Genomic DNA, 72,089 nt, shown 5'->3' on the forward strand with positions numbered 1-72,089 from the left:
TGGATTGGATTTGGATTGGATTTGGATTGGATTGATTGGATTTGGATTGGATTTGGATTGGATTTGGATTGGATTTGGATTGGATTTGATTGGATTGGATTTGGATTGGATTTGGATTGGATTTGGATTGGATTTGGATTGGATTTGGATTGGATTTGGATTGGATTTGGATTGGATTTGGATTGGATTTGGATTGGATTTGGATTGGATTTGGATTGGATTTGGATTGGATTTGGATTGGATTTGGATTGGATTTGGATTGGATTGGATTGGATTGGATTTGGATTGGATTTGGATTGGATTTGGATTGGATTTGGATTGGATTTGGATTGGATTTGGATTGGATTTGGATTGGATTTGGATTGGATTTGGATTGGATTTGGATTGGATTTGGATTGGATTTGGATTGGATTTGGATTGGATTTGGATTGGATTTGGATTGGATTTGGATTGGATTTGGATTGGATTGGATTGGATTTGGATTGGATTTGGATTGGATTTGGATTGGATTTGGATTGGATTTGGATTGGATTTGGATTGGATTTGGATTGGATTTGGATTGGATTTGGATTGGATTTGGATTGGATTTGGATTGGATTTGGATTGGATTTGGATTGGATTTGGATTGGATTTGGATTGGATTTGGATTGGATTTGGATTGGATTTGGATTGGATTTGGATTGGATTTGGATTGGATTTGGATTGGATTTGGATTGGATTTGGATTGGATTTGGATTGGATTGGATTGGATTTGGATTGGATTTGGATTGGATTGGATTGGATTTGGATTGGATTTGGATTGGATTTGGATTGGATTTGGATTGGATTTGGATTGGATTTGGATTGGATTTGGATTGGATTTGGATTGGATTTGGATTGGATTTGGATTGGATTTGGATTGGATTTGGATTGGATTTGGATTGGATTTGGATTGGATTTGGATGGATTTGGATTGGATTTGGATTGGATTTGGATTGGATTTGGATTGGATTTGGATTGTTGGATTGGATTTGGATTGGATTTGGATTGGATTTGGATTGGATTTGGATTGGATTTGGATTGGATTTGGATTGGATTTGGATTGGATTTGGATTGGATTTGGATTGGATTTGGATTGGATTTGGATTGGATTTGGATTGGATTGGATTGGATTTGGATTGATTTGGATTGGATTTGGATTGGATTTGGATTGATTTGGATTGGATTTGGATTGGATTGGATTTGGATTTGGATTGGATTTGGATTGGATTTGGATTGGATTTGGATTGGATTTGGATTGGATTTGGATTGGATTTGGATTGGATTTGGATTGGATTGGATTGGATTTGGATTGGATTTGATTGGATTGGATTTGGATTGGATTTGGATTGGATTTGGATTGGATTTGGATTGGATTTGGATTGGATTTGGATTGGATTTGGATTGGATTTGGATTGGATTTGGATTGGATTTGGATTGGATTTGGATTGGATTTGGATTGGATTTGGATTGGATTTGGATTGGATTGGATTGGATTTGGATTGGATTTGGATTGGATTTGGATTGGATTTGGATTGGATTTGGATTGGATTTGGATTGGATTTGGATTGGATTTGGATTGGATTTGGATTGGATTGGATTTGGATTGGATTTGGATTGGATTTGGATTGGATTTGGATTGGATTTGGATTGGATTGGATTTGGATTGGATTTGGATTGGATTTGGATTGGATTTGGATTGGATTTGGATTGGATTTGGATTGGATTTGGATTGGATTTGGATTGGATTTGGATTGGATTTGGATTGGATTTGGATTGGATTTGGATTGGATTTGGATTGGATTTGGATTGGATTTGGATGGATTTGGATTGGATTTGGATTGGATTTGGATTGGATTTGGATTGGATTTGGATTGGATTTGGATTGGATTTGGATTTGGATTTGGATTGGATTTGGATTGGATTTGGATTGGATTTGGATTGGATTTGGATTGGATTTGGATTGGATTTGGATTGGATTTGGATTGGATTTGGATTGGATTTGGATTGGATTTGGATTGGATTTGGTTTGGATTTGGATTGGATTTGGATTGGATTTTATTTGAATTGGATTTGGATTAGATTTGGAATGGATTTGGATTGGATTTGGATTGGATTTGGTTTGGATTTGGATTGGATTTGGATTGGATTGGGATTGAATTTGGATTGGATTGGGATTGAATTTGGATTGGATTTGGATTGGATTTGGATTTGGATTGGATTTGGATTGGATTTGGATTGGATTTGGATTGGATTTTATTTGAATTGGATTTGGATTAGATTTGGAATGGATTTGGATTGGATTTGGATTGGATTTGGATTGGATTTGGTTTGGATTTGGATTGGATTTGGATTGGATTGGGATTGAATTTGGATTGGATTGGGATTGAATTTGGATTGGATTTGGATTGGATTTGGATTTGGATTTGGATTGGATTTGGATTGGATTTGGATTGGATTTGGATTGGATTTGGATTGGATTTGGATTGGATTTGGATTGGATTTGGATTGGATTTGGATTGGATTTGGATTTGGATTTGGATTTGGATTGGATTTGGATTGGATTTGGATTGGATTTGGATTGGATTTGGATTGGATTTGGATTGGATTTGGATTGGATTTGGATTGGATTGGATTTGGATTGGATTTGGTTTGGATTTGGATTGGATTTGGATTGGATTGGGATTGAATTTGGATTGGATTTGGATTGGATTTGGATTGGATTTGGATTGGATTTGGATTGGATTTGGATTGGATTTGGATTGGATTTTATTTGAATTGGATTTGGATTGGATTTGGAATGGATTTGGAATGGATTAGGATTAGATTTGGGTTGTGTGTTGATTGGATTCGGATTGGATTTGAAATGGATTTAGTTGGATTGTACTTGGATTTGTTATCTCTGCCCTGCTGCTTATTTGATATCTTATATAGTTCCTCTCTCAATCCATTCATTCTCTTCCTGATCTACTCTTATAATGGATGACCTGCTTTGCTCTTGTCCACAGTTGATCAGCAGAAGTTTTCTCGTTTAATTTTGTATGGGGAAAGGCATCTAACTTCAAATTGCTCGTAAATGAAAGCATTAATCGAAAAAATATTTGGTAGGCGTGATAGTCATTATCAATACGTACAACCGGTACCAAATATTTTTTCGGAAAAAGTTTCCAATTTTGAGAAATAAATCGTTAGATACATTTCGCCATACAAATATTTTTATCGTTACCTTTAAGCGATGTTTCGTGCATATACACTAGCGCAAGTGCGTTACCATGTGGCGAGTAGCGAATCAGGGCATGTATGTAACTCATTGTAAGACTGTTTCGTCTATCATCTGCCCATTAAAAAACAAATTCATATTATCCTTCATTCATGCCTTTTTGGCCCTTGAGTTTTTTTAATACATACATATATTCCAAAAATGTGAGAATATTTTGTTTCTACACCATCATCATCATCATCATCATCGTCATTCCTCATTATTCGTTTCTCACTCCTTGTTCCCCATTCATGATTCCTCACTCCTCATTTCTTACTCATCACTCTGCTTTCCTCACTGCTCACTCCCCATTCGACATTCCTCACTCCTATCTCCACACTCCTCAATTCTTTCTCCTCACTTCTCATGCCTCATCATCATCATTCCTCATTCCACACTCTTCATTTATCACTCCTCATTGTTAATTCGTCTCTTTTCATTCTGCATTCCTGACTCCTCACCTTATTCCCCATTTCTCATCCCTCGCTCCACAATCCTCAACCATCACACCTCATTCCTCATCTCTCACTCATCATTCCTCATTCTCATTCCTCATTCTCATTCCTCATTCCTCATTCTTCACTCCTCACTTTTCACTTCTCAATCCTCATTTCCCGTCCCTCATTCATAACTCCTCATTCCTCATTTATCATTTCTCACTCTTCACTCCGCTGTCCTCATCCCTCTTTCTTCATTCCTCACTCCTTACTCCTCATTTCTCACTTCTCACTTCTTAGTCTTCACTCTTCATTGCTCATTTATCATTCCTCACTCCTCATTTCTTATTCCTCACTTCTCTTTATTTTCATTCCTCATTTCCAATTCCCTACTCCTCAATTCTAACTCCTCATTCCTCATGTCCCATTCCTCACTCTTCACTTCTTTGTGCTCATCCCTCACTCTTCATTTCTCACTCTTAACTCCACATTTCTCACTTTTTACTCCTTTTTTCGCACTCCACATTCCTTACTTCACGCTTCTCATTCTCCATTCATCATTGTTCATTACACTTGCTTCATTCCTCGTTCCTCATTCCTCATTTCTCATTACTTACTACTCATTCCCCATTCCACACTTCTCAATCCTCATTCCACGCTCTTCATTTCTCATTCCTTACTCCTCACTTCTCATTCCGCACTCCGCATTCCAAATTTCTCATTTCTCAATCTACACTACTGATTACTCATTCCCTCTCGGGGGAATCGATTTGCCCTCTCAGGGGAATTACTTTACCCTCTTGAGGGTATTACTTCACCCTCTCGTCGAGAATTGATTTACGCTCTCAGGGGAATTATTTAACCTTCAATCTCGGGGGAACTGATTTACTCTCTCAGGAGAGCTCATACATTGCCTTGTTGTATTTGACCACATAACAAATCATAAAATATCATACCATAACGAACATAAATTTACTGTTTACAGCAACAAATATTAAAAAATACATACATCGTTATCTCTGAACTCAATCAAAACAATCCATAGAATATCAATTTCATCCGTATAGCACCGAAAATATGACATAACTATTTCTGCTTCCAATACTTACAAAACCTCCCTTTTCATATCACTGGAATGCCAAATACAAAATAAAACACTTCAACTCACACCGCTTGCGCATTGATATTTTTTTGTCAATTTCTCATCGTAACAGGCTATTTTTCATCACGCCAATCTGTCATGAAACGGCCTACTTTCCTACAATAAAGTATGCAGTGTGGGAATAGTCATTACGCAACTGAAACCAGTGCTGTAATGATTCATTACGCAACGCTTTCCCATTACGCAACTGTTTTGAGTTGCGTAATGAATCATTACACAATAATTTTTCAGAAATTGTAAAATGATGGTGAATGCATTCCGATATAATTTCTTATACCCCTAAGTGGTCTGCTACGAATGTTGTACGTAACTCGTTGCAGAACTAGATTTTTACAGCACTCGTCGTAATTATCCTACTCGGCAAGCCTCGTAGAATTTTACGACTCGTGCTGTAAAAATCATCATTCTGCAACTTGTTCCGTAAACTACTAGCGGAATTTGGGGCAAGTATGCCACCTTAAGCAAATTGATCTCTAACTTTGCCCAAAGCTTATAAAATCCACTTATTTAGCCTTATGATGTTAGTTTCACATCTTTTCATAACCACTGTATCATTCAAATAGAAAATAACTTCAAAAAGTTTTAGTTTTGGAGCTTCTCAAATACCATCCAAAATAACCTATTTTTCGACACTATGGGGCAAGTGTGCCACCCATATGGGGCAAGACGGCCACCGAATGAACATCGCATGTAATTCTACTTGTAATAAAATTTTCTTTATTTCCTAATAACAATACTTATAAAGCATACGCTAATCGATAATTTAAAAAATAATTTTAGTTTACCGTAACAAGAGGATGATTTATAACAAGGTTCAAAACATGCCTAGCTCTCTATTACTCAATTCGAATAACTTAAATGGTTGTTTTTGTCTCCATTCAATAGAATATATGTATTACCCTTATATTACGGTAAATATGAATAATACTACACTAGATCAGCACTATATAACGGTAAAATATTGATGTAGATATGTAAAACGGTACTTAATAAGCCGGAAAACAAGTTATTTTTGAATATTTAGAGAAAAAAATCACTTTAGGGGCAAAAATGTCAGTTATTCCCCCACTATACTTCAGAACCCACTACTGGTGCCTCATTTTGGTTTATTATTATGATTTTAATGATGATGATTACATTTTTATAAATTTCACTCCAACAATTTTCGTTTACAAAATAGGTGGCACACTTGCCCCAATAAGTATAGATTTCAACCAAACTGGATTTCGTATGTAGAACTGAATCCTCTTTTCGTTCAAATGCCACAATAACTTACACATTTGAATAGTTTCACGATCTACAGTACATAAAAAAAATCTGTTAATAATTTACCTTTTACCATGCTATTTAGAAACAACGAAATCTTATAAAAATCCACTCAAATTTGGTTGTCTTTGCAAAAATCGATGTAAATACATTAAAAATAAAGCAACTTTCATCATATTTTGATAATTGTATTGTGAACTATAAGGGAACATATTGCTAAGCTCAAATGAAAAATATATAGTGTAGTTTTTATAAAAAGCAGGGGTGGCACACTTGCCCCTATGGCACACTTGCCCCAAAGTCCGCTATATATTGTTCCTCATCCAGCATCCGACTCAAATTGAACGAAACAAAAAATCAGCATTCAGGCCAAGTCTTTTAATGTTTAGGATCACAGCACACCCACCAACTGCGCTATTGTAGTGTCTGGAGAGAGGAACCGGTACAAGCCGAATTGCATCAGGAGCACAACCTCATCGCTATAAACACTTTACAAAACTGACGTGTCATTCGTATCTTTCCTTTTGCTTAGTTTTTCATTGTTACTGGAACTACTGCTGCTTATTTTATATCTTCTATAGTTCCCCTCCCAATCCCTACAAACATAACTTACGTTTTCATTGCAAAAAAAAAAAAACATCTTGCTACTCATTGCGTATGAAGATCCAAAGACTTGTTTTTAGAAATTCATATGATAGAGATAAGAAGCTCCATTGAACTCAAAAAATATCTACTGTCTAGTCTACTGAACATACATTTTTATCAAAAAATATCGTACATTCAGTTGTAAGTCTATTAAAAATTCATTTTGCACTATGTTTTGTAGACTGATTGAGAACATTAGACGCCATTAGGCTTAAGCGTAACAACTCATAGCAAAGATTTGAAATTTTCTAACAAAAAGCATTATCGACGGGGAAGGGGGTCAAAAAATGGCAATTAGAGCGTTACATAATAAATATCACGGAACACCCAGTAGCCCAGTGATGCATTTTCCGTTTTTACGAAAAGTTTCCGCCGACGGAACCGAACCCCTATCCTGTGGCACAGTACGTCTAAGCAACTGACATCGCTAACCGCACGACGATGGAGCCCAGTAGATCTTGAGAAATGGAAGATCTTTGGTAGCTTGGAACTTTTGTAGTATTCATTAAAATACGCAATAACATTGTTCAATATTTTCTGAGCATGTATTGAAATCACTGGTAACAAATTGTGTTCCTAGATTCTAAGAACAATATTTCAGGAAGTTCTTGGGTGACCTAGATTGTCCACAAACGTCACAAATTATGACTAGCTTTCATGAAATTTACTTCCCTGACTTACTATGAGCATTTACTGTAATAATTTACCATCATGTCACTTATTATGTATATTTCAAACAGTACTTGGATTGCTCAGAACATCTTTTGAATAGAACTCGACAATATAACGGTTCTTCTGAAAATTATCCGTTCTGCGGTAGCCGCCAAGTTCTACCGCAGCTGTCAAAGTTCTACCGCAGGCTTGAAAATCATTGTATCATTGAACGAAACCATCTAATCAAAGTATGCTAGTAAGTAGAGTCCAAAGCTTTGGTACACAGTAGATAACAACAGTCATTACCGTAGTTTCCAAGGTATCATCACAGCCGACCGATGATGCTTTGCGAAAATCAGCAATGTGACTGTTGCGGTAGCTTTATGTTCACACCCGAAGAACGGAAAGCTATCTCTGAAATTGCAATACAAAAACAGAATCAAAGCATCATATAGTCTTGAACTTCTTTGTACTGGCAAAGATTTGCATTGCTCTATAGATCACGCTTGAAAATATGATGACAATATTCCATAATATTCTGGAGTTTAGGGTAGGTATGACTAAGAATTTGTATTAGTAATTTATAAACTTTATAAATTCATAAAAATAAGTAACGTTTAAAATGGCTTCGTTTTATATAGGTTTTAGTGTAAAGACCGAGTGCAATAGCATTCCATAGTGATGGAAAATATTTTTTTTATGATATTTGAAAAGCTCTTAAACTAATAATTTTAGAGTTTTGTTTCACTTTAAAAACTTATCAGACACAAATGCCATTACAAAATGGTAAAGTATCTTTGATAAAACATAATAATAATAATAACAGTAGTTATAAGAAGATAGAAAATCATAATACTAAAATGGTACATTTGATAAGCTGTACAACAAAATTGTAGAACAAATTGCTTAAGATGGTACACTTACCCCATTTTCCGCTAAATTCTAGCCGCCACTTAAAAAAGAGAAAAAGTGGAATTGTGTGATGAAGCGTAAAATTTGAAACAGCCAAAATATCCTCCCACCCGCCTTCCAGAGGTGATTCCCGGGCCCACACTGATTGCTGGAACTCCACGATGCTGGAAGCATGGTGGGAACGCTGTTTATTTTTTAGGTTAATTTTTTTTCGCTCTCTATGATTCTGGTGAGTGGTTTTGCCGGTGCTACCAACGCACGAAGGGACTGCCGGAACCAAAATTGGTTGGTGCATCAGATACCTCTTCCGGTCTCACCCAGCATCGGCAGCTTGTTGGAACAGGTAACTTGTGCAGGGCAGATTGGTATAAGCCACAGCATCACTGGGAAAACGTGGAAGAATCAAGTGGAAAACCAAAGAATAATTAAATTTTGTGCTCGCTCTGGCCATACACGGGACATTACGTGGAACGTGGGTGAGCCTATAGATCACGGAAAAATCGTTACCATATGTACCTAGTGTGGTAATATTTAAGCTATTTTAGATATCAAATTCGAATCGGAAAAAACTTTAGCCTACAAATTTATTATGAATAATGAGAGCAATAGACATTAACCCCTCTACCGGCAGCTTCATTTTTTACCGCAAAATTAAAATTCAAATCGTTATAACTTTTTTGTTTTTCAATATTTTGGCACCATTTTTTCACACGCTCTCAAAAAACTCTTCTTGTTTTAGGATCTGTGTCAATATTGATCATTGGTCATCTGGTTTTGAAAATATTCTAAAATTCTTTGGGGGACCGACCCGTAACTAGAACCCCCTATTAATTTCTCAGGCTATAGAATTTGAATCGTATTCGAGGGGCTTGAAAGTTGCTGCAACAACCCATTGGAAATAAATATATAGATTTTTCGTTGACTTCCCAGTGAAATTTTACAATTTTTCACTATTTTCACAATTTTTTATAAAAAGTCGTAAGCTTTTCCGATGATTATATTAACGACAAAGCGCTTTTATGCCACAGAGCAGTGAATCAATTGTCACCCAACACGCAGCAACAAAGACATTGTCATCTCCTATTCTTGTTGCAACAATTTTATTCCGCAACATCAGTTTATCACCACTTGAACAGAATATGACAATGATCGATCACCATCTGCGCAGCGATTTTCTGGGCTTCGCATTGCAATTTTCGAGAACTTTCTCCATGTTGGTAAATATTGACACATTATCGAACAGCATCCATAAAACAAATTTGGTTTTGTGTTTAAAATAACTGATTCATCGCGAGTTGAAAAGGTTGCAACAATGTTGCGCTCTGTGATTGTCATGACAATTTTGCTTTTGATTGTATCTTTATCCGCAACAGTTGGGACAAACGCTTGTGAGCGAGCTTGCTTTGTTGTTTGTTTTTTGTCTGTTTTGATGACAATTAGATTCACTGCCACAGAGCAAACTCATGGAGACTCTTCATTCTCCATATAAAATGGCATTCCCCGTCCATTGGATCATTTTGAACCACCCTCATTTTCAACCACCTTTTCGACACAATGTGAAACTCAAATTTTAGATTTTTTTTAATTATGGTAACAAGCAAATATTGTAAAATTATTGTAAAGGCTCCGAATGGCCTTAAAATGTGGTTCTTATTACGAAAAAACAACACAATGCCTTAAAGTGGCATTTAGGATTTTACTCTACTGTGTAGTCAACCCTTGTACTCATTAGAGTATGAATACTTTCACAACGAACAATGCATCCTTTTTACAACCAACAACGACCTTCCGGATAACTTCAACATTGGTAATCGATGAGTCCCCGGTTGTAATTTATCGGTTGTCGACTATATGGAAAAGAAATAAATGAAAATCTTTGGTAGGGAAGTTTAAAAACATTGCTCCGATGGTTGATAAAGGGCACTGGAAAAAATATATATCCTCGCAGAGAATGGGGAGTGAAAACTTTCAACAGCCGGGCGGAAGTGCAGTGTGCAATTTCTACTGTCCCTCGCGCAACCACCAAACAGTCAACCAGGAAACCAACATTCAGGGCCGGTTGAAGGTAATTGTAGTCTGTTTGAATTATAACTGGGACATAATCTGTCCAATCTGGGACAGATTCTGCTTCATATGAGTACTGCACAGGTGACAAGCTGATTTGGCAATTATTGCTCATTTTTGGCAGTTTTTAATCATGTTTGACCGTTTTCATCGTTTTGGATTATTAGAGCTGTTTTTTTCTGTTTTGACTGTTTTTGGTAGTTATTGTTTGTTTTTGACTTATATTAAACGTATTTAACCATTTATTTTTAAGTTTTTTATACTTTTTGGAAGTTTTACACCATTTTTGGCTCGTTTTGTCCTTAGTAGATCGTTTTTACTATATTTGATCTATGATGGAAACTCAATGAAGTTGTGTTTTTTTCTCGCAAGAAAAAAATACATTATACCGACCCTGACAATGAGATGTAGGAAATGTATGGTGTGAAAAGTTGTGAAATGAAAGGAGCGATAAGTTTTTTTTTTCTTCCTCCGACCTGTGTGTTTCATTGCAAGAAACGATTGTTTCAAGGAGGGCGTGGACCTGGTGCATGGGGGAAAATTTGTAAAAGAACAAAATCGATGAAGAAGCAAAGTTTTGAAAACACGTAATGGATTGGTCAAAGGCGGAAGAGAAGTACCACCGAAGGAATGGAGTAAGTTTTTTCTTTAACTGCTCCAAAGTTTGGTGAGTCATCCTCGGGGACCTATTGTTCGATTCGGTCCATCGTCCACCACTTTCCTCGGTGGAAGCTTCTATCCTCAAAATTTGAACACACAGCGACAGTACACTATGGGCAGTTTCCAAATAATCTGATGACCAACAGAATTTTTTGGTTTATGTAGGAAAATTTAAAGTAGAGTAGAGTAGAAGCATTTGGAGCAATTTTGCATTTTTGACAGTTGAACGAAAAATATCTAAATGCCTACCCGGGTAGAGGTGAATAACAAAATAATGGTAAAATAAGAACAAACTTTGCAATCATATCTACTTTAACCATTATTATGTTATTAATATATGACATTAAATATCTCATCAATAGCAAAACATACAATCAAAGCAAAATCTATCATTGATATGTTATTCTTGAAAGTCATGTAATAATTAATCAATAACAAAATATACTATCATGGTAAAAGTTGTTATTTGTGCAAAAAATACTAAAAAACATTCAATATCTAAAGAACAACAAATATCGCCATCACAGTTAAATTTGTCATTATCTTGATATTTGAAAACTTTATTTGAATAATTCATGAGAACAAACCAATATCAAATTTTACCATAATAGCTCATTTTACTATTCGTATGATATTCATTGAAGATTCAAAAATCAAAAGTTTTTTAGCAGGACAGCAAAAAGTTTATTTTTCAATTATGCTAAATTAAGATATTAATGTCAAAGAACTAAATTTACCTATATTTTTATTAACTTGTGAATAGCTTATTTAGTTATTATTTTGTTATCGATATCTAAATAAAAACATATTTTGTTATTTACTGTTGCCTATATTTTTGCTGTTATTTTGTTATTACAATGGCAAAATATGTTATTATTTAGTTTTTATGCCATACAAACTTACTTATTATTTTTGTTATTTTATCTCTTATTTCAAACAAACAAAAAACAAATTTTGCTATTCAAATATTCTATTTTAATGATAAATTTTGTTATTCTTTTGCTATTCTCCTCTACCTGGGTAAGGACAAAGTTTGCGTGTCATCTCTAGTAGATTGCGAAAAAAATGGGTATTTCTTCTTCATACCTGCAACAATAGAAGATTTCTTCTTTTCTTGAAATTTTTAATTATGACACACTGTATCAACAAAGCAACGAAAGATCTTAGTCTGACATTCCAGAGATATCTTGGTATAAGTATTTACTAACGAATAATGATCAAGAAAAAACTGTCAAAATAAGTATTTTTTCTTTCATTTTGGACCATCTGGTCGCCCATAGTGCAGTATGGAATCAGATCCACCTTGCAACTAAAAGCATTGCGGTGGCACTTTTGTTTCTGTATATTTTTCGACTCGGAATAATGGCTAGATCGCTGGGATTACGGTGACTGGGCAGTATATGTACATGAAAGAAGAAGGTTCGTCGTCGTTGAACCGGAACCAAACGAAATGCAACTGGAGTAAAAGTTTCGCTTGCAGTCTCGTATATCACACAGTAACTGTCAAGCACTGTCCGTGGAAAGGAAAACAATTACTACAACGTATAGTTAAAAGTATTTCCTGGAGGATTCCGCCAGTCAGTGCATGCGTTAACGATGACTTTGGAGATTTGTTTCATGTGTGCTAAATTGGAACCATAAAACATTTCAATGGTTTTTTACGTCTCATTTGATGTAATGATTTTATTACTTTGAAAGATTGATACTTCAATTTTGGGGAGGTAGTAGCTGCTGGGTTGCCAAAAAGAGGGCAAAAGTTCGTTTAAAATGAAACTTTACAATTACAAATGTGTAAAAATGTATATTGCAGATCCACTATGTGAAATTTACTACTTTCCAACTGTTATAGTTTTTCTGGAAATATTGGTTATTTATTACACTGAGTTCAAACTTTTGCCTCACCTCCTATATTAGACCTGTTTATATTTAAAAAAAAAATGTTTGGCAATCTTCCGGTCAAGCAATATTCTGAATTCTCATGCTAAGAACAATGTCTGGTAAAATTTTCAGCTCATATGATAGAGATTTCACTATGTTTCAAGTTGAAAATGTGTTTTTAGACTTATTTTAAGGTTTTTCTGAATATGTATGCTCTAGTAAACACACATTGGCATTATTTTTCCAGGCCCTAGTCAACGGGAAACAAACATAATAAATCTATGAAATCATTAACCATTAACAGGTTACATGTTGCTTTAGGAAATAAATTACAAAAAATGCCCAAGGATCGAACAACCCATCCCAACCTGATGATAGTTAAATCGTACATGACACATGTACCGTCCAATGAATGAATTGAACAAGTTAGCATTGCTTTTTCTTTCCGAGTAATGATTGTTTTGATCGTATTTCACTGACGATTCAGAACGATTTGAAAACAATCATTATCATCAACTGTGAAAAAGCAGTGCTAACGTGTTAATTTTTTACATTGTTTGAAGCTCACGGTGGTGTTCTTGGCTCACCCACAGCGGATTTACGAATGTGCTTCCTAATTGCCTATTTTTTACAATTTATTTTCGTAAGATAAAAGGTATCATTAAACGGGATTGAGTTTTAGAAATACATAGTCATCATGTTCTGGAAATTCAAAATCCGTAATTTTAAAATAGGTATGTTTTCCAGGGAGAAAACTCCCTAAAAATAGTGATTTTCAAGAACCTTGAAGCACAAACTTCAACCAAACTATGTTTAAACTTGCTTCAATCATAAAACCATGTTCGACAAAAGTTCGTAGAATTGAATAAACTACTATGTAGAGGTATTTCCGATAAGTTTTAATGTTCCGTTCGGTAGTTATGAATTTTCAAAGCTTGAAAATAGTCCAAAAACACATAATTGATTTAAAGCACATCTAAACTTTCTTCAAATTGACTGAAATTTTGACCAGAAGTTCATTTTGACATGAAAAATCAAACTATTGGTTGACTGAGGAACTTCCAGACATTTGAATAAGTCTACTCTATATGTTACGTTAAACATGGAAACGGCAACAGCCAGCCCGCTTATTTCGCCAACGCCGCCTGGGTATCGACGAGTGCAAGCTAACTCTTAACAGCGTACTAAAAAAGGCGAAAGTTCCACAAAAAGCTCAAGGCACGAAAGTTCCACTAGAAGCTCAAGCAAAGTTCCACTAAAGACTCAAGCAAATATATGGTCCAGTCATCGTAGTAGTGAGATGACAAGCGGAACTTTGGACATTCGGACGGGTGTCTCCGGCCACCGTGAGAGAACTATGGAGGATGACGCATCCTCTAAGTTTTTTTAAATAAAAACTTAACTGAAAAACCGAGACTCGAAGGATTCAATCGACTTTATGCCAAATGACCTACCACCGGATGACAAGCGGAACTTTGGACATTCGGACGGGTGTCTCCGGCCGCCGTGAGAGAACTATGGAGGATGACGCATTCTCCAAGCTTTTTGACCATACATTGATAAATAAAATCTTAACTGGAACACCGAGACTCGAAGGATTCAATCCTCTCCGTGAGCCGACGAGGACGATGCTTCGTTATCCCGCTCGAAGGAAGTCGCCGTTCTTCGTGCGAACCATGACAATACGGATATAGCCGTTGTTCTCCGGGTGAATCTCTGTTACTCGACCCACTCGCCACTTGAGGGGTGGCACGTGATCCTTGTATAGCAGCACCATGGTCCGATAAACAGGTGATTCCGTTGCCTGATCAATTATGTGCGGGCGTGCAGTTTGGATTGGTACTGAGTTGACCAACGATGTTGAATACTGTTCTCGCTACAGTATCTTGTAGCGATGGTTCTAATATTGCCGTATCCCCACTAGAGCGGGAGTCAAAATTTCTAGGTCGTCCGCATAGTTCAAAAGGGGTGTGATTGGCCTCGAGTTGAGGACAGCTTCAATTTGTGCCACCAGGGTAGCCATTTCGTCCGACACGAGCACTGTGTTGCCGAGGGTCCACTTCACGTTCTCCTTCATTGTCTTGACGGCGGCCTTAAAAAAGCCTCCGATGTTGGGGGACTTCGCCGGAATAAACTTGAAGTTAATACTCTCCCAGGAAGCCTCTTCTGTAACTGCATTCACGAACTCTTGACGATTGAACAAACTTCCGCAGCTCATCCAACTCACGGCGTTCGCCGACTAAATTTGTTGCGTTATCGCACATGATGATTTCTGGGCGACCTCGGCGATAGACAAATCTTCTCAAGGCGGCGATGAAGGCTGGAGTTGTGAGGTCTCCAACGATCTCCAGATGAACGGCCTTTATGACAAGACAAACAAACACGGCGATAAAGCATTTGATTGGACCACCCTTGCACTAGTGGTACTGGATGTAGAACGGACCACAGTAGTTCACCCCTAGGCTCAGAAACGCTGGAGCTGGATTGAAACGTTCTGCAGGTAAATCCGCCATGAGTTGCTCGTGCGCCTTCGGACGGACCCGAAAACATTTCACGCAGCTGTGGATGACCTTTCAAGCCTAAGTACGGGCTGCCTTTTCCGCATGCTAGCGACTAGCAATTGTTGCCCAGCGTGCAGACTTTTCTGGTGAAAGTGAGCGGCGATGAGGACTGAGAGTCTAGTATGACCGGGTGGTTCCGCATCCGGCCGCCGACCAGGATCAATCCGTTCACTATACGTGGTTTTAGTTACTTTAATCTTGAGGTTGGCTTAACCTCTCCGGTTTTTCGAAGTATGATGAGATCTTTAGGAAAAGTTTCTTGTTGCGCAAGGATCAGCACCTGGGGTTATGCCTTTGCTCGTTCTTATGCCTTAGGAAGCCTGCTCTACGGTCGCCAGGATTTCTGCAGTTCTGAATCGCCGAATGAGGAACACAATTTGAACCAAATCTTGAAGTGACGATCGTAGACCGAAGACAGGACTGGGATTGAAAACATGAGTTGGAACTGAGACCGTGGGTCTTCTTTCGAGTAACGAAGGATCCAAATCCTCCTGGTTGATGTTAGCTGTTCTTGGCCAGTCGAGGTTGTCCTTGCCACCACATTTCGAAGTCCTTCAGCAAATCAGGAGTCATTCCCCTTGAAAAGTCGTCTGCCGGAATCTCCAGCCCTGCGATATGATACCAAATTCATCCTCGAGTGTTGTGCTGAATTTCGGATATTCTATTAGCCACGAACATATTCCACCGTGATGGAGGAGCAGCAATCCAGCACTTAACGATGGTTGAGTCAGTCCAATAGTACTGTTGAGCAGTGATTTTGATACTTTGGCCGACCTTCTCGAACAAATGGACTCCAGTGAGCGCAGACGACAGTTCTAGACGAAGGATGGAGGCTTGCTTCCGCTTCTTCTAAAGATCTTCGAGTGGAGCTACTCGAGATTTCGTAGTCAATAGTGTCGAGATGACCGTGCCATCGAATGTGGTGCATCCACATTTGGAGCTCCATGGAAATTGTATCGCTCCAGAAAGCGATCCAACGAAGAACTGAAAAATGAGCGAGGCCTCCAAACTTTCTCGGCATTCTCTCCACCATTTCTGAAGTTCGTCGGGAAGAATATCGTTTGATCCCCAAAGCTGCTAGAGGAATACCTTAGCCGGAACTAGACTGGGTCCAGCTTGGCCTAACGGATCGAAGAGCTTGCAAAATCGGACAGGATGACTCTCTCTAGCAGAATTCCACTGAGGAATATGTCCATTCTGGGTTCCCATTTAATTACAAGGGTTTTGACGTTGGGATCTGAAAGTTCGAGGTCCAAAGTTGAGCGTTCATCTCACAGATAGGTGGTCTAGTAGTTCTCTAAAACTAGAGCTCCATTTCCTTAATGCGAGTCCAGCAGCACCCAGAACATGAACCAGGTCTTTCGAGAGCTAAGCTGCCTCCTCGATACTGTCGGTGCTCTTCAGGATATCGTCAACGTAAAAATTGTAGATGATCGTATTTGTAGTGGCCGGAGAATTGGCTTTCTCATCCTCTGCCAGCTTCTTCAGGCAAATATGGCGCTGAGGATGTGCCGTACGTGAATGTTGTCTAGACGAAGAATCGAAGCACCTTGGTTGAATATTCTCTCCACAAAATGCACTGGAGTGGGTGGTCCATCTGGTACATCTTGATCATTCTGTATATCTTCTCGATGTCAGCTGTCAATGCGTACTTCCGTAGACTAAATCTAAGCGTGATAGAGGTGAGATCCTCCTAGACCATCGTCAAAACTCCAGTGGTGCTTGCATATGACACATCAAACATGACGCTCAGCATGGTCGTTATACAGTCGGGCTTATGAATCACATGGTGCGGCAGGAAATACGTGACCGGGAAGGTGCTCAACTCTCGTGGTGAAATCCCGCGCAAGTGCTGCATCCGGAGGTACTCGTCGATGAACTCGGTTTACATCTTCTTCAAGGTACGATCGGCATCAAATCCTCGCTCTACTGCCATGAAGCGACGAGTGGCAATGAATTGGGTGTCTCCTAGGCGATCAAGCATGAACTGTTTCTTGGGTAGCTGAACGGCGAATCTGCCACTTGAGCCCCGTATCGTCGTTCTCTCGAAATGTGTTTCACACGCTAACTGATCCAACGACAACATGCTGGTGGTGCTACACGGATCCAGCTCAAAGAACTTTGCGAATCCTTCTTAAATCTTCTCGATGGCGCATGCGGATACAGCTTATGTAGATGTAGAATCATTTGGAAACAATCCAGCTCGGCAGAGTGTTCTGCAGAATCGGACCAGAATCTCCCAATTTGATTTAACACTTGGCGATCATCAGCTCCAAGTACACTTCGGCATCGATAATCAAGTCAACTCCCCCAGATTCGTGAAAGTGGAATTGCCCAATACCAGTTTCTTCGGCATGTTCCAGGATCGAATATCGAACTTCGCGTAGGAAGATCAATGGTAACTCGCGGCTACTCGTGAAATTTGAAATTAGTCACGTATTTCGTGACAAGCGAATGAATCTCAGCGAAAACTGCTTTGGTGGAAGCAGTTTGTGAACCACCAATTCCAGCGATCGGTAAGTGCTCACCAGTAGGCTTGAACTTAAGTTTTTGCGAGAACGTCTCAGACATATAGCATCGCTGTATACCCAGAGTCTAGCAATGCACGAGCGAGCAAAGAGTTACCGAACTGATCGTAGAGATCGTTGCAGATCGAGGTAGAGAGCAAAACAGTCAGTGTGTGGAACGTATTGTGATGCGAGAGGGGAAGTGTGTAGGGATGTACTAGGCCAGTCTGTGGTGGAATTTTGTGATAGAGCGTTACTTGCGTTTGTGGGATTCTGTGGATCATTGCGTCTGCTTTGTGTAGGCTAAGTGTGACCATTTGGTGTTTCTTTAACTTGTAGTGGTTGCATATTCTGTTCTTGTAGTTTCTTAGATGGTTGATTCTCAATTGACTGTTCAGACCTAGTTGGTGAATTCGCGGTAGTCGATGAGTTCGCGTGAAGCAACGAGTGGTGGCGTTGACCACAGTGGAAGCACGACTCACGGGTGCATGATCGTGCGATGTGTCCCGATGACAGGCGATTTCCAATTTGTGGGTCCAATGTCCACCGTGCCGGTGATCACGGTGAGCGTGTACAAACTCCTTCAGAAGATTTAAATTTTCACTAGATGACATACCAAATCACTTTATGGTTCAAACTTGCACTTAATGCTTTTGACTAGGAACAGAGCAAAGCAAACCCACCAACGAAGCGGACAATCCAACAGAAGTAGCGAACTGGCCAGGGCTCAACTCAGCTAAATGATTTGGACTACACAAGTTTTCTATGCAAGCAATCATAAAAATCTTTATTGAGCCTGATTTATCGTTTTGGGATTCAATTGGCTCTCTTCGCATACATCAGAGTACTACGCCACAGACAAACCTGTTCAGTCTTTAGGGCTTATCCTGATCTCACCTCACAAATCCGTGTCATATTCTGAAAGGAAAAACGGACTGAATCGATTCCTATCGATCATCTTGAGATTGACCCAAGTAACCATAAGCGCTAATAATAAGCCCTTAATCAGCATCATAGATGCGTACATGCATTATAATAGCACCACAAATGCTTACACACCTTATAACAGCACTTCCGCTGCATAGAAACCTTATTACAGCATCATTGATGGTTCTAAGCCTGATGCATACAGGCATTAAATAAGCACTATATTGGCTTTATATTCGCATACAGGGCATGTTTAAATGCCATCCAGTGTTTTGACAGATATACCACGTGCTTTGTGTTTGCATATAGTGGTAAGAGGGAGTCAAACATAAATCTTCTCTCTACTACAATTGTAGGTTTTATGATGAGGAAAAGTTTAAATTGATCACTTTTCTTTCCAATACTATTCAACTTATGTGGCCGTAGGAGCGAAGGAGCAGGACTTCAACAACTCAACAATATGGGTGTCGCAGGTTCGAGACGCAAAATGAGGAATTTCATCATCATAAAACGAGGATCAAAATGTGGCAATTGCAAGTCCTCAAAAGGATGAAAACCACCAAAATGAATAAGTCTGATACGGAAAAGTACTATCGGTATCATTTTATTGCATTTTTTGCATACTATCAGAGGTTTCCGTTTTCATTCATTCATTTATTTACCTCGTGTACCAGTTGCTTGGCCGCATACGCGAAAGCTCTCTGGCTGCGTATGCGAAAGCACAAAATATTCGCCCTAAAAACCTGGCGAAAACAACTGACGTTTCTCACGTGGTCTTATATCAGCATTAGTGGTGCAGAGAAGCACGGTTATACTGGTTACTTGGGGATGGCAGTCGGCGCAGACCTATTCATTTCTTAATGTCGACCACGTAGAGCTTTTGAAAATAATGGACGAGAACAACACAACAGAAAGTAATGGACCTTCTTGCCTGTCGTTCAGTATCGCGCAATATTCATCCAGGGTACGATTTTCAATAGATCCAGTCAGTTTGTTTGCTTCGTGGATGATATGGACATTGTCGACCAAAGTTTGACGATGTGTGACTGTACGTTCGAGGTTGCCTATGAGATCTCCAATATTGAATCCTTGCTGATGGCTGAAAATAATGTTACTCGTTAAATACAGAGGTGTATTGGAGGTTTGTGTAAGTGGGACCTACTACTGGCTCCAGATAAAATGCACTCCTGCGCCAAACAAAACATGTACAATATACGGTGGTAGGTCATTTGGCATAAAGTCGTTTGGCATAAATCCGTTTGGCATAAAGTCGTTTGGCATAATGGTCATTTGGCATAAAGTCGTTTAGCATTATGGTCGTTTGGCATAATAGTCGTTTGGCATAATTAGTCTGATATCAAGAATTTCTTAAGATGACGTTTTTTACGTTTCTATTGAATCTTTCTGATGATATCACGTTATTTTGGAATCATGATACAAAATGATACTTTATTCAACAATGTCCAATGTCCACAGTTTTCCAGTTAAACTAAAGCATATCAGGAAAGTGATTGTCAATAATATTTTATTTTTCTTCTTTCAAATATTAATTCTCCTTTTAAGTTACGCTATTGGAATAAATTTTTGCATTTGATACCTCAAATTCACCCTGCTAACATTCTAGAGTGATTCCAAGCAACAGCACCAAAATTTGGTAAATTTTTTAATTCATTTTTTTCTATTGAGCTGAAACTTTGCACAGTTTTCCAGTTCCATCTAAATCGTCATTTTCCGATATCAAATCTTCAAGTTGAGTCACGACTAACTTTTCAAAAGGGTGTATGTGAAAATGGTTCAAAAATATTCAAAAAGCTGCACAGCAAAAACGGTTCGTTCGATTGTTAGACAACTAAAGAAACTAAATACTACTAAATAAAGATTCCAAAAAAAATACACACAGTAAAAACAATTTTTTTTTGCATTAAAAAACATCATTTTTGTCACAAAAACTAAAATATCTCAAAACCCTATCGGAATACCAACGTAATTTTTTGAGGGAAAACGGTCCATTATATTAGCTCTCTGGTAAACCAATAAACAAAAAAGTTATGACATTTCAAACATGTCACAATTTTCACATTTAGTAGAAAAAAAAAAATTTTTTTTTTCGGTGTAAATTATTACGGGAACCGCAGTTTGTTGCTGATTTTATTGTTAAGGGCCTTGCGTGAATTAAACCAGTCGTTTTCATGTATTCATTAGTATTATGTATATTATATGTATAAATATTATGTATATGTATAAATATTATATGTATATGTATATATGTATAAATTAAAATGAATTAACAGATTACACGAAAATATTTTTTTTTTTTACCAGGATATTTTTTTAGAGTATGATCGATGAGTTTCTAAATGTTATATATAAACTTTAAAAGTTTTGGATTTGGGTATGCGTTATGAGATCATGAAAACATTTTATTAATACTTATTTATTTATTTATTGTTATTCATTTTTTTTACAATATCGAACACTTTTGCATCATTATCAGTACAGTTCGAGTATAGTTTTGCTTTAATTTTATTTTCTGACAATGGAATGAAACAGTGAAATTTTTGGGTTCCTTGGATCGTTTTCGCGTTATTATATTGCTCGCTGAGCTCTGATGCCGTTAATTCGTACTCTTCAGTAGTAGTAAAACAAAATGATAATTTTGTTAAATCTTCTTCTTTTCTGCGATTCGCCCAATCAAATAGTTCTTTTGCAGTTTTAATTGGATGCTCACGTTCTTTGGCTAAACTTGCTCTTGTGGCCATGCGCTTTATGGTTCCTCCAATAGCATCACAAGGACCTTTGCCATGTGACGTAGCAAAGAAATGCCATTCTGCATCAATTCCGTACTTTGATTTAAATTGACATAGGCTCGAAAAATTCTTACGGTTTTTGTACTGCGATGCTGCTCCATCAGACATGAAATATATCTTTCTGATTTCTTTATCCTATCAACGCGTAAAAAGTTAATCATTTTGGCAATGACAAATTTACAGATACTGAGTCGTGTCTTAAATCTTCGGAAATTACAATAAAACTAAAATGTTCAATTTGCGTACTTCCATTGAAATAAATAACGAATGGATGAATTGTAGCTTGTTGTACGTTCCAGTGATGGGACTGCACTTCATCTTGCAATACAAAGCTATAGTTTTCAGAAAAATCACAAATGACTAAAAATTCACCATCTTGTAATGTATTTTTCGTATTTTTTAAAAAGCGGGATTGCTCTGTTTTAATAAAGTTGTGAGGAATTAAACTTTCTAATTTCAAGCAAAAAAATGACACAAACTCACCTACAGGTTTTACAATAGTTTCTAGGTCACACCTATCCGTGGTCACCCATTGCTCAGATGATAACTGATCAATATAATTTTCTTCAAACTCAGCGAATAAAGTATTTTCCAATGATGAAGAATCTGGACAATCCGAACAAGATCGTAGATAGCAATTTGATGTTGTATTTTCACACAAAAGACTACCAGTTAACATTTTAATATCCTTTGATAAATTGATTCTTTTCAAACTATGTAAGATTAGGTTAATATTTTCGTGTGTTGTGCACACACAAACATTATGTGTTCCTGAATTGGATAGAAGCTTGCATTGCCTTGGACGAAGGCTTGCAAATGAGGAAAAACCTACCTTAATATTTTCGTTAATTTCCTTGAAGCGTGTATACGCTTCTTTCAAAGTAGTCATCATTAATCGTTTTTGGATTGCTTGACGCTTTCCATCTTTTTTTTACAAATACATAATCTTTTTGGCCAGGCATAGCTCTATTTACTTCATCGTCTTCAAAATATTGAATTATTTTTTCATTTGTCTCATCTGTTAATGAAGTACTCGACCTAGCATTTTTGGTTGCAAGACAGTTTTTTTTTGGATTGTTTTGCCTCTTTTGCTGTATTTCTATTGGTTTTGAACTCATCAATGGCGTCTTGAATAGACCACGAGCTTGGCAGCATCGACAAAATCAATAATTTTTCTTTCATTGTCGTGGCTAGATTCGAAAACCTTTCCTTCATATTCATAATTACCTCATCGTAGTCTGTATTTTCCACATCCTCAGGTCCTAATTTGAAGAGGTTTCTTCGTACAGCTTCGTTGATTTCACGGTATTTTTTCTCGGGATAATTGACGTAACCCATCTTCGTCCATTTAATCGGAGTCACTTTTATTCCAGCTATCCCTTCGTTGAAGCGTTCGATGTTGACCTTCTGGATGCACTCATCTTCTGATTGATTTGTTGAAACAGATGTCGCTGATGGTACCGTGGCAAGACTATCTGCACTTGGTACTTCTGGTAACTCCTCAGTTGTTGTCGGTGCATCTAGTAATTCCTCAGTTGTTGTTGTTTTCGAACTTCCTGCAACCTGATCCACCGATGATGTACACTGTACAGATTGCCCGTTTGTCAACGTTTGAACGGCAGGACGTACAAATGCGTAAATTTGTATTCAATGTAGACATTGGAGCATAACCAGCCGCTTTCAGTTTATCTATGGTGCTTTCGGTGAGATTTCGTAGCTCTTTCGAACACTTTTTTTCTGCAAACGGCCTGCAACAGTTGAGAAAGCGACTACTCATGTTGTTCGTTAGATTTTAATAAACAAAGTCACTTTTAAGTTTTTACTGACTAGTTTGGTGTCGTTTGCTTGACTGAAGAAAAATTTTACAATTAAATCTTTTATAACCATAGTGGTAGTATATTTTTAGCTTTTTCGTGAGTATGTTCATGATACGTACCTATCATGTTTTGATGTTGTTGAAGTTACTCGCTTTCTCCCAAATATGATTAACAAAGTCAATTCTCTACCAAGGCGGGTCTATACGCAGGTGTAATCAGATTTTAACTTTGTGGAGAAAACCAGCGCCGAGAAAACCGACCTGCTTTACGTATACTAGATCATCTGGGTATAGACCCGCCTTGTTCTCTACGAGGTAAACTTTTTGCAGGTAAACTAGTCGTATACCTGTATAGAAAACTTTTTTTGTAGCTTTTGTCTTCAATATTAGATTTCTTATAGGTTTCTTTTATCAAAAGGTTTCAACACTATTGAGAGAATTTTTCTTCAGTTACGTACAATAAAAAATATGACACTATCAAGACTTTAGATCACAACACTGGATCGCGTCTAACTTTCTAATAGATGCTATAATAGTTATGAATAATTAAATAAAATATCATGAAAACAACTTGTTAACCTCATGTGGTACCCTTAACAAAAAATTCAGCAACAAACTGCGGTCCTAAAAAAAATTAACAATGAAAAAAAAAAAAAATTTCACTTAGTGTCAAATTTGTGAAATATTTGAAATGTCATAACTTTTTTGTTTATTGGCTTACCATCACCAAATTTTTATGGTGGATAGCTAATATAATGGACCGTTTTCCCTCAAAAAATTACGTTGGTATTCCAATAGGGTTTTGAGATATTTGAGCAAAAAAATTTTTTTTTACCATGTGTTTTTTTTTGGAATCTTTATTTAGTTGTCTAACTTTGTTTCTTTAGTTGTCTAACAAACGAACGAACCGTTTTTGCTGTGCAGCTTTTTGAATATTTTTGAACCATTTTCACATACACCCTTTTGAAAAGTTAGTCGTGACTCAACTTGAAGATTTGATATCGGAAAATGACGATTTAGATGGAACTGAAGAACTGTGCAAAGTTTCAGATATTTTTGAAATGGTCGATCAGAATCGACTTGCATGCCTCCGTGGAATCCCTCTCTAGGTTGATTTAAAATTTAAATAAATTTCACCTTCTTTTATACATAGGCTGTTCTTTGGAGCTATATTTTTAAAATATTTTATTGTTTTCAAGTGACAAAAGGGTGGCATTCGATAACATTGATGTGTTCAAGTTATCAGCGAACGGAGACATCGTTTACTGCAGATACTTCGATGGGTTGTACTACTTTTCCCCGAATGTCGTTTCTCCGAACGCCAGTTCACCGAATATCCCGGTTCCCGAAAAGTTTTTAGCACTCATAATTGTCGTAACTTTATACATTTCAGGGTGGTGAACGAACTGGCCATCTAATGTGCACCCTTCTTTATTTAATTGGCGGTTCTTTCGAATTTTACCATCTTCAGCATTTTTGCCAACATGTGTAGAACCGAGAATGGCAGAATACCTCCTTCTTTTGATTGCTTTTCGTTTTTTCTCGTTCACTATCCAGCCACTGAAGACTATTATAGCACCTATTTAAACTGCACCACTTTTCAGGGCAACCGCTCATTCGGGGTAATGGCATTCAGGGAAAAGGGTCATTTGATGAACAGGTATTCCGGGAACCGACATTTGAAAAAAACACATTTGGGGAAAAGTAGCACAAACATTTCGATGATTCTGAACGCAATTTTTGATGTCTTTTCGTTTTATAATGCCGCAATATTTTTTGTCGTTCAATCTTCTATTGATTTAATCATAGATTTTGCCTTCTTTTAAAAAAAGGTTGGTCTTTATATTTATACTGTTTTAAATTTTATCATTTAGTAAAGTTTAATGTTAACCATTTTTATGTTATGCTGGTCTATCAATTTTTGCAAGACGTGCTATTGTAATGATAATTACTTTAGAACCTGCCAATATACCTGCATTTTTTTTTTTTTTTTTTGCAAACGCATGATCTCCTTTCGAAATATGCTGGAAAAAATATAATCTCAATCACAAATTTACCCTTCTTCCGATAATAGACGGTGGTTTTGATGTACATTTCAAAAATTAGTAAATTTATATTGAATGGTTGAAAAGTTTTGTCAAAAATGTTTTCTTTTAAAAATGTGTTGTTACTTGGAGTTATGCCGTGATAATTTTTTTCGGCGTTAGATCCTTAAGCATTTTAAACAAAAAATAATCTGCTCTCATATATAGGCTATTTTTTCATTATGCTGCATTAATAGATCTTTGGAGCTTTTTATATTTTGCAAATAAATTTTTCCTTCTTTTATCAAGTAATTTTCATCTAGTGCCAATTTACTATATTCAAATATTTTTTTTTCTATCTTTATTAACGAGATTTTTAGCCCTGGGCTAGTTCATCTCGGGACCAACGGCTTTATTTCCCTTCCGAAGGAAGTCGTCACTGAAATTTTTAGTGACTATCTCGGGGATGGGATTCGATCCCAGGTCCTCGGCGTGAGAGGCGTGTGTTCTTACCACTACACCAGGTCGGTCCCCCATATATGTATATATGTATATCGCAACAAGCTCAAAGATACTCTATGTTCTGGGATGTAGGAAAAAAAAATTCTGGAGAGATCTTCCACCAGACCCGTCACGAGTATTATTTAGTTGTGCTATCCAAAGTCACAACAGTTTTTTTTACATTTATAGCTTGGAAAAAACTCTGAACGAACACCCTATTTGTTGAGAACCTACCAGAAATGTTTGCTATGGGCTCGGTGGTGTTGATCTCGGCAAAAGCTTCAAAAATGCGAATATTCCTTCTAGGTCAATGATTATGCCAAACGGCCATTATGCCAAACGACCATTATGCCAAACGTTTAGGAAGAACGTTGTGTAGCGGTGGAAAATGAAACTCAAGTCCGACTCTATAGCCAACCTGGCATTCTGAATAGCTGGGATTACTTTGGCCAAGGCATATTGAAAGAACTATGGATAGCAGCCCGGCGAAGATAGTGTTCGATTCTTATCTGGTTATTACATGATGGCTTGGAGTGCAGCGAGCTAGGTTAGCAGATCACAACGATTTGACAACCGTAGATAGAGGGATACGGCTACGAACCGAGCATTGATGCGTGAAATTGTTGATGCAGTGTTTTCTATTGAGGTGTTAACCTAATAAATGAAAATAATTATTCAACTAGAGTTAAACTTTTGCCCCAGCCTACACTACTTCTTTACGTTGAAGCACACCGGTTGATGTTCAAAAACGTGTAAAGCCTCGTATCCCATTCTATGCTGCTTAACCTGCTTCACTACCTACTTAACTATTCTCATATGACGCATCCAATTCTGCCAGTAGGACTGACTGCCAGTGATGGCATGTCATTAGATTGACCTACATCTGCGAACGCCCAGCTCTTGTCTGGATACCAAAAAACGAGAAACAATCAAACACAACTTCCGGCTTCGATGACGCCATTCCACCTCCGGCAACGGATGATATCCGAAGACAAAAGAGTCCAGCTCGGAAATGATTGCTTTATGACCAAATAATTAACGAGTTCGTTGAATCGTTGCTGGGTGGGTGTGGACGCTATCCGGCATCGATTTCCGAAGCGCTCCACTTGGTTCGACTAGAATTGTAATCGTCGGCAAAAGACCCCCCCAAAAAGTGTCAATGGATTTCGTGTATATTTCATCTGCTAGCAGCAGAATATGAGCGGCAGGCTATTTCATGTTTCTAGGATACGAGAGTTGAGACGGAATGGCCGGTGAAAACAGTCTAATGGATTAGCTGGTCATCCTGGCTGCTGGATTCCGTTCCTCACTCCTCGTTACAGAGACCGGAAAGACACCCAAATTAAGGGAATTAATTTATAGGGATATTTGACAAATCGATTTCTGCCTTTGTGTCGCCATCGATCGTCGTTGGTGGTTTGGAGTGATTCTGCAGCATTCTGGGGCATCTGGTTGCCACGAGAAATAGATATGGGCAGCACCTAACAAGCGACTGGTCAAATGCTAAGGATGTCATGTCGACGCTTTAGTGATTATAATTCTTGGCTGCCACGCTCGATGCTATGCTGTGGACCACCGTTTGTCATTCGAGCAACTGGCTGCTGAAAGCAATTAAATGCTACTGCTGATGGAGACAGGGACGAACTTGGTTTGTTGGTTTAAAAAGATAAATTGTAGAGGTTAGGAATTCATATGAATAATACCTACATGAAATTTTTGGAGACGCAATCATAAAAACTTGATTGATTTGAATTTTGAAAGTTTATATTCGTATACCCTCAAGACATTATCATTGCATTATATTATTGAAGATCTACTTAACCCTCTAATACCCAACCCCGCCTTTAGACGGGGTACATTTTGGAATTTTGTGTATTTTTTCGTAGCTTGGAAATTTAAATGATTTTATTTTTGGCTTAAACCTTGACTCATAACACGCATATAAGAAAAGTTTTTTATGATTTTTGAAACTTATTTGTATTATTGAAAATTGTTTGAAAAATTGTATTCTTATATTACCTACAAATGCCTGAGATTCATTTAACGTGTATTATAAAAATCGTAACTTTTATATTTTTCTACGATCAACCTATCACAGAAGAAGGAGCCTGATGGTATTGAAATAATTTCAAATCTGTTTTTCCGTTAGTTACACGGAAAATGAAAAATGTTCCGAAAAAAAAATTGAAAAATCATATTTTCAAAAGTATAGTAAAAGCTCAAATTTTTATTATTGTCAAAAATCAGTAACCAGAAGAGGCTTCAAGAAAAAATTGGCTAAAATATTAACGTCCCATAAAAAAATATAAAATTTCCATAAAAAATGCAAAATTTGCCAGTAAAGAATCAAGGGTAAAATCAACAGAAAAGTTAAAAAATTTCCATAAAAAAATAAAGAAGTGCATAGAAAAAACAAAATTTTCCATAAATAAAAAAAATTGAGCAATAAATAGATTCAAAAGTGCAGTAGAATCGACAATAATCTCACTAAAAAATATCGAATTTTACATTTAAAAACCTCAAAATGTCCCTATTTTCTTCACAAAAAGCAAGAAATAATTTTAAATTTTCCACAAAAACAGCCAAAATTTTCAATAAATAAATAATAATTCGCCCACAATAAATCAAAAATTTCCATTCAAAAAATCAAAAAGAGCAATAGCAGTAAATGCAAAGTTGCAATAAACAAACCCAACTGAGCAATTCAAAATGACAATCAATACATGAAAATGTTGTAGAAAATTCCAATATTTAAGTAAAACTTTCCATAAAAATAACGTAATTTTCCAATAATGAGTAATAATGTGTTTTTTTTTGTATGATAAGTTTCTCTACTGAGCTAGTGGCGAGTGATTTTAAACATAATACGGACTCATAATACGGAAATTCACTTTCATCTTTGGTGTAACTGCCCACAGCAGTTGCAGAAATGTGTATACTTCGATTGATGAGTTTTTTCATAAATATTTTTTTTTATTTGCATACGAACATAACGCTTTTTAAAGTATCTTCTAATAGGTTCATTTTTAGATCTAATGGATTGTCTCAGTACTACAAATATGGTTAAGCATGCTGTAACGCTACTTTTGTATTTCATCACCCACTTCATGCAACTACGTCAGTGGTCAAACAACACTTAGCGCGCTCGGCAATGTTCCTCATGCCGCATAAAGTGTTGCCACAAATGATGCTTAGTTTGTAAACACCATTTCCCTGGCTGGTGGGGCATGACAGCATAAGCTTCTACCATCAATTTAGTTGGACATAACCAAACCAGTGACATAAGTGTTCCTAATATTGGAAGATTAGATATCCCATGTTCCATGTTTCATTTCAACTTTGCCGAAATAATTAAAATTGTAGCGCCTAACGATGGCGTGTATTAAAAAACATTTTTTGTGATTTTTCGAAACCTCGCCTCCCCTCCATGTATGATTTTTTGTATTAAACATTATTTTTTTCTATATGGCAAGAAATATTATTTCAAACCCGGCCAATCTCCGCGCTCTCCCCTCCCCTAAATTCTTACGTAATTAATTATCGAACTCTAAAATGCAATTACTACATCTACATACGACGACTAATCAGCTCCAATTGTGAAAACAATGCTTCAGTTTGACTGAAAATTTATGAAATCCATTACACACATTATTACTCATTATTGGAAAATTACGTTATTTTTATGGAAAGTTTTACTTAAATATTGGAATTTTCTATAACATTTTCATGTATTGATTGTCATTTTGAATTGCTCAGTTGGGTTTGTTTATTGCAACTTTGCATTTACTGCTATTGCTCTTTTTGATTTTTTGAATGGAAATTTTTGATTTATTGTGGGCGAATTATTATTTATTTATTGAAAATTTTGGCTGTTTTTGTGGAAAATTTAAAATTATTTCTTGCTTTTTGTGAAGAAAATAGGGACATTTTGAGGTTTTTAAATGTAAAATTCGATATTTTTTAGTGAGATTATTGTCGATTCTACTGCACTTTTGAATCTATTTATTGCTCAATTTTTTTTAATTAATGGAAAATTTTGTTTTTTCTATGCACTTCTTTATTTTTTTAAAGAAATTTTTAACTTTTCTGTTGATTTTACCCTTGTTTCTTTACTGGCAAACTTGGCATTTTTTATGGAAATTTTATATTTTTTTATGGAACGATTAATTGTCTGCCGAAAAAATTCAAAAGGATAGGGATGTTCAAAAATAAAAATAATAAAAATCAAATATCAAAATTCATAAATTTGCGAAGAAAAATAATTCATTGCCCAAACCGTGTTTAGAATGATTTTAGATAACGAAAAATAATATTTAGATCGAAAACAAAAATTTGGGTATTAGAGGGTTAACTTCAATGCTAATTAACTCTTGGCGACTAAGGAAATACACACCTACAACCCTGTCAGTCACATAAAATCTATCCTTGCCCACTATGCCCGTTTTCGATCAGTGCCCTTGTTCCGGAACGCGCACTCAGCAACGAAATTAAATTAATATTGATTTTTGCTTCCTTTTCTGATGTCGGAATCAATCAACCTCCTACACCTCGTCGGCACCCTCTCTCTAACTCATCAGAATCGTACTTTCATTGTTCCGGTCGATTCACTACAGAAGCATCACTTTTCTTGTTATGGTCACCATTCCCAATGTATCTACTAATGGTATGAATTAGAAGTTGTCAGCATCTTCCGTTCCTTTTGATTCCAGCTTTGTATGTTACTTCATTCAATCAAAGTTTTGTTCAACATGAACACGCGATTTCTGATCTGCTATTGCCTCTGGTCATCTATCGCCTCCAACCGTGTGACTGGTTCATTTCTGCCTCTAATTGTAAAACATTGGTATGTGGATCTAAAAAGCTTATTAACACATTTCTAAGTGCCGAAGATGAACATACCAAATAAATACTTGAAATACTTATTAATTGACAATGTCAATTTCACATCAAATCTCTACCGAAACCATGTAACGAAGATGTCACTTAATTAACCTTACGTTTCAAATACTTACAACTAATAAGTAACTAATAAACTATTTGTTATGTTTTTCTCGCTCCTTGATATTCTTTTATTCTCACATTTTTTTAGCGCTGCACATATAGATACTGGAATGTTGTTGAATATCATGTTTTGATGCTCAAAATAAATACAAAGAACAATTTCATGTCGTTTCTCCCACATTTTGGGAAGTCATGTCATACATTAGAATGACTGTTGTACTAATACCAATTAAATAGCGCCCTCATTGAAACTACTTATTAAATCAATATTCAATGTTGCAAGTGCATTCATATCATATTGAAGTATGAGTAGTGAACATTTCATTACTTTCAGTGTTGATAGAATCACACTCAAAATCTCAATCAACACGCTCTCCCGTGAGAGCAAACTCATTAGAGATCTGCTTCACAAATCTCACGCTTGAGATTTTGATGTAAAATCAACTCTATCAACTCAAACCGTAAAAAATGATTCAGTTGCAAAACCCGGCAAAAACTCGTGAAACCCGAATGTTGTTGTTTACGTTAGAAAGGATTAACATAATTTTACCACACTAACAAGAAATTATTGCCGTGTGGGAGTAAACTGTGGAAATACGAGACAATGAGTAAAAGAGGTGAGCCAACTCATCCATGATTTTTTGACTGCTGAGTTGCATGATTGACAACTCACGCATGAAAAATCTCAAGCGTGAGTTGTGAGAAATTGAGTTTTTTACAACACTGCTTTGTATATTGATTCCAGTTAGCTACAAATATACTGTTATGTAATAAATTCTATGAAAATTTGTATGTTGCCTTTATTGGTAAAAACTAACAACTTTTAAGGCACGCTGCTAACTTATTTGCAAATATTTGCAGCTAGAACTTTCACAAAATCATTTTCCGACTCGAACATGATCATTTGATAGCAGATGTCTGATGTAATGTGATTAAGAACATATTCAAAAACGTACTTCAAAAAAAGTGATGTAGTTACGAAGTGAGTATATTTCTTTCTCCTTTACTCACATCAATACTGACTCCTAGATGTCAAATAATACTCCAAAATGTATCAGACGTAGGGGGAGATCCCCCAGTGCCGGACAGTACCCAATACCGGACAAAGTCGAAACATTGAGAAATCATGGTCCAATCAAGACGGTGTATTAGAAGAAAAGAAAGCTTTTATGGAGAGTAATATTTGCGTAGAATGACGCATCCTTGAATTATGCATGCCTATTTGAAAAAGTAGTGATGTTTGAAAATTGTTAAAAAGTTGACGTATCACCTTAAGTTTGAGTCTTATTAGTATTTATTTTGAGTAAGGCAAACTAGTATGTATCACGGAAGCATGATCGAACACAATCATAATATAGAAGTATGACTGTATTTTGTACCATGTTTAAACTAAATGTGGACAAACAACATTTTTTGTCAAATAACTCATTTTCCCCAGTTTCGGACAGCTTGATTTTTTATATGATATCTTTGTAATTTTTGCATCGGTGTCTCAAAATAGATTCATTTTTCATAGATTCCGTCGACCATGGTATCAAACACGCAATAAAAATAAGAAGAATGAACATTCAGAACATCATCAAAAAATGTGTTATTTTTCATCGTGTGTGAAAGAGGCTTTTGATGGACCTCTTACAGACCAAGCATAACTCAAATTATTCTTGCAAATGTTGCAAATGCATTAAATTAGCTATGAAATACTATTCATGGAGTAAAATTCGATGATGTACAAATATACAGAAATCGAGCTATTTTCAGATTGTCTCCGGTAAGATTGGTCAATTTGGTACTAGAATATATCACCGAAATGTAATGTTTAAATTCATATTTTTACTATCAAATTTATTTTTGTACGATATAAAAATGGTAGTATTTTTCATAAATGGGTAACAGGATCACATAAAACCAATATTTTTTAAATTGTGAATTTAGTGGCTTAAGTGTCCGGTACTGGGGGATGTCCCCCTGATAGATAATAGACATCTGTTCTAATGATCTGTAACCTAAACTGATTGAAACTTCATTTGATTCTGGTTGGCAAAGACAATAAACAAAGTGCTGTAATTGCTTAATTTTTAACGTATTTTTAACACATGGAAAATACACACAATCATTCATACCCTAACTATTCATATCATACAAGAACGTCTTTACTGTTTACATTCTTAGATTCTTGAGTTCATAATTGATCCATGAAACGGTAAAGAAATGACAACCAAGACATTTATTATTTCGATTTATGGCCTATGAGCGGTACCACTGTGCATCCGTACAGCCAGCTGAAATGCTTGTCTATAAGGGCGAAACAGATCGAGTTGGGCAACTTCCTTGCCCAACATAACGTCGATGTGGGAGTAATCACCGAGACCCAGCTCAATCCATCGATCAACTTTTCGCTCCCGGCACATACCATGGTCCGACTCGATCAGCCCACCCCAAGCGGCGGAGGCGGAGTGGTTGTCCTGATCAAGCAGGGCATCCGCTATGGAATCCTGCCGCATCCGAAAACCAGCGTCAGCGTTAATCGGGGTGTAAATCCACACACGTAGTGGTGACATCTCACTGTATGTTGTTCACGCTTCTCGACAGTGTGCGGAACCAACGGAACATCCATCCAATTCTCGGAGGACCTCAAGAAGCTCACCACCAGAACCGACTTTGTAGTAGCCGGAGACCTCAACGCTCGTCATACCCTGTGGCGAAGCCAACAGGAACAGCAACCTCAGTTCGGGCTCGTGCTTTACACTTCCCAAACGAGCCAAAGTTCCCCGACAGTTGATCCAGGAACGCAACACTGTGAGGCGGCAATTCGGCAGATGAACGACCACTTGAGGTCTTTCTGGGATGTGGCAAAAATTTTTCAAGAAACGGCCAACTGCAGTACCACCACTGAAGGATGACGTCGGTGGTATTTTCGAATCTCCACCGGAAAAGGCTAACAGTATCGCCGGCAAACTCTTGCAAGCACACAATCTCGGTGCGAACATAGTGGGCCCGTACGAAGCCACGGTGCAGCGAACCATCAACCAACTCCGTTCCCCTGTCAAGTTACCGAAGACGGAGTACGCTCATCGGTGAAGTGAGAAAAAAACATGAAGGCTCCCGAAAATGACTACATCTTCAAACTGGATTTGAAGTAACTATCAGGCAAGGCGTTCCTTTTCTTGGCGGCAGTCTTCACGAGGTGCTTCTAACTGAACCATTCCCAGCCAGGTGGAAGATTTGGAAGGTTTTGAAACCCTATTTTGAAACCCGGCAAGGACTCAACTGTCCCCACGAACTACCGGCTCATCACATTGCTATCGCAGTCAGCAAACTCTTCGAGCAGCTCATTCTTCAGCGATTGATGACGCAAATCAATGAGCATCAAATCATCGTCCCGGAACAGTTTGATTTCCAGAAAAAAAAACACTCCACCGTCCACCAGCTGGTCCGAGTGGAGAACAACATCCATCGGAACAAGGCGCTTTCCAACAACACGGTCATAGTCCTCCTGGATGTTGAAAAGGCCTTCGACAACGTCTGGCACGATGATCTCATCCAGTCCATCGTGCAGGTGCAGTCCAATCTTGCATGTACTTCGTCAAACCTCCAAGCGGTGGCAGCGAGCGTGCTTCAAGGCAGTTTGCTAGGGCCCATCTCGTACAATTTGTACACCTCTGACGTCCCATAGCTGCCTGCAGGGTGCAGCTTGGCGCTATACGTGGACGAACGATGGTCATTCTCCATTCCGAAAGTGATCATACGTATCAAGTTCGAGCATTACTGGGTTAAGGGTCACAGGTCAACTTTCTGCAAGATTCTGTGATTAGGAATTTATACCTTCCCAAATATCCAGCCAACGTTCCTGTAGTCCGTGTAGGTGGTCTGCGATCTCAGATATGTCATCGAGTAGCAGCAGGAGTTTATTTAACTGTTAACACACGGATTAAAATCTGATTTCCACACCATGAATTACAAGTCATAAAATTCATAAATTGGTTAAGCCATAATATCAGGACGACAAATCATGGTTTCTGAAGTCATAATCATGATTCTTCTGACTGTCTCATTACACCAAAAGTGACTGATACTGTTCAGACAGTTAGCGTTAGCGTATTTACGGTATACTTCGTAGATTAGATACTAGCAACATTCATGTATCATTTGGTAATCTCATCCACACTGCTTACAGGAACAAGACTGAGGAGTAAACCTTGGTCCAATCATGAATAATATGGTGAAAAGTTTGAAATGGTGGAGGAATTTGTGCATCTTGGAACACTAGTGACATGCGATAATGATATTACCCGCGAGGTGAAAAGACGTATTGCAGCTGCGAGTCGGGCTTTCTACGGGCTCCGTAACCAGCTGAAGTCCCGTAGCCTGCAAACGAAAAAATAACTCGCGTTATACAAGACATTGATCCTTCCGCTTGTCCTATATGACCATGAATCACAGACATTGTAGGAAGTCGACCGGAGAAGACTCATCCATTTTTGAGTTCCAGTTTTCAGCATTTTTGGGTCGTGGAGCACTTTTTTAAATGAAATTGTTGCGTGGAGCACATGATATTTATTACCAGTCAGTTTGAAATTTGGACTTTTTATACGTTTAAATCGACCCTATAATTCTTACGAAAATTGTGCTTATGCTGGTTTCATTTACGTGAGGATAAATCGATGCCAAATCTTGAATTTTCAAAAACATGAAAAAAGTCGGTAGAACCAAATATTGACTTTGCAGGACGCTATTCTGAAGTAATAAAATACTTTCCTTATTATAATAATCAATTGGGAAAATTATCTAAATATGCGCTTACATGCAGAAAGTATACTGATTCTTTTTCAGCTATGTCAATGCTAAACCAACTGATTTTTATTACTTCGAAATCAAGACAAACATTAGCAACAATCATCAAAGACGTGAATTAATGTAAATGACGGCCTACTTTGTCTTAAACTGAAAACTTGATCGATTGATCATACATATGCTGTTGGTTCTAATCTAGGACAGGACGTGACAACTCAACTAAGACTGACCCGTTGTTTTCTAGTCGATAACTTTAACGATACAAAATCCAGTGCTAACAGTGTCTTTTTTAAGCAGATCTTGTGAACAGATTCAAACATCAAGGCACATAATTTGGTTGTTTCTTGCACGCTTCATTCATTTAGAAATGCAAGATATTTTGAAAATCAGGTTTACATATTAAAAACCGACGATATAATCAGAGAAATTTGACACAATTTCCGTAATATTGCTCTCAATTGAGTATTTGTATTTATTCTAGCATTGTAGGTGCACATGCGGTAAGTGTAACATTCTATATAAATAGATTTAGAACTAAAAGATTTCATGAAAATTTTCCAAACTTTTGATAAAATCTCTACTTTATGCCCTGTTGCAATCCAACTCAACGATGTGAAAGTAGGCCTTTGCCAAAACGACCAATGAGAAGTGGTCTTTTTTGACAGGCAATTGGTTTCGTTTTTGTACTTTGACCTGACATGTCTTGTCTTAGGTTCTAATCATGTTTTCAACTCAAACGGATGTTCGGTTATCCAGATTTGTGCTCGAGAAAAATTCAGGTTTGGCTTTAATTATGATTTTATATTAAACTTTAAATTAAAATCTTTAAAGATTTCTTTTGTATTAATGAGCAAACTTTTTTATTTTAACATTGAACTGTGACATTTAGGCATACAAATGAGAATTGTTTTAGTTGTTCGTTTTTTATTGTTTAAAATTTGTGGCTTCAAACCACCTGGCCAGTTTCTGTAGCATAATATTTATTTTTTTAGCCTTTATCAATGTTTTTCAATTGATTAAGCACATGTTCAGAGCTGACGGAAATATTCATAATTTTGATGAAACATTACATTCATTCAAGTAGCCGTATATGTTGCTTCGGGTCAACTTTACATTTGTTTCTTGGCCTCGGCTTCTACGCGGAAAGTACTTCCGGAACCAGGTTCCAGCTTTTGTATCATGCAAGAAAATTAAAAAATGATAACTTCCTGCATTGTTTCGATACTCAAAGTCTTAAACTGGTCAACACCTATCGTTAACTATTGGTTCCTAAAATGTAAACATGTGACTAGGGAACACTTATTTCCGATTGATAAACATGTCCAGACCTGAACTTCCGGTTTGAAAACCCCACTTACAGAAAGTCTAAACTAATCCCATAGCACCATTGTAAAAATTGCATGTTATTATACTTTTATGTTTTAGAGCACCAATACTAAATTTAAAGAAAGGTTGGCAGCTAAAACTGTTCCATATAAACTTTTTTAGGAAAATTTTTCCAAACGAAATATTGTTAATCTTCCAATTTCAAAACCTAAGCCTGCTGAACGTTTTTGTGAAAATATCACTTACATGAAAGTTCAATAATAATCGAGATGTTGACACCGTGTATATAACACTTGTAAAAACTGTTTTTTTTTTCGAAAAATCATCCGCCATTACGACGACAACATTATAAGGTGTAGATAAAAAAATAAAACCACCGCTATTTTTTTAAGAGCACAATGCAAGAGGTCAAAACAGTGATCTTACGTGAAAATTCGATAGATTGCTCGCAACCAACCAAGTTCTAGGTTTGACTTAGCGTAGTAAAATTGAAACCGTATTTTAAAGCAATATTTAAAAGTCGAGATATTTCAAGGCATTGTTGAATGTTTTTCAAAGCTTTCGTGGAGCACCTGCTAAAGCTTCGAGGTACACGATATGAAAACCGCTGGTCTAGATGGTTTCATATAAGAGTGCATACTTGAAACAACGACGAAATTGCGGCGATTTTTTGTCACTGTCGCTGAAAAAATCGCGTGTATATGAGGGAGCCTCAAGGGTCAGAAATACGTATGAGAATAGCTCCATCTCTACCAAATGTATGTATTAGACTGGCCCAGCTCAGTATGGGAGAAAAATAAAGTTGGATAATTACACGGGGCATCCCCCAGGATTATTCGTTAGGGTAAGAGGAAGACTTAATAAAAATTTCAGCTCATTTGGTCATTTCATGAGCTGGTGCAATTGAATTGAAGTTAATTTAGGATTTTCAGTTCAAACTTATGGGAAACAGCACATCATCTCCATTTTGGGACAGGGAAATTGATGATCGATCGCGCTCAATTGAATCTAGAATGTCAACAAAGAACTATTTGATACCATATCGAACAATATAGTAGAAGGTTGTATGATGAATAAAGTGGGTGTTTGAACTATCTGAAGTAGATTTGCAATATTGCTTAGTATTTCTTAAACTTAGCTGGGTGGTAGCCACTAAGCGCATCATAGCCACCTCTGACGCTGAGCGAGCTGCGGTACAACGTACATGCATATATGTGATTGTACGGGAGTGCTGATCTAAGTCTAACTTTCAACAACTGAAAGGTTAATGAAAATGAGCCTAAATCCAGATACAAACTTCTGCAATTATGTTCATTATGGTATCAACTAGTGAATTTGTCATTCTGGGCTACGGAACGAAATAGTGTCATAGAGTCAATTTTCAATATATTTGAAACCAATATTCCATACAAACTTCAAATTGAATGCGCCAGCTGGGGGAGCAACCAAATGAGTTGAAATTTTGAGAGAGTTTTTTTCTTACCCTAAAACACATATCTAGGCCCCGTTGAGTTTAACAACTTTTTTGTTTAAGGGCCAGTCTAGTATGTATATATGTAATTATGAATAAAGACACGAGCCGTATTACATATAAATCGTATATTGTATAATAAATAGTCTTCCATTCATCAATTGTTTTCCATAAACATATATGATATAAAAATCGTATTCGCTCGCTATTTATATCAATCTTATAAAAACCCATAATCATTTTCCTCATCGATCACTGAACTGCACAGCTCTAGACTTTATACATGTCATCCTCCTTAAAGTGTACCCCAATTTGCTTTCTTATCTCATCTTGAATGCGAGCTATCAGCAAACTCTCGCTGTGTGGCACCGACTCCGATTGCAGCCGACCGGCGGCCAGACAATGACGAACTTCCTCCACTTCGTACCGCAGTCCACAACTGTTCTGGAAGATGAATGTGCGTGGTGCCTTCGGAAGGGGATACTGCTTAACCGATCCGTCGACGTCGGTCAATGAAACCGGGCACCAGAAGTCATGTAACTGAATCAAGATGGGGATAAGAACGAGAATTCCTATTCAGAGAATGTCAATTAGTAAGAATTAGTGAATGATAATTACCGTTATGCTTCCCTTTGTTCCCCGTATAACCGCGTCGTTGTCCAACTTCCGCAAGGCACTAGTTTTTATCTTCCCGATTCCGCTATTCGGGAAGTGTAACTCTGCCTCAACCTCCATGTCGACGCCTTCCTCGTTCAGTTTACCTTTGGCCACGATCTTGTTCGGCGCATCGCGGAAGGCCCACAAACACACCTGTATCGTGTAGACTCCCAAATCGAGCACCGTTCCGCCACCGAGTTCTTTCATGCGCAGCCGATCCACATCGGAAAGGTAGAATCCGAACGATACGTTGACCTCTTTGATTTCACCCAACTCTCCCCCGTCAACCTGTTTTCTCAAATGGATATACGAAGGGAAGTACCTTGACCAAATGGCTTCCATTAGAAATCGTTTCTTCGCTTCAGCATGGGCAATCAGTCGCTTAGATTGGCCTTCGTTTATACAGAGAGGTTTCTCGCATAGAACATGTTTGCCATGGTTCAACATCATAAATCCGATTTCGTAATGCGTTGTATTCACGGCACCGATGTATACCACATCTGAATGTAGCAAATCAAAATCAGTCTCTAAATTTATTCACGAAATAATCGATTATACAACGATCGTACTCACCAATTTCCGGATCTTTTGCGATCTCCTTGTAACCCTCGTAGAACTTGGGAATGTCGTGCACTTTGGCAAACTTTTTCGCATCCTGCAGCTTCCTCGCGCCAACGGCCACCACTTTGTGGTCTTCCTTGGGCCAAGTGGATATTGCAGTTGTAAAATCGTGCGAAATTTTACCGGCACTTACAATTCCCCATCGGAGCGGTGCCATCTCTCAAGTGCAACTAAACAAGCACTGCGTCGCGTCCGGGTTTGGCCGTGAAAATGCTAGTTGGCAATGATGATCTCGATGACGATGATGATCGTGTTGGGATGCGAGAGAGTGTAGCTTTGTTGACGGTGAAATGCGCTTGCGTGAGAGTAAAGAAACCGGTTTTCGTCGTGAACACTAAACAGTGAAAGAGAAAACGAACATCAGGGTACCGGTGGCTGATTGTTGATTACCTTCTGAGATGCAGAACGGTGCGTATTTATTGGTATCAAGAGTTTTTGATAAGCCTTGTAAATATGGTGAAGATAACATTTGATACTACGACCGAAATAGATAGCAGTTGAACATACTGTTGACATTAATTAATAGGTATATAGTTGAGTGTAAATGATTCAGCTGAAAAAGAACACGCGACTTGAATGCAACTTCGTGCTACATTTTTGTGCAATTTAGTAACCGATCAATCTACAGGTATATATAAATGCGTTAAGGTGCAAATGAATTGCTAACTTTTTTTTCTCCTAGTTATGAAAAATCGTGGATACCATTTTAATATACAAGCTTCTCAAAAAAGGGTGGTTAGGCCTACCAACTTTCGACCTACCCCCGATTCGCAGGCCTTAGGCAATAAATTACTATTTTTTTTAATTTCTTCATTAGTATCATTTCGAACATTACATTCATTTCTTATATCTAGGTGTTCTGTGTTACACCGAAAAAAAAATATAAATTTCAATGTGATCTAAACTGAAGTCTACTGTAATAATAAATCAAATTCGTGGGTTGTTACAATATCATGTAAACTTAAATGAATATTCATTCAATTTTCAACTAAATATGCTTGATTATTACATGATTGTGTAAATTTAAAGTGAATTCGATTGAAAAATAATGGATTGGTAGTTGAAATTTTAGTTTATTTTGATGCTCCAAATATGTGCATGAAAATAAACTTAAATTTACAACATTTTTTTTAACTGTGTAGACAACACTATTATTCTAATGTGGTAAAATAAATTAAAGATTTTATTAACATTTTGTTAACAACGTATTACATTTCATTTGCCTTAGCAGTTCAGATTTTTTACAGGTGAGTTGATTTCACCAGCTCATAAGAGAAAAAAAATACGATTTCAATATACTTAACCTAAATATAGAACGCATTAATCGTGACAATAGAAGATTGTAACGAGTTTTGCCTGAAAATATAAATTATTTTATTTGACATTTGTTCCAATGTTTCAACATTGAATATTCTATTAACTCATTGGTACTATACCAGGGACGAAGCATCAGAATCATTTTGAAAATTTTATTTTGATTTCTCTGCAGAGCTTTCTTCCTGGTATTACAACAGCTAGTCCATATTGGTACAGCATACAACATGGCTGGCCTGAAAATTTGTTTGAATATCAAAAGCTTGTTCTTAAGACAAAGTTTTGATTTTCTATTAATAAGGGGATAGAGACATTTTACATATTTGTTACATTTGGCTTGAATGCCCTCAATGTGATTTTTGAACGTTAAATTCTTATCTAGCTTGAGCCCTAGATACTAAACTTCATCTGACCAATTTATTGGAACCCCTCTCATCGTGACAACATGTCTACTTGAAGGATTCAAATAAAGCTTTTGGTTTATGTGGGAATATTATTAGTTGAGTTTTGGAAGCATTAGGAGAAATCTTCCATTTCTGCAAGTATGAAGAAAAAATATCCAAACTTTTTTGCAATCGACTACAGATGACACGCAGACATCGTTCTTTGGCGGAGAGGCCTGTGTCATCCACAAACAAGGATTTTTGACATCCCTGAGATAACTCAGGTAAGTCAGATGTGAAAATATTGTATAATATTGATCTCAAAATGCTGCCTTGAGGGACACCAGCTCTTACAGGAAGTCTTTCAGACCTGGAGTTCTGATAATTATCCTGAAGTGAACGATTTGATAGATAGCTTTGAATTATTCTAACAATGTATGTTGAAAAATTAAAGTTTTTTAATTTTACAATGAATCTTTCGTGCCAAACACTGTCAAATACTTTTTCTATGACTAGAAAAGCAAGACCAGTAGAATAGCCTTCAGATTTGTTGGAACGGATCAAATTTGTTACACGTAAAAGTTGATGAGTGGTCAAATGTCCATGGCAGAATCCGAACTGTTCATTAATGATTAATTGGCGAAAATTGAATTTTCGTTGATGTGGGCCATCATTCTGTTCAAAATAACCTTTTCAAAAAGTTTACTGATGGAAGAAAGCAAACTGATTGAACGATAGCTAGAAGCTTCTGCAGGATTTTTGTCTGGTTTTAAAATTGGAACAACCTTAGCTTTTTTCCATTTGTCAGGAAAATATGCTAATTGAAAACATTTGTTATATATATCAACTAAGAATGATAAGCTACATTCATTCTTCATCATATTTTTGATTTGTTTTAATAATAGTTTTCACTTCTTCCAAATGAGTCTTCCATTGATTGAGAATATTTTCGAAGTACTGAATAACTTGATTTTATATTGGACTAGTAAATCCTAAATTAAAATTGTGTGCGCTTTCAAACTGCATTGCAAGTTTTTGAGCTTTTTCGCAATCAGTTAGTAATAATTTGTTTTCCTCTTTCAATGCCGATATGGTTTTTTCAAAATTTTAGATAATTTCCAAAAGGGCTTAGGGCCAGGGTCTAATTTAGAAATCTTATTTTCAAAATTTTTGTTTCTTAGTTGTGAAAAACGTTTTTTGATTTCTTTCTGCAAATCCTGTCATATAATTTTCATAGCAGGATCGCGAGTGCGTTGCAATTGCCTTCTCCTCACGTTTTTAAGACGGATCAGGAGTGTAAGATCATCGTCTATAATCACGGATTCAAATTTTACTTCACATTTTGGAATTGCAATGCTCCTGGTTTCAACAATGGAACTTTCAAGAGCATTGTCAATATCAAGTTTAGTTTGTAATGAAATGTTAACATCAAGATTAGAGTTAATATACGTTTCATATGTATTCCAGTCGGCTCGAAAATAATTGAAAGTGGAGCTGATAGGATTGAGAATCGCTTCATGGGATATTTGAAACGTAACAGGGACATGTTCAGACTCAAAATCAACATGAGTTACTAATTGGCTACATAGGTGACTAGAGTCGGTTAGGACCAAATCAATCGTAGAAGGATTTCTAGCAGAGGAAAAACACGTAGAGCTATCAGGGTATTGAATTGAGAAATATCCTGAAGACCACTCATCAAATAAAATTCTGCTGTTTGAATTACTTTGAGAATTATTCCATGACCTATGTTTGGCATTAAAGTCACCAATCACAAACACATTTGACTTATTGCAAGTCAATTTTCGCAAGTTAGATTGGAGCAAATTAACTTGCTGTCCAGAGCATTGAAAAGGCAAATAGGCAGCTATGAAAGTATATTTACCAAACTGTGTTTCAACAGAAACACCTAAAGTTTCAAAAACTTTAGTTTCAAATGACCAAAACAGATGTTTTATACGCCTATGAATGATGATTGCAACTCCCCCACATGCCCCATCAAGTCGATCATTACGATAAACAAAAAAGTTAGGATCTTTTTTAAGTTTGGATCCAGGTTTTAAATATGTTTCAGTAATAACTGCTATATGCACGTCATTAGCTGTAATTAAATTAAAAAGCTCGTCCTCTTTACCATTCAAAAAAACAAGCATTCAAATTTAAAATATTATTTGGATCTATTAGAAAAACGTCATCCAATAACAATTTGATTAGTAAATTTTACACCAACTTGGACTGCTTCAGTCATAGTAGTGGCTTTGAACATTGCATCAATCATTAGATTCAATCGTTCAGTTAGAAAATTAAAATCAGAGGCAGACATATCACTTGAAGTGGGTACATTTGATGATTTCCCATTAGAATTTTCGGAGGTTTTTTCCATTTGATTTGAAACAAGTAGATTGGGTACTCATTGTATGAACAGGGGAGAAGTTCAATTTACCTGCTACGATATCGGCAAAGGATATTCCGTGGGTAGCTACATTCGAAATGTCAATAAATTACTATTTTTTAAACTGTTTAACTAGGGTACAAAGCTTACGATGGGCGGTTTATATGCTTCTGGAACCAGTCTTCTGATACTTTTTCCTGACTTAACACAACAAATTCAAAATGATCATTAACTTTAAGTAGCGTAGATCTCTGAGGCAGCATATGGCCCCATAGCATTGTGGTCATGAAGCTAGAAAAGGAAAAGATTCTGAGGCAAATAACTGTGGTTTCTCATGGAAAATCATCCAAAGATTCTTTCAGGGCTTTCCACCTTGTTTTGGTTGCTATAGAAAATTTTTCATAAAATATCAAGAATTCCAAATTCCTTTTCTTTTTCTCGATATGAAAATGTGATATTTTATGGTGAAACTCTTGTACAGCGAACGACTTTTTGAAATCTAAATAATCTTATAGGCATACCAATGTTATTTGAATTCCATATTTCAAAATATCGAAGAGTTAAAAATTTGTTTTTTCCTCTATTATTCTACGTTTAGAAAAGATTTCGATTATGCCCATTCTTAAGCTAAATGTAAAAATTAGTCGTCTTGATATTTTATAACTTCGAAATTCTTTGTAAATTGTAAAATCTTTCTTCAAAACCTCCTAATCATTACTTTGTACTCATGATTTATATTGCATCTCTTTCCTCTTTACAAAGGTGTTTCCTGTATAAAGTTTCAAGTTGACTGTTGCTACAAAAAAAGGTTTTATGGAATTGAACTTTCTTTTAGGCTGGAGCCGTACGTTTCAATACGTATGTTTTTTCGTACTGAACTATTGATGAACTCACCGCAAAACGCATACATTAGCTGTGTCACCGAATAGTCACGTGTGCATCGATGGCCGTAAGAAATACAGAGCACGATTTTCAACACTTGAATTATCAAAGGCATTGAACGACCAGGTTGGGTTTGGACGTTTAAAAAACAAACGGAACAGAAAATCGGCTTCATGTTTGAACCTAGTTTCTATCCTACTTTCATAATTCCTGGATCATAAGCTAGGGTTATCGAGAAGCCTTATGCTTTCATTTGAAAAGGAAGGAAAACTTCATCAAAGCTAATGGAATCGTGGAATTTTACGCATCGGAGCTGATAGATGAAAATACACTCATTACACATTTCCGAAAAGCACTGGCGGCTGTACACTAGATAATTAATTGGATTCCGATGAGAAAATCGGCACTGTCGAAAAAGGAAAATTCCCTTCACTTCGTGGAATGACACTAAAATTATTCTTGAGAAAGCTTTAAGAATTTTAGTGGATGTACTTACTGAAAATATTTCAAATATCCGTACAAAACAGTCGGAAGGTACTTTTTTAAAGTATTTTATTTGGCTCATAATATTAACACACATCGTTGTTTCTGCCCACAATTTCAAGAGATTATGTTGGGGGCTTTGCAAAATATCCATTTAAGTCCTTAAAAAGGTTCGGCAATAAGTTCCACTAGAAATTCAATCAAAAATTCTATTAGGAGGTATGCAATAAACTTCTTCGTAAAATTGGTCCAAGAATTTCTCAGTTATTTCGTAAGTTAGTCAGGTTCAGCACTGAATTTAGGGATTCATAAAAACATTTGTCTACAAAATAAAAAAATGTCTTTACAATAACGTCTTATCACGATAACTAAAAACATTGCTCAGTACCATAGTAGAATCATTGCAGGTTTTGGAAATGCGCACGCAATTTCTTTAGGATCGAACATATGAAATATACACTTTTTTCCAAACCTATCCCACTCTCCCGGTAATCAGCGTAATTAATTGATAGGTCATGACGGAAGTTTATTCTTGAATACATTCTTTCTGGAAGAATTCTTACAACTTATTGAATATTTCTTGGGACTCATTTAGTTACTCCGGAAGAAATCCGGTAAGAACATTAGGGAAAACTTGTTGGGGAATTTCTGAAGTACCTGGGAATTTCGACATTATTTTTCAGGAATATTTTTGGAGTCCGTTAAAGAAACTCTGCAGTAGCTTTCGATGAACTCTCGAAAAATATAGGAGTAATTTCTAGAAGATTTCTTATCACAATCATGGAAGAAACTAGAGAAATCCTCACATTAATGTTTGGACACATTTTTTATAAGACTTACTGGAGGAAAATGTATACGACTTACTAGAGGAAGACTTAATGGAAGAAGCTTTATACAAAGTTTTGCCAACTTCCCTGGAATGTTTAAAATATATCCTTGACTGATATTCTTTATATGAAATGGAATCTCCCCCTCTTCTTTTTGTCTGAAGCCGCAACACATTTTTTAAATTTTTTGTCTGTAATTATATACTTGAGGTTTACTAAGATTTTAATTATATTGCAGTTAAAGAATAATGAATAACCGTAAGAAACTACTCGACTTGTTTACCGAAAAAAAAGCTTATAACATTATGCAAATAGTTTTCAAACTGACCCTGCAGTAGGTTTGCCCTGCCTTAGTTTGCTTTAGCAGCAGCGTCAAAATCCCTCGTATCGCTAATTTGCTAAAGGAGCAGCTCCATGCTGTACATCCCAAGTAACACCGAAAACATAAATCCAAATTTAAAAATACACAGTTTGTCCTACAATGATTGCTAGAAAGTTTTTGAAACATGTCATGTCTCACGTAAGTCGCTATTTTGTTTTGTTAAACCTTTCAATATTGAACTTGAATGGAGATGTTCTTCTAAGGCATATAATTTGTTTTGCAATACAAATCTACCATTTTGCTGGAAATGTTCTAATTATGTTTCCCATGTTTCAACCATATTATGTTTTATATTCGTCTTTTTATGTTTATCAAAACATGTGCTTGGTTATATGTCTTATTTCGGTTGTTTTAGACATGTACGACAGTAAGCAGTCTCAATATGTCATATACATGTTACATGTATGTCATAATATATACTCTTTTCAAACATGTTCTGAATAAACAAATAATGTTTTTTTAGTCAAATATAAGTTTTTCTAGTTGTCTATAAAACAAATGCAACAAAATAGACATTTAATACTTTTGATAGCATGGATGATACATTGCCGGCCAAGATATTCGCCATATGGTGTTCACTGAATACTTTTAACCCAAGATCGGTCGCATGCGTGTACTGAGTACACGCACCCAGAAAAAAGTTCGCTTTTCATACACAGCTCGAGCGAGGTGGTGTCGGCAATGGTTGAAAGCGCGACCGATCTTGAGTTAAGCAAATGTTTTAAGTAAATTATTATTTTTAAGGTATGCTCTAAATGCCGATTTTTATATGAATGAATAGAGTGTGGTGGTTGTTTGCCACTGTTTAGTACGAAAAAGGTTCAATGGAATTACCTAACTCGCTTACAGTTGTGTTCATGCAGGGCTTACGCGTTTTTGTGAAAAAATGTAGGAAAAAAAATACAAATACTTAGAAAACACTTCATAGTCATTTGGTATAGGAGTTTTCCGCCAACAAAAGTGTTCTTCAAAAGCATCATACTGATTATACTATTTTATTTTGGGTACAAATCAACAACGGTTCGTGAGATTTGAGAAGCAACTTCCATGCTGCAACTTCCATTTATGCTGTCATAGTTAGGGTTACATATTTCTCAGGAGCACATAAATGTACTGACGAGCCTCCAACCAAACCGTCTCTCAGCTCATCGGAATCCTAGTGTGCTGCGCTTGCTGGAGGCTCACGAAAATTCTGAAAGCGCGCGCTAGGTGATGTGCTCCCGGGGAGACTCGTCTCATGCGCTGTTCGGCGCTACGGCTCACCATCGGTATCCAAGTTGTGAAACAACTGCTTAGTAACGAAGAGCCTCTATAACTATTTTCGCTTCATTATACAGGTGTCTAGATGGTCTACATGCTATGGTTGAAGACTCGCGATCCAAGAGTTACAATTTCGAACCCCATTGAAAACTTTTGTAATCACTTCAATTATTGCGCTGTATTTTAAACAGCACATGTGACGGAGCGCATGAGACCGCAGTGAGACACATTTCAAGAAAAATGAGGCGCACCAAAAAAGGTCTCCCAATGTACAACTCTCCCGTGCACTCGCAAGCAACGAGGCTCCAGCACCTAAGGCTACAGCACGTGCACAGTAACTCTAGTCATAGTCTAGTGATTAATCAAACTTAAATTTATGATCACACTAGTTGTCCCTGAAAACCTTTCACTGCTTTGAATGAAACAATGGCAAATGATTGGCAATGAAATTTTTGTCTTTTCCCAAAACATAAGTCATGCAGTGTGTCTAAGGGGACCATCTTTAATTTTTTAATTTGATTTTGAATATTTACCATAACGATGATATTTTTGTTCTGAAGCTTTGAAAAAAGTAATAATAGTTCAGTAAAAATTCAGTGTATTAGTAGAAAACAAAATAATGAACTAATTTGCAAAATGTGATGATTCCTTTTTTTTACTTGGCTTGATGTCGAAAAATGTATATTGAACGATGTTTAAGGGCGAATTGATTTTTTCAAAGCAAAAGTGCATATTTCACCATAATTTTTGATTCGCATATTAATTTAGTGTTAAAGAACAGTTATGCAATCAAATGTTTGCACTTTTTCATTTTTCATTGTCGACCATTCAATGCATTTCTACCACCAAATGTTCTCAGTATTTTGTTGCGTTAATGGTTTGTTGGACAAAGTATAATACATAATTATGTATACCTAAACCCATATAATACATAATTTTGACAACAAAAATATGTTGCACAAGCTCCACCTTCTGCGCTTTTCCAGTCATATATAAGTATGAATTTCAGTTTTTTCGCTATGAAACAGAACATTCTCATTAGTCATATTGAAGTCATTGTGATTTGTATGAGACATGTTGTGTTACTTGGGATATCACATATTGAATGAAACGCGATCGTGATCCTCTAAGCTACTGAATGACACGCAAAGGCATTCGTAAACACACTCCAAATGACGAGAGGCGATGAAGCGACGTGTGAATAGATGGTTTTTTGTCCAGCACCTTTGGCCAAGTAGAAGCACACCATAACAAATATGATCATTATTATTCGTTTTGCCATGTATCGCGTTTCGTGTTGTCTATCTAGAACCATTTTCTAAACGAGACTCGTCATTGATCGTATGTTTGAAACCTACCGTAGTGTCATAATTCAGGACAACTTAGATTTTAGTTTTCTGTTTGGAATCAAAACCAAATTATATCGAAGGTCACAAATAGGATATGAAAAGCATTAGGAATGTCATCAAGCTCTTTGATTTCGAAAAAGTGCACGATATAAGGGAGCTTTACCGAATATCGCAAGAGTCATGAGGTATCGTGCTTCTTTCGAACTAGTGAGAATGAACGGTAAATTCATATCGCTGGCGCATGATGCTTGCAAGAAGACCAGATAACAACGGAGCCATATAAGGGTATTCGGTTCATATCGGCGTACTCTCAGCTGTTGACTTTTTAGAGATAATTTATTCATACCAGTATACAATGGAAATTTATCGCATATTTGTCCGCGATGACCTGCAGATACGGCTCGATTGCATTACAAAGCAGTCCGTGCTCTGAATGCGATAACAAAATGCGAGACTGACACCAACACCAGATATATGGAACGTTCTAGACCTTAGACGGTAGCTTGATGGACACGGTCTTCGTCTCCAGGTATTCTTCGATGCCTTCCTTGCCCATTTCACGACCCACACCGGATTGCTTGTAGCCTCCGAATGGAGCCTGGTTCGATACTGCCAAATACGTATTCACCCAGACTGAACCGGCTTCCACTGCGTTACTGAAGGTGAGGGCATTGTTCAGGTTCTTGGTCACAATTCCTGCCGCCAGACCGAAGCTAGTGGCGTTTGCTCGTTCGATTGCCTCGTCCAGCGTCTTGAACTTGATGATACTCTGCACCGGTCCGAAGATTTCCTCCTTGGCAATGGTCATCTCGTCGGTCACGTTGGAGAACACGGTAGGCTCGATGAAGTAGCCTTCCTCGCCGACCTGGACGCCACCGGTTTCCAGCTTGGCGCCTTCCTTCTTGCCCGTTTCGATGAAACCGAGAATCTTCTTAAACTGTATGTCATCGATCTGGGGACCATGCTGGATTCCTTGGCTGAACGGATTGCCCACTTTGCGTCCCTTGGCCAGTTCGGTGGCTTTCTGCACGAATGCGTCGTAGATTCCCTCCTGCACGAAGGTACGGGTCGCTGCAATGCAGCATTGTCCCATGTTTTCGAACACGCCAGTGTAGGCAATTTGAGCGGCCTCGTTGACTGAAATGAAAAGAAGGTGTTGATTTAAATGATTTCTAATTAATAAAAACAAATATTATTTTCTGTTGCATTGAAGCAAGAAGTGAAGTCTTAGCATCAATTTACAAATTGATATGTCGAAAGAAATTTAAATTGAATTGAGTGTTAAGAGAATGCAACGACTAGATTTCAAAAAAGAGATCTGAGTTACACTCCCGTGCAAAAGTTTGGGTTCACCCCCTAAAAAACGAACAAAAGTGTTCTGTCCATATCTCTGTGATTACACGTCCAATTGAAACTCTTTAAGTCGCATTCAAAAGGCAAAGAGTTATTCTTACTTCGTATGTATTTTTCCAAAACGCACTGAAAAATCATATCTAATTTCCTCAGCATTGGATCGACCAAAATTTTTAATCAAAGTGTCATTAGAATCGTAATCTTCTATTCTTTGAAGAGACCCCACGAAATTTTGGCGGAAAAATTTGAAAAGCATTCAAAATCAATGAAACAGTCAAGTCATCGTGCAAAAATTTGGGTTCACCCCTCAGTATGATGCAAATCGTGCAAAAGTTTGGGTTCACCAGAGCTACACGCACATCATTTTTGTCAATTTCTCTGCCATGTTTCAACCGATTTTAATAGTTTAAAGCTTTTTTGAGCGCAAATAATGGCGCGTACATGATTGGTTTGAGATTTCACAGATTTAAGTAAGTTGGGGTGAACCCAAACTTTTGCACGATGACTTGACTGACTGATCCATTGATTTTGAAAACTTTATAGATTTTTCCGCCAAAATTTCGTGGGGATTCTTCAAAGAATATAAGATTACGATTCTAATTACACTTTGATTGAAAATTTTTGTCGATCCAATGCTGAGGAAATTAGATATGATTATTCAGTGCGTTTTCTGAAAAATGTCACAACTTTAAGTAAAAATTTAGTATACAAAGTTCAAAAAATGTTTTTGGAAAAATACATACGAAGTAAGAATAACTCTTTGCCTTTCGAATGCGGCTTCGAGAGTTTCAATTGGACGTGTAATCACAGAGATATGGACTGAACACTTTTGCATGTTTTTAAGGGGGTGAACCCAAACTTTTGCACGGGAGTGTATTTGGTGAAGTTGCAGCATGGTTTGAGAATTCTCCAACATTGCTATTCATTATACCAATTTCTGGCAACACTGTTCCTTCGTTATCAAATATCTCATTATGGGGTGGTTCTAACTTTAAGATATCATTGAATTGTGAATATAATGATTTCAATTCTTTTTCCAAAGTTGAAATAGCTGGTAACTACAAAAGAAGAATCAAATAAAGATAGAACTCAACAAAGCCATGTGAATAAAACGGTATACATTACTTATTCGTTTTTTGTAACATACACAACAATTTCAGATTGTCAAAATTGAACCGTGCTAATATTGCTAATAATGTGTTAAAATTTAATCTCCGTAATACGTTCAAATGAAATTTCTCAATGTTAAACACGATAAGATGGTAGGGCTCAGATAGTCGTAGCGGTAAATGCACAATCAAATGATCGTCCTATTCATGTTTCTATAAAACTTGACAAAAAAATAGATGACATGTTCGCTGAACTGTAGAATACTTCAGTCTGTCTATAGTATTTAGAACACTTGGATTTCTTCGACAGACTCTCCGTGCCACACCAAATTCTTAATAAGTTTGTCAACAAAAAAAAAATCCAACCTCTCCCTCCTTCATAAAAATATTTTGTCATATCAGTTCATTTTGTAATAGACTTCTTTTGACGAACAAATTGAGAATTCAGTTCAGTATGGGAAATTCAAAAATAAAATCTAGTTGATACAAAAAGTATGTATAGCCTTATTTAGTATTGATGACAACGTAACTTATTTAGTTCCTGAAAAAAATCTTATACTACGGATTGTGAACTAAACAACACTGTCAATTATGGGAACACTTCTTTAATTTCGATAATTTTGCACTTTAATGTAATATTAATAAATTGTTTGGAATACTTATTTTTACAACTCAAGAAACTTGAGAATAAAGTTTTATAAGCGTAGAATTATCAATTTTCGAAAAAAATTGCGAGTTTGTCTACAAATATTAATTTGTGAAGAATGCATTGTAAAAGTTCTTTTAAATCGTTTTAATTATGACGTCTTATGATTTAAATTAATGCATTCTATCTTATAATAAGGTGGCTTGTTATGAGCCCTTTGGTTGAAAATTTGCATATAAGTATCTTAGTGTCAAATATCCCAAAATTTAGAAGACATAACCCCGCCTGAAGAAGAGATGAGAAATTTAGCTAACAATTGAGATGAACAGTTAGCAAAGAAAAACCGGCTAACATTACATCATCTTAAAAATTGAATCAACTTGCCCAGATGTACCTTATGTGCTCAACTAGACATTTTACGGTAGTCAAACTCTTTTGAATGTTTTGATACCATTTGTCACACCCACGGTTTTGAAAATTGTCAGGTTTTTATGGTAAAAGGGCTCATAAAAATACTAAGCTGATCCATAGTTCACCCATAGATCCATACCAACCTATTCAGCCGTATATGAACGGTTCAGCTTACTTGATTGGTTACAGGTCTTCAAAGAAGAATCTAGTTCAAAGGCACTTTTGCTAGGTTCCAGATGGTCACAATTACCAAATCCGTATTTTCTGGAATTAGACATGTGTTCCATTCATTTAGGTTCAACAGAATTGAAATCCATAAATGTATTAATTTAGAAAGCTTTTTAAATTTTCGAGTCTAAAACAACTCAGTTCTAATTTGTAGCTTATTTATGGTAGCTCCCCTAGGGACTTTTATTATTTTTGCAAAAAGGTAAAAACATGACAGCATACTTTAAATTGTTGGTTTATTCCAATCAAAAGATAAATTGATCTGAATGTTAAATGGATCGAAAAAAGATCCAAAGTCCTTACTAAGGTTGCATTTTTTTTGTAATTTGATATTGGTCCTATGGAATATGTTACAATTTCTGTGCTGTGAGAAATATTCAAACTTCTTGCTAATTCTTCAGAGATAGTTCCACCTAATCAACGGATAATAAAGAACTCATTGGATTTGAAACGAACTAAACACCTACTGATTAAAGTCCTTCTTAAAACAATAAAGAAGAAAAATCGGATTTGTTCAGAAATTGTCTGAAAACCTGCGGGATATTTTTCGAAAGTTCGTGTGCTCTTCTGAATTCAAACCACATAAAAAGGGAAACCTCAAATTTTGAGCCAAAAATGTTAAGATTTAGAGGTGGCGCAAGCGACTTGAATTTTAAAGTTATCAAATATGACCTTCAGTGAAGTCAGCTTTGTTGTTTTCTTACTGATTTTGAAGCTCTTAGCATCATTCTCTTCAAAAATGAATTTATGACAACATGTAGAACATCAAATTTGTTGAAAACTAAAACTAGTCTTAGTTAAAAGTAGGTTTTCCTCTTTCTACTTAAAATATCGCTGTTTGACCATAACTTCATGAATACTTAACCAATCTCAAACAAATTGACGCTTATATTGAGCTGCTCGGTATTCCAATCCGCATGGTTATTAAATTAATCAACTCATTACGCGTGGTAAAGATGGCCAAATCATGGGTGAAATTATGAAAAAAATCCACGTGCTCGAAATAGTTATTTATCAAAAACTGCCTAGAAACATGAATTAATAATGGAAAATGCCATATTTTTCAATTTTTTGACAGTTGAACTTCAAAACTTTAGCTAAAACTAGGTTTTCTCATATGATAAAGCTTCTGAATGGTCCTGAAAGCAAATTTTCATAACTTTTATAATAAACATATTGTTGAAATTTTTAAAATCTATATGCACTATTCAACTCGTAATTATAGCAAGATGCTTTATAAACTTTGGTTAAACAGTTAAAATGTAGCTTTCGGCAAAAATAATCAACAATTCGATGAAATTTGATTTTTTTCATGTGCAAATCATGTTTTTGGGTAGTTTTTGTTAAATAATTAAGCCAAACCAATTTTTAAATTAAAGTTGTTGTATACATGATATTCGTCAAATTTGTTGAAAACTGCTTAATTAGTTTCAAAAGTGTGTTAAAAGATCTGGACTCGGATAAGTATCCATGAAGCTGACCATAGCTTAATAATATAAAATAAAACCTTTTTTTTAGTGGAAAAAATTGAGAAAGCTACTATAGACTAAGACTTAATTTTTTTTTCAGCAAATTCGGTGTTCTGAAAACTTTTTATAAATTAAATTTCGTAGAGAATGATGCTTACAGCTTCAGAAATGGTTGGAAAATAATAAAGATATGAAGACTTCACTGAAGATTATATTTCATAAATTGAAAATTAACCTTCAAGTCGATTGACCCACCTCTAAATCTCAATATTTTTGGCTCAAAATTTGAGGTTTTTATGTGATTTAGATTCAGGAGAACACACGAATTCCTGGCATTGAAAATTTTCGAAAAATAAGCCGTACCCTACTGTTGCCTCAAAATGCGAAATTTGGTACAAAACTTTATGGAGGCTTTCCCTTAAAAAAAAGTGAAAATAAATTTGTATCAGCCTCATGTCTACTCATTATTATGGCTATTAACCCCGGCAGCTTCATTTTTTACCGCAAGAAAAAAAAATTCAAATTGCGATAACTTTTTTGTTTCTCGGTATTTTTGCACCATTTTTTCACAAGTTCTCAAAAAACTCTTCTAGTTTGAGGATCCGTGTCGATATTGTTAATAGGTGATCTGGTTTTAAAGATATTCCAATGTTCCTTGGGGGATCGACATTTTCCATACAAAATGTCTTAGGCGGCCATTTTGTTTTACGTCAACTTATCGAAAAAGTAAAATGTGGGCTATACCATACCATGTAATAAGGAGCTCCTCTGAAAAAATCATACAAATTGGTCAAGAATTCTTAGAGATATCTGAAAATTACGATATGAGGTTTTTTGAAGTTTTCAAGATCTTTATTTGGTCAGCTTGGTACCAGCAACATAAATGCTCATTACTCAAAGACGGCTGCTCCAAATTGCTTCATTTTTTCACAACATACTCTCATTAATGTATTGTTCCAAAGAGTGAACATCTGAATACGTTAAAAAATCTGTAGCCTAAGATATACGTGGGTTATGATTAAGCGTCGGTCCCCCAAGGAATTTCGGTATATCTCTGGATCCAGATGACCAATGATCAATATCGACACGGATCCTCAAATAAGAAGAGTTTTTTTGAAAACTTGTGAAAAAATGGTGCAAAAATACCGAGAAACAAAAAAGTTATCGCGATTTGATTTTTTTCCTGCGGTAAAAATTAAGCTGCCGGTAGAGGGGTTAATGTCAAAACACAAATTTGCCCTCAGATTAATATAATCAAAATAAAGTACTCCAAGTTTTGTGATAGATTTATGGTCGTTATGTTGAAAACAAAGTTCTTGAATTTGAACACGACTTTTTTGTTTAGGAATCAAATTCAGCAGCTATTTCCAAAATGTGTTTAGGTGTATTAATTTCTGCATGGATGCTTGGAAAAGCTTATTTGCTAAAGTGAGACAAAGGTTCGCTAGTGCATGACGGCTCACCATAGTAGCATGTCCGAAAGAACTTGAAACTATTGAGAACCAGAGCTACAGGTCCAAAGCCCTGATAAAGGTGGATGGTTGTGATGGCTATGACCGTGGTCATCATGTAAAGAACAAGCGGACGATGCTGTATCGTGTCAGCATCGAGGAGGCAGCCCCTCTAGCACGATGTAGGTAGCGCAACCCTGGTTAGGTGGCCTATCGAAGACTCTTCACCAACCAAGAAAGGCAAAAGTAAAGCAAACGGATTGAGACAAAGGTTCGAATCAACGAGGCAAAAATATGTACCATAAATTACCTCCCCAAAAGTTTCAAAATTTTCCGAGAATGTACAGGGAAATAGGCTTGAAAACTAAGGTACGGCTTTTTTCGAAAGTTTCTCAAACTGAACATTCGTGTGCTCTTCTGAATTCAAATCACTTTAAAAGCTCAAAGTTAGAGCCAAAATAATTGAGACTTAGAGATGGGGCAAGCGCTTTCAGGTGAATAAGATTATACAATATGATCTGTAGTGAAATCTTCATAACTTTGTTTTTCTCCAACCAATATTATAGCTTTAACCGCCATTTTCTTTAAAATTTTATTTAAGAAAAGTTTGTGGACTATTAAAATCATCCAAAATCATAATTATTCTACATTTTTACCTCATTTTACTAAAACAATAATTTTGTTTTACCAGTACTTCATGGATACTCAATCGATTCTAAATCTTTTTAAATGTGTTTGTATTTTAGTTAGTTGTTCTTCAACACTGTATATAACAATTTTATAACAAATTATTTTGACTCAGCAGTAAAAAGTCGTCATTGCACAATGATCCGAATGACAATTTAGCAGGAAAAAGGGTGTTTCTCTGCTTTCATCGATTTTAGACGGTCGATGTCTTTATAGAAGTTATTTAGTTATTTGTATATGATTTTTGCATCTTCCAAGAAAAAAGTTGGGTGGCCCTTATTTAAGTTGAAAATTTGACTTAAACTTTTTTGTTTGATGGTATTTGTGGCTACGCTCTTCTACAAACTTTATGAAAATGTTACTTTGAACAACTTTGTCGGAGACACTTCTGATCTCTTCATTTGAGCTGAATAAATTTGTTCTAAAAGTTTTAACTTAGGGTGGACCCGAAAAATCAGTTATTTTGGTCTCACTTTTTTGTTTTCAGTTTGACGTGAATTTGGTCTTTGGAAAAGTTGTAGAAGAAGTTATGATATACATCTTTGCTGAACATTGCAAGTTTGTAATTCTTGTGATTTTGAAGTTATGAGAAAATTTATGTGAAAAACTATGGAATCTTTAGATGCTCATAGCTCATGGAGTTGGACAGATATTTTTTCTTTTATTGTGACTGATACAGTAGTATCCTGGGGTACAGAACTGTGCAAGTGGTGAATCTAACATCATTGAAACAGACAAAGTTACCAAAATGTTTTTGAGCTTGGAAAATTAATGACAGAATAAAAATACAACTACATTGCTAGTGCTTGAAGACATTTTTTATTAATCAACAGTAAAATATAATAGAGGTTATTTTTTGTTGTTGTACATTTCTCCATGAAATTGCATTCGAAAAGTTGTAGAACTGGTTAAAACCTACAACTTTGATGAGGGCAGCATGCCGATAAGTTTAGAATCTTACGAGTTACAGGCAAATATCGAGTATTTTAAGTATATTTTCGAAGTGAATTTTATCAATTTACATATATGACGCTCTCACAGTTTTGACAGCAAAAGTTGTCTAATGTCTGGCCTTACGAGTTCCGCAAAAGAAAAAAGAGAACATCGCATTAATCCATTATTTATACCTACACATTTTTCTAGTATAAATAATAGATCCATGCGATGTTCTCTTCAAGTCGAGCACTTGACAATGAAGAAGTCTGTAAGTCGCAGACGAAATAGGCCTATCTGTCAAGATAAGCAACATATTAGAGTTTAAAGCTGTTTCAATGATGTATTTGCTCGCCTTACTAGTGATGTTAGTAAGTTCAATTAGTATTTTTTATTTAAATTTTTTGTTAATGTAAATAAATAAATAACATCAGGACAGTTTTTCCAACTACAATCACAATTTTTATCATTCACTGCTTATGGAATTAACCAATCAAATTTTCCATACTTCAGTGGTTTCATATCGCATTGCGATAGATTTGTATATATGCGAATAATGTCATCAACTATTTTTTTTACTATGAAAGGCTATGATTAGTACTTGTTATTATTCCATTATAGCTGATCATAAATGTTTGCAAGCTTATTGTGGTTTCAAGTCAGGTTAATTCAGCGGAACAGTTATACCATCTGACGACAGAAATATGTATCATGTAACGCCATGCTCTACAAGGTCTTCAATCCAGACTTCTAATTTTCACTACCATAAATTTACAGAACTAGACAACCGCTCGTGCCGAAAATTTGATCGATTGATCACTTGATGATAATGACCAATCGATCAAATTTTCAGCACAGACGGTAGCCTAGTTCTGTGCTGTTTTTAAATAGGGCCTAACTGACACGAGCGATTTTTCTAACCTCTCTTTCACTAATAACTTCGCTAAATTAGATTAATCTGTAATGTTAATGAAGCAAGGTATGGTGATTCTTCATCCTACAGCACAAAAATATGTTACGAAAAGGGAATCAGTTTTCGGCAATAACGCAAAGAGAGCAACGATAAAAAGAAATCGATGAATGCAAAAAAAAATACAACACAGTTTCTTTAGATTTGTACTTTTTTTGAATTGAGGTTTGGCTTCGGTGCATCTTCACCTTATGTTTCTCCTGTACTTTACGAAACATCATACTCATTCAATTTGATACCTTATTAAAAATTGGTAGTAAAGTAAAAAATTGAGTTGTGAAAAAGAAGTGCTCATTAAAAGACACACATATGTTGAGCTTCTTCTTCTTGGCCTTACAACCCCACTGGGACAGAGCCTGCTTCTCAGCTTAGTGTTCTTATGAGCATTTCCACAGTTATTAACTGAGAGCTTTCTTTGCTGAAGTTGCCATTTTCGCATTCGTATATCGTGTGGCAGGTACGATTACACTCTATGCCCAGGGAAGTCAAGGAAATTCCATTTACGAAAAGATCCTGCACCGACCGGGAATCGAGCACAGACACCTTCAGCATGGCTTTGCTTTGTAGCAGCGGACTCTAACCACTCGGCTAAGGAAGGCCTCAGGCATATGTTGAGCTATTGTACGTTTAACTTCAAGAACCATATGAAACTTATTAATACTTAAAATCACCAGAATCAGAAAATACGAGCGAAATAATATATACACAACTCACCATCCACATCGTCGCAAATCACCAGCGGGCTCTTGCCGCCCAGTTCCAGCGAAACCTTCTTCAAGTTGCTCGCCGCACCAGCCATCACAATTTTTCCCACCTCTACCGAACCAGTGAACGCAACCTTCCGAATGTCCGGATGCATTGTAATAGCGTTTCCTGCGGTTGGACCATATCCAGGCACCATATTGACCACACCCGGAGGAAAACCAGCTTCCTTGACCAGCGAGCACATGTACAGTGCCGTGAGGGGAGTCTGTTCGGCGGGTTTCATAACGATCGTGCATCCAGCGGCCAATGCAGGACCCCACTTCCAGGCCAACATCAGCAGCGGATAGTTCCATGGAATGATCTGACCAACCACTCCGAACGGTTCCTTGCGAGTGTACGTCAGATGAGGTCCATCCGAAGGCACAGTTTCACCACAAACCTTGTCCGTCCACCCGGCGTAGTATCGCAGACAGTTCATCGAACCGTACACGTCATACACCGCACTCATGTACGGTTTGCCATTATCCAACGACTCCAAACTGGCAATCTGGTGCATATCGCGCTCCATCAGATCGGCCAACTTGTAAATTAGCTTTCCACGAGCCGAGGCATCCATCTGGCGCCATTTGGAGCTTCGCTGGAAGGCGGCCTTGGCAGCCTGGACGGCCAGGTCCACATCGGCCTTGTCACCCTCGGCAATGTCCACAATCTTCTTACCCGTCGATGGATTCACCGTTGGAAACACTTTACCACTCACGGCATCCACGAACTCGTTATTGATGAAAAGCTGCGTGTACTTAATCTCTGGGTTTGCGTTAGCCATGGTGAGCTGATTTCTATCTTTACAGAACGAGAACACCGAAAAAACCGTCCAACTGCTTTGGAATGATTCCCGAAACTGTCTGCTAAAGCCACGCAAACGCCCGGTGCCAGTTGTTGACCGGCTTTCAGATTAAATACCTTCGCGGGCTGTAGCTCTGAAGCGCGCGCGAGCGTTTGTTTGTATGTGGTATATTTATATAGGGGGGTCGTGCGCTGCTTCTGTTTATCAGCGATCGCCGCGTTCTTCGTTCTCGAAGACGTTGCTCACTGGTTGGCTGTATGCGCAGCATGATACCCAGCTCCGTCGCTGATTTCAAGACTACGGTACTCCCCAGACCGTTTCTGTTATAAAAAAAATCCGTCACAACTATACTGACCACTATTTTTCTATAGCTTAGCTGCTGCAGCTAAGCATTTTTGGGAAGAATATTATAGAAATTTGAGGACCCGTTTTGAAGTCGCAACCATCAAATTCATAAGTGAAGTCCCCTTCAGCGACTTACCCATTAAAAACGTTAATTTCTAATAGATTATTTATCAAACGCTGTAAGACAATATGGAACCAATTTCATTATGTAACTAAATAAGTTTTGTGACACAATATTTTGAGCAGTTTGATGAACCCATGAACAAACGTTTCAATAAATTTTACTTGATACTATGACTGGTGAGCTTCGATTTGATAAAGATTTGTTCCTGATAATAACGGTCTGAGGAACACTGTGGAGACGTAAACCATTCGAATGTGTTAGGAGAGACACGAGATGATTGTATTTTTTCTTTTTTGGCTGTAGGTAGGTAGGTATTTTGAATTTGTATTTTTCAGCTCATGTGCAATGAATGGATTATTTTGGTGTTGCAGTGTTTTGTTAGCTTATCGCGTTTGTCTGGCGCTGATGATAAGGATGAAAATAGATTGCATTTTCAGAGATAATGGGTTGTCAAAGTTGATAATATTGTGTAATTCTGCAATTACAAGTTATTTTCCATTACATTTTCTTTTTAGGTAGTCTATCATTCTTCCATTGCTGGGAAGTTAGCTCTCATTAGAGGCCAATTCAACATGCTGGAATATTTTGGCAAACAAATTCCTAGTATATTATTTCATTATCTCCATTCATATTGAAATCTTTATAAGTTTAATTTGAAAATACAGGGGATATGCAAGATGATTGAGATAGGTAAAATTTTGCCTAAATTCAAAAGCTTATAACTTTATGAAAAATGGATCAAATTGGATACATATGGAAGCAGTCGATGGCAAATTTAGTTTAGTTTCAGGAACTTTCTTGGCCATGCATATTGGCCACCGGATACCGGAGATGTTCCGGATTTTTCAAGGTCATGTCCAAGTGGCATTTTTTCTGTCGCTTGTGTTTCTGTGCGGTGTGAACTTGTATGGATGTTCACAATTTTCCTAGAAACTAGAACTAATAGAAAGTTGAATGCTGGTGGAAGCATTAAGATTCGTTGAAAATCTTCAGAAATATAACCATTTCCGTAAAACTTATTCCGGAAAATATGGTCAGTCATGTTTGTATTTCCAATCATGTAAATATTAACCGGAGCTATATCCAAGTCAGCATCAAACTTCAAAATGATGTTTCCTGCATCATGTACAGAACCATTAGATGCACTGACCATTCTATAGTAGGATTCAGATGCCCTGAGGGAAGTGGCCAATTAGGAACAAATCTGGAACCATATCAATATGGGTATTAAACTTCAAGATTTTCAAAGATGATGCTCTCCGAAGCATTTTAAGCACCACCGGCTGACAAGACCACTCTATAGTAGGTTCCAGGTGCCCCGGGGGATGTGGCCTATACAAAACATGTCCTATGGGTATAAATCATCAAGATTTTGAAGGTGATGCTTCTGGAAGCATTTACAGAGCATCTTATTTCTATGACCGCTATATAGCAGGTTCCAGGTACCCTAAAAGGAAGTGGCCAATTGACGTGTTCCGTCTGGAACCATATCAATATGGGTGTCAAACTTCAAGATTTTCAAAGGTGATTCTTCCTGACGCATTTCCAGAACCACCGACTGCCAGGCCGCTGTATAGTAGGTTCTAAGTATTTACATTTTGTATGTAAAGGTTTTGATGAGCGAGTAGATTGGTGTCATCGGCAAAGATTTTTTTTTAATTTCTTTATTAGTACCATTCAAAACATTACATTCATTTCTTATATCTAGGTGTTCTGTGTTATTAGACAACACTATCATCCTAATTTGGTAAAACAAATTTAAGATTTTATTAACATTTTGTTAACAACATATTTCAATTCATTTGCCGTAGCAGTTCAGAAATTTTACAGGTGAGTTGATTTCACCTGCTTATAAGAGAAAAAAAGCTTTGAATATACTTAACCTAACTTAACCTAAACATATAACGCATTAATCGTGGCAATAGAAGATTGTAACGATTTTGGCCTGAAATTAATAATTATTTCATTTGACATTTGTTCCAATGTTTCAACATTGGATATTTTATGTAACTCATTGGTACTATACCAGAGATGAAGCTTCAGAATCATTTTCAAAATTTGATTTTGAATTCTCTGCAGAGCTTTCTTCCTGGTATTACAACAGCTAGTCCATATTGGTACAGCATACAACATGGCTGGCCTGAAAATTTGTTTGAATATCAAAAGCTTGTTCTTTTTCTTCTTCTTGGCATTTACGTCCTCACTGGGACAAAGCCTGCTTCTCAGCTTAGTGTTCCTATGAGCACTTCCACAGTTATTAACTGAGAGCTTTCTTTGCCAAAGTTGCCATTTTCACATTCGTATATCGTGTGGCAGGTACGATTATACTCTATGCCCAGGGAAGTCAAGGAAATTCCCATTACGAAAAGATCCTGGACCGACCGGGATTCAAACCCAGACACCTTCAGCATGGCTTTGCTTTGTAGCCGCGAACTCTAACCACTCGGCTAAGGAAGGCCACACGCTTGTTCTTAAGCCAAAGTTTTGATTTTCTATTAATAAGTGGATAGAGACATTTTACATATTTGTTACATTTGGCTTGAATGCCCTCAATGTGATTTTTGGAAGCTAAATTCTTATCTAGCATGAGCCCTAGATACTTAACTTCATCTGACCAATTTATTGGAACCCCTCTCATCGTGACAACATGTCTACTTGAAGGTTTCAAATATAGAGCTTTTGGTTTGTGTGGGAATATTATTAGTTGAGTTTTGAAAGCATTAGGAGAAATCTTCCATTTTTGCAAGTATGAAGAAAAAATATCCAAACTTTTTTGCAATCGACTACAGATGACACGATTCTATACCATTACCCGGAATACCATTACCCGGAATACAATTTACCGGAAGACCATTTACCGGAATGTACCATTACCCGGAAAAACCATTTACCCGGATGTACCTTTTACCGGAATGCACCATTACCCGGAAAGCCAAATCTTCAATTTTCGACGACCTTTCATTGATGCGCAGTACAAATTATGTCACGCTAACCATGGACATTCTCGACTTTTTCGGTTTCATAAACACTATTTCAATAGACATCTCCAAACAGCTATGAACCAAATACACACTCAATCTGTTCGGTAAAAATAACTGGGTTTTTGAACTACCGAAAAAGTCAGTAAACTAAAAATAAATGTCAGAAATCAGAAAACAGAGATTTTTCACTGATATTTTGCAGAGAGCTTTTTTTTATATCATATATCGATAAAAAATAAAACATGGTGAAATTTGCTTTTCAATTACGCGTGGCGACAGTTTTAATTTTACTGACTTTTTCGGTAGTTCCAAACCCAGTAAAATTTTACCGATCCCAGTAATTTAATCTAAGTGTGTATGTTTTTCTTCTTGCCGGCGTTACGACTCAACTGAGACAAAACCTGCTTCTCAGCTGTTCTAGGAGCATTTCTACAGTTTATTAGACCATTTTTGCATTCGTTCATAGTTTGACAAGTATGTAAGTACTCTAGCTCTGAAACGTTGTCAAATATGTCAAACAGAAATAATTTTGAACCGGCGGTATTCAATTCTACCAACCTCAGCTTTACCTTTCTGAATAACTTCACTTTGCCGCAACGTAAGCCTTAAACTATTAACGAATAATAATTAGAAAAGAATCGCCTGATATAGATCGGAAAACTATGTCTTCAAATTTAGGCTATAAAACTAAACATTACAGGCAAGGACAGAAAGAATGAAAAGAATTTTTAATATTATTTTATGTCTGAGACCTCTTGGAAGGTACCATCACTATATATCGAAATAAAAAAAAGCCTAACCTATTTTTTGAGTTTACTTTACCCAAAATTAAGTATATCGATTTTAGTTTCAACCCAATATCTCTCGGTTTTCTCTTTCTCCCACACGAATGTTGTCAATAATAGAGAGAGCTGCATCTACCCAATGGGGGTACTTTGGCCCAATAAGCCAAATTTGGGTAAATGCAACATTTCTTATGTTTGGGTCGAAAGAACTCAATTTTGCGTTAAATCAACCCAAAATTGAGTATATTTTCTAATGGAATTAAAGCCAAACTACCTTAGAAATTTAGCCAAAATTGAGTTATTGGGCTCAACTACGGAATTGCGTTGAAACAACCCAAAATTGAGTTGAATTCCGTCTCCGTGTAGGTTGAATTTGAGAAAATGGAACATCCCAGCATTTAAAAATGTTTGGCATTTTGATGGTTTTCTTATTTCCTTACGTTAAAACAGATCAGAATCCAATTTCAATATTGTATCAAAATTTAAAAAAACACTTATATTGCGAGGGAAGCAACATACAACAGTTGTATTCTAATGTCACCTTTATGGTTTGGGGAAACTTAAAAAATCAAGACAAAAACTAGGAGTGCGTTGGTGATTTAAAGTAGAGACACTATTCGCCATTGTAACGTCCATATTTGGAACCTCAATAGATCTACTTTTCCATTGATTCTGATTGATTGTGCTATTTTTCTCCGAATGTCTTAACTCTGAATGTCTATACCCCGAATTCAATGTCAGTGTAATAAACAAGAAAGAACAATAAGCAATCAAAATAATAAGATATTTGGTAATTTTCGACTAAACACATTTTGCAAAAAATGTCGATATCGGTGGAACTCGAAAGAACCGCCAACCAAATACAGAAGGGTGAATAACAGATGACCCAAAATAGGTCATTCTAGAAAAAGGGATATACGGGGGATTTACAATCGGTTAATTGTCGTTTGTGGAAACGACATTCGGTGAATTGACACTCGGTGAAAAGTATTTAAATATTCTAATCATTGCTTATTTATTAACATTTAGACACTTGGAATATTAAACGACGACGGTGGAATATTAAACGTAAAGTTATATAGTTGTAGCCAAATTAAGTCAGTTCAGCCAAGACAAGCTGAAAATATAAGTTGAAAGAACAGCTTATTTTTGAAAGAAGGTTGAATCATTTATGAAATGCAAATATATGAAGATGGTGAATATTGACATGATCAAGTATGAAGATATCTTAGTCTCCACTCTGGTGCTCTTGTATTTTGAAATAAGAACCTTATCGTTGGTAGTCATTTTAAATATTTTTAAGTTAACATACTGACCTGAATGACCGTTAAACGGTTACAAGGACGGTAATGAAACAAGTCGAGAAATGGAGATATAATTTTCCGGTAAATGGTCCTTCCGGGTAATGGTTTTCCGGTGAATGGTTCATTCCGGTAAATGGATTTCCGGGTAATGGTCTTCCGGTAAATTGCATTCCGGGTAATGGTTTTCCGGGTAATGTCGGAGAACCGATGACACGCAGACTTCGTCCTTTGGCGGAGAGGCCTGTGTCATCCGCAAGCAAGGATTTTTGACATCCCTGAGGTACCTTTTTGATTTATATTACGGACAGCTTCAAATTCCGGACACTCTCGTTTGTATGGGAAACATTTCACACGAAATGTTTCAATTTTCGCCGTCCAAAAGTTCTCATTTTCGAGGCTCGTTTTATTAGTTTTTTTCCATAAATATCATTGCAAATTTATAATGCCCAACTACCTTGGACGTCTCTTAAGAAGTTGAACGATTTCAATTGATGATTTGACTGTTCCATTAATGATTATCATGAGCTGTCCGTAATTCGAATCAAAGCGTCCGGAATATGAGGCAAAAGTGAGGGAGCGTCCGGAATAAGAATCATGAAAAGGCCACACGTTTTGATTTATTCAAAATTATTCAAGTTGCGGACGCGTATTCTTTACCCACCATCCGAAAGTTAAGGGCTTCCGACGCTCGATAACGCTAAAAAATCATACAGAATGATTTATTTTGTATGGTCCCTGCTGGGTTATACTTCACTTAGGCCTTAAGTGTCCGTAATATGAATCAAAACGGAGTTACCGTTAGTCAGATGTGAAAATATTGTATAATATTGGTCCCAAAATGCTGCCTTAAGGAACACCAGCTCTTACAGGAAGTCTTTCAGATCTGAAGATAATTAACCTGAAGTGTACGATTTGACAGATAACGTTGAATTATTCTAACAATGTATGTTGGAAAATTAAAGTTGTTTAATTTAACAATCAAACCTTCATGCCAAACACTGTCGAATGCCTTTTCTATGTCTAGAAGAGCAAGACCAGTAGAATAGCCTTCAGATTTGTTAGTACCGATAAAATTTGTTACACGTAAAAGTTGATGAGTGGTCGAATGTCCATGGCGGAATCCGAACTGTTCATTGGCAAAAATTGAATTTTCGTTGATGTGGGCCATCATTCTGTTCAAAATAACCCTTTCAAAAAGTTTACTGGGGGGGTCCCGTAGCCTCGAGGTTACGCTTCCGCTTCGCAAGCGGAAGGTCATGGGTTCGATTCCCAATCCCCTCACACAAAAACTCCGTCCAGCCACCAGAAGACGCCGCACGAAGGAACGTGTATTGGGGAAGAACACATCCATCTTTCGTCAGTATCGGATGATGACTGAGACACACTGACCCTCTTTGTAGGCTGTTGCCTCACACGACACATAAACATGGCAAAATGAACCACCGCACATCAATGGACTTCGATATGGATATGGATTGGACCAACGACAGCACTCTCCTCTACCTGCTCGGTATGAGAGGAATAGCAATAAGAACTATAAATAGAGATTCTGTATATATGAAACTCGGCATAGTAGTGGCCAAGTGCACGGAGTGCCTATCAAAAAAAAAAAAAAAAGTTTACTGATGGAGGAAAGCAAACTGATTGGACGATAGCTAGAAACTTCTGCAGGATTTTTGTCTGGTTTTAAAATTGGAACAACCTTAGCATTTTTCCATTTGTCAGGAAAATATGCTAATTGAAAACATTTGTTAAATATATCATCTAAAAATGATAAGCTACTTTCTGGAAGTTTCTTGATGAGGATGTTGAAAATTCCATCATCGCCAGGAGCTTTCATATTTTTGAACTTTTTAATAATAGTTCTCACTTCTTCCAAATCAGTCTCCCAGGCATTTTCGAAAACGTTCTCTTGATTGAGAATATTTTCGAACTCCTGAGTACCTTGATTTTCAATTGGACTAGTAAGTCCTAAATTAAAATTGTGCGCACTTTCAAACTGCATAGCAAGTTTTTGAGCTTTTTCGCAATTAGTTAGTAATAACTTGCTTTCCTCTTTCAATGCCGGTATTGGCTTTTGAAGTTTTTTTTTCAAAATTTTAGATAACTTCCAAAAGGGCTTAGAGCCATGGTCCAATTGAGAAATTTTATTTTCAAATTTTTGTTTCTTAATTGAGCAAAACGTTTCTTGATGTCTTTCTGCAAATCCTCCTATATAATTTTCATAGCAGGATCGCGAGTGCGTTGAAATTGCCTTCTCCTCACGTTTTTAAGACGGATCAAGAGTTTAAGATCATCGTCTATAATCACGGATTCAAATATTACTTCACATTTTGGAATTGCAATGCTCCGGGCTTCAACAATGGAATTTGTCAAAGTTTCAAGAGCATTGTCAATATCAAGTTTAGTTTCTAAAGAAATGTTAACATCAAGATTAGAGTCAACATACGTTTCATATATATTCCAGTCGGCTCGTAAATAATTGAAGTGGAGCTGATAGTATTGAGAATCGCTTCTTGAGATATTTGAAATGTAACAGGGACATGCTCAGAATCAAAATCAGCATGAGTAATCAGTTGGCTACAAAGATGACTAGAGTCGGTAAAGACCAAATCAATCGTAGATGGATTTCTAGAAGAGGAAAAACATGTAGGGCTATCAGGGTATTGAATTGAGAAATATCCTGAAGAGCACTCATCAAATAAAATTCTGCCGTTGGAATTACTTTGAGAATTATTCCATGACCGATGTTTGGCATTAAAGTCACCAATGACAACAAATTTTGACTTATTGCGAGTCAATTTTCGCAAGTCAGTTTGGAGCAAATTAACTTGCTGTCCAGAGCATTGAAAAGGCAAATAGGCAGCTTTGAAAGTATATTTACCAAGCAGAAACACCTAAAGTTTCAAAAACTTCAGTTTCAAATGATGAAAACAGTTGATGTTTTATACGCCTATGGATGATGATTCCCAAGTAACACCGAAAACATAAATCCAAATTTAAAAATACACAGTTTGTCCTACAATGATTGCTAGAAAGTTTTTGAAACATGTCATGTCTCACGTAAGTCGCTATTTTGTTTTGTTAAACCTTTCAATATTGAACTTGAATGGAGATGTTCTACTAAAGCATATAATTTGTTTTGCAATACAAGTCTACCATTTTGCTGAAAATGTTCTTATTATGTTTACTATGTTTTAAACAAATTATGTTTTATATTTGTCTTCTTATGTTTATCAAAACATGTGTTTGGTTATATGTCTTATTTTGGTTGTTTTATGCATGTACGACAAATAAAGAGTCTCAATATGTCATATTCATGATACATATATGTCATAATATATACTCTTTTCAAACATGATCTAAATAAACAAATTATGTTTTTTTTTTAGTCAAATATAAGTTTTTCTAGTTGTATATAAAACAAATGCAACAAAAGTGACATTTGACATTTGATAGCATGGATGATACACTGCCGGCTAAGAAATTCGCCATATGGTGTTTACTGAATACTTTTAAGCAAATGTTTTGAATAAATTATTATTTTTAAGGTATGCTCTAATTTATCAATTTATATGAATGAATAGAGTTTGGTGGTTGTTTACCACCGTTTAGTACGAAAAAGGTTCAATGGAATTACCTTATTCGCTTTCAGTTGTGTTCATGCAGGATTTGGTATAGGAGTTTTCCGTCAACAAAATTGTAACATAAAGTTTGCCGGAATAGTTTTTGGTAATAACCTGATTAGACTATTTTAGTTCGGGTACAAATCAACAACGGTTCGTGAGATTTGAGAAGCAACTTCCATGCTAAAACTTCCATTTATGCTGTCATAGTCAAGTGATTTATCAAACTTATATCACACTGTAAATTTATGATCACACTAGTTGTCCCTGAAAACTTTTCACTGCCTTGAATGAAACAATGGCAAATGATTGGCAATGAAATTTTTGTCTTTTCCCAAAACACTCGTCATGCAGTGTGTCTAAGGGGACCATCTTTAATTTTTGAATTTAATTTTCAATATTTACCATAACGATGAGATTTTTGTTCTGAAGCATTGAAAAAAGTAATAATAGTTCAGTAAAAGTTCAGTGTATTAGTAGAAAACAAAATAATGAACTAATTTGCAAAATGTGATGATTCCTTTTTGGAAATATTTACTTGGCTTGATGTCGAAAAATGTATTTTGAACGATTTATAAGGGCGAATTGATTTTTTCGAAGCAAAAGTGCATATTTCACCATAATTTTTGATTCGCATATTAATGTAGTGTTAAATAACAGTTATCAATCAATAACAGTTATGCAATAAAAAATGAAGGCTTGTCAATGTTTGCACTTTTACATTTTTCATTGTCGACCATCCAATGCATTTCCACTACCAAATGTTCTCAGTATTTTGTTGCGTTAATGGTTTGTTTGACAAAGTATAATACATAATTATGTATACCTAAACCCATATGATACATAAGTTTGACAACAAAAATATGTTGCACAAGCTCCACCTTCTGCGCTTTTCCAGTCATATATAAGTATGAATTCCAGTTTTTTCGCTATGAAACAGAACATTCTCATTAGTCATATTGAAGTCATTGTGATTTACATGAGACATGTTGTGTTACTTGGGTTGCAACTCCCCCACATGCACCATCAAGTCGATCATTACGATAAACAAAAAAGTTAGGATCTCTTTTGAGTTTAGATCCAGGTTTTAAATACGTTTCGGTAATAACTGCTATATGCACGTTATTAACCGTAAGAAAACAGCTCGTCCTCTTTACCATTCAGAGAATGACCATTCCAATTTAAAATATTTATTTAAATTATTATTTGAATCCATTAGAAAAACGTAATCCAATAACAATTTGATTTGTAAATTTTACACCTACTTGGACTGCTTCAGTCATAGTGGTGGCTTTGAACATTGCATCAATCATTAGATTCAATTGTTCAGTTAGAAAATTAAAATCAGAGGCAGACATGTCACTTGAAGTGGGTACATTATCTGATGAATTCCCATTAGAATTTTCGGTAGACGAAGAAGCGGAGTTACCTGTGGCGGTAGGGTTTTTCCATTTGATTTGAAACAAGTAGAATGGTTACTCATAATACGAACAGGGGAGGAGTTCAAATTACCTGCTACGATATCGGCAAAGGATTTCCCGTGGGTAGATACATTCGAAATTGAAAGATTCGAACGGCTACCCGTCGGATTAAAATTAGTTTGTGAATGAGCATGATTATGATCTTCCTGATGGGTATGATTCATGATCAAGCGATCGTTAACTGAAAAATGAGCATTGTTCGATACTCTACCAGGCAAATTCCGGAAACGACCGTTATCGTTACGGATATTATCTTTCATCTGCCTGCCTCAATGACTCTTTTGCGTGAAGGACAATTCCAAAAATTTGACTTATGATTAGCCCCGAAATTACAGCATATGAACTATCTTCCTTCACTGGACAGACGTCCTTGGCGTGAGAAGAACCTCCGCAAATCATGCATTTAGCATCCATGCGACAATTTTTTGTACCATGACCCCACTTTTGGCACCGACGGCACTGAGTGGGGTTCTGGTAATTTCCTCCAGGTTCCTGGAAATGTTACCATGTCACACAGACATCAAACAAAAGTTTTGCTTTTTTAAAGCTTTAATATTATTTAGTTCTTTTTTGTTACAGTGAACTAAATAAAACTCTTGAGAAAGCCCTTTTCGAACAATGCCAGGTTGTGTTCTCTTTTTCATAATGATTACTTGGACTGAGGAAAATCCAAGTAAATCATTTATTCCATTTTTGATATCTTCATTGATTTATAGTCACTTGAGGGACCTTTAAAGACAACTTTGAACAAACGTTCAGTTTTGTCGTCATAAGTAAAAAAATGTGCTTCTTCTCTTCAAGATGTTTGAGAAGAAGTTCGCGATCTTTAAGAGTTTCCGGCAAAACGCGACAGTCTCCTTTCTTTGCGATTTGGAAGGAAACCTTGATTCCCCTAATGGAGATCAAGATCTCCTGCATAAATCCACCAAATTCGGAACAACTGATCACAATAGGCGGCACTCTTTACTTCCAGACTTGAATCAAATAGCCTGGGTTAGAGGCTGCTTCGATTTGGTGGTCGGAAAATTTGTCTAGAGCATCGAACTGATTGCTCATTTCGATACAATTATCATTATTATTCATTTCACCCTTGGAAGTAAGTTCGCATTCCGGGGAAACGTCCTTTCTTCCATTCTTGCCACGTGTAGTGACAGCTTTACAACCCACTTTTTTGAAAGGAAGTAGTGAATTCAGAGATTCACCCTTCCTTTTGTTTGTTGTTGATACCATGTTTAATTAAAAAACGAAAGAAGACGTGACCTTCGAGAGGTTTTTTTTCCAAGAAGGATTACCACCGCTAACTTTCGCCAACGGCTCCAACGAAAAATCGAAGGCACGGGTCCAAACAAGGATCGTAAAGGGATCAATAGTAGAAAAATAGTACTGAAAAGTACTGTTTT

The 72,089-nt window shown here is 36.6% G+C and overlaps 2 protein-coding genes across 2 annotated transcripts; both read right to left on the bottom strand.

Annotated features, from left to right (window-relative positions):
- Positions 1-38,804: 38,804 nt before the first annotated feature.
- On the bottom strand, positions 38,805-40,361 carry LOC5572674 (trans-1,2-dihydrobenzene-1,2-diol dehydrogenase). The gene is made up of 3 exons (XM_001660444.2): positions 39,918-40,361; positions 39,306-39,844; positions 38,805-39,227 (listed from the first exon to the last, which is right to left on the bottom strand). The coding sequence occupies exons 1-3, from the start codon at positions 40,120-40,122 to the stop codon at positions 38,958-38,960; spliced, it is 1,014 nt and encodes a 337-aa protein (XP_001660494.2). The 5' UTR covers positions 40,123-40,361; the 3' UTR covers positions 38,805-38,957.
- Positions 40,362-49,554: 9,193 nt separating this feature from the next.
- Positions 49,555-60,256, bottom strand: LOC5572673 (retinal dehydrogenase 1). The gene is made up of 2 exons (XM_001660445.2): positions 59,209-60,256; positions 49,555-50,374 (listed from the first exon to the last, which is right to left on the bottom strand). Exons 1-2 carry the CDS (start codon positions 60,020-60,022, stop codon positions 49,722-49,724), a joined length of 1,467 nt encoding a protein of 488 aa, XP_001660495.2. The 5' UTR covers positions 60,023-60,256; the 3' UTR covers positions 49,555-49,721.
- Between the last annotated feature and the right edge of the window lie 11,833 nt (positions 60,257-72,089).

The sequence above is a fragment of the Aedes aegypti genome, chromosome 2 (assembly GCF_002204515.2).
Source record: "Aedes aegypti strain LVP_AGWG chromosome 2, AaegL5.0 Primary Assembly, whole genome shotgun sequence".
Taxonomy (NCBI): Eukaryota; Metazoa; Arthropoda; class Insecta; order Diptera; family Culicidae; genus Aedes; species Aedes aegypti.

What these genes read in the sequence shown, in the direction of transcription:
- LOC5572674 (XM_001660444.2), bottom strand. Translation starts at nt 40,122, where the DNA reads ATGGCACCGCTCCGATGGGGAATTGTAAGTGCCGGTAAAATTTCGCAC. An exon ending in CGCAAAAGATCCGGAAATTG is followed by an intron (nt 39,845 to 39,917) that starts GTGAGTACGATC and finishes TGCTACATTCAG; the next exon opens with ATGTGGTATACATCGGTGCC. An exon ending in GAACAAAGGGAAGCATAACG is followed by an intron (nt 39,228 to 39,305) that starts GTAATTATCATT and finishes ATCTTGATTCAG; the next exon opens with TTACATGACTTCTGGTGCCC.
- LOC5572673 (XM_001660445.2), bottom strand. Translation starts at nt 60,022, where the DNA reads ATGGCTAACGCAAACCCAGAGATTAAGTACACGCAGCTTTTCATCAAT. An exon ending in GATTTGCGACGATGTGGATG is followed by an intron (nt 50,375 to 59,208) that starts GTGAGTTGTGTA and finishes TTTTCATTTCAG; the next exon opens with TCAACGAGGCCGCTCAAATT.